We start from the raw sequence: 62,630 nt of genomic DNA, 5'->3' as shown, positions 1-62,630 counted from the left end.
TATGAATTTGTGTTTAGTTAAAAGTTATTTATGAGTAGTATGAAATTATGTATGAAAAATTAATGTCGCAATCGACCCTTTAAGGGAAAAGCCAACTAGTTACGATGATGATGTTTTCGAAAAGGTTTTGATATGAAATGTTTGGAGTCGTCACCAATCATTTTTCAGGTGTGATTGAAACACCAAAAATTGCATACTTTTAATCAAACATTTTATTTTACTAAAAATACCAAGTTTTGTCATGGAAAATTAGGAATCGAGTTCGTAGCCAAAAAATTGGTACCTAGTCGATTATCCTATATTTAAAATTGGAAAATTTGAGTTCGAGGTTTTATTTAATTTAAAATCGCTATGTATACAAATTTTAAAAAGGTTATCGCTTTACCAAGACCAATAACAACCACCCTCAAGCATGTAATGCGAAACTTTCGTTATCGACCACAATAAATAGACATTGCCTTGATAATTAAGTAAACATAATGAGAGTTTTTGGAAATGATGTCGATTTACTTCGGGAATTGCCAATGGTCACCCCTTAAGCATAACGCGGAGGATACACTATTAATTCCTTAATAAATGAACATTGTCTTATAACTTTGAAATTGAGATGTAATCGGACAACCATTTAAAAGTCTAATTATACTAGACGTGTTAATTAAGTCAATCCCTACTTAAAGTGCAAATATGCAATTTAAATGACCTAAATGACTAAACCTGAAAACAGAGACTCTAATAGTAATCCTAATTTATTTTAACCAATTATTAAATCGAATAATCAAAGTGGTCCCTCATGCATGTTAATGCGAGAGCCAATTCAAATTACTCCCTAAATTAAAGGACTACAGTGATAATAAGCCTAAAGTGGAGGCTTTAACTAATAACCTAAATAATTATGTCAATTATGGAATCAATAATCAATTTGGATCCTCAAACATGTTAATACGAAGGCCAAATCAAATTATTTCTTAATTTTTAAAAAGTTCTAGTACTAATTTCACAAAGTTACAAAATTTAGAGACTAGATCTAAAGTTAAAGTACTAATTAAGGACTAAATTATAAAGAATCTAAACTTAATGGTGTTAACATGTTAAAATTTAAATCTAAACCTAATATTAAATTAAGCAAGCACGAAGTCAAAGGTTATAATAAATACCAAAAATGTTCATAAATATTGAAGACACAAATAAATAAGAAAATAAATATACATATAAATAGATAAATAAAAGGAAACAAAGTAAAAACACATGAAACTTAACAAAGAAAAAGGCATACATTAAGTAGATTTCGACAAAAGACTAAATAAATAAATAAAATGTTATCAAATTAAGAAGTAATCAATGACCATAAGTGAAGATTTAGAAAAAAATGTGACTAAATTAAGAAAACAATGCTAAAATTGAAACAAAAATGTACTTCAGTGTGATCGATCAATAACACTCAACCTCTTGACATGCCAATTGTTTCTCTAACTCTCAAGTTTCATACAATGAGCTTATTCAAAAGAGAAAATAACCTCAGTGACCAAAAATCCCATATAATATACGATTTTAACCAACTTTTTCCGGATTTGCCAAAATGACCAACAAAATCGCAATGCGATCGCTAATTCGCAACGCGATCTCCATTATCGCAAATTCGCGTTGCATTTTCGCAATGCGATAGTTGAAAATCGCGTTGCGATGGTCTACAGTATCGTTGCGATTTTCCCAATTCGCAATGCGAATAAGTAAATCGCAACGCGAATTGGGAAAATCGCAATGCGAATAAGTAAATCGCAACGCGAATTGGGAAAATCGCAATGCGATACTGACTATCGCAATGCGATAATAAAAAATCGCAACGAGATACTTACTTTCGCAACGCGATACTGACTTTCGCAACGCGATAATACATAATCGCAATGCGATTTTCAAAGCGCCATTAGTATCCTGGCCAAGTATTTTATTTTTAAATTCCAAACATGAATATTAATATATTGGAACACTGAACTGTCCACAGTATATCCCGTAATCGCAACTCATAACCTAAAACCTAAAATCACAACTCAGTCCCATCTCCATCTCTCACTCTCTCACCCATCTCCGACAAAATCCGTCCCCATCTCCGGCGAAATCCGTCTATCTCCATCTCTCAGAGCCACCCTCACAATCAGAAATGGAAAATCAACCAAATCAACCAACGAGGGTTAGTTTTTTTAATTATTTTCTTTTTGAAATTTTTGCATTATTATTAGGTTTTTCATATTGAAATTGATGATAAGTTTACTGGTAATTTCAATAATAGATTAACCATTTCACTTAGATTGCTTATTAAATCAACCAAGAATCGCAACGCGAAATGCAAATCGCAACGCGATTTTAGTTTCGCGTTGCGATTCTCTCGTTGCGATAGTCATTTTCGTGTTGCGATTTTCATTTTCAGAAACTATTCTTCTTCAGCAAATTGAATCTTGAATGAATTGCATTACTTCAACCAAAAAACAAAGACAAATACGAAATTCACAATGTTGCATATTTAAGTTTGAAGAATAAACTACTACTATTTATGTTTATTATTGTTTTTGGTATATCTTCACAGTGTAGTTTTTGGTATATCTAATTTAGTATGTTTATTGTTTTTGTAGAACTTTTATTCGGCTCAATTGACCTTGAGAAATAAAGTCAGCCTGGCCAAAACAATTGCGTCGAAGCTTTCACCTGCACAAAGAAAAATGTTTGAGGATACATGCTTCGGGCCATGGCTGAAAGTACAACATCCCGGTGGAGATGCGATGTTGACACACCTGTTTCTTCAAACCATGACTAGCGATCTACCAGATACTATACAACGTCGTGATGAAGAGATATGGTTTGATTTTCCACCGGCGTATACGTGTTTTGGGCGGGAGGAGTTTTGCTTAATCACCGGTCTACGCTTCGGACACGATGATGTAGGTCGGTACACTAGACACATTACCCGCCCATCATGGCTATCCCGGGTTTTTCCTGAGCTGGAGAGGCCGAGTCTACACGTAGAAGACCTTACAAGATTTTTGAATAATAAAGATGGTTTTACTCGGATGGATGACGTCGACGTTGTCCGAGTATGCCTTCTAATTCTTTTGCATGCCAGCTTTTTAGGCAGAGAGGCCAGACAACCTATTCCAAATGATCTAATCAAATTGGTATAAGACCTAAATGCGTGGAACCTGTTTCCGTGGGGCTCGTATTTATGGAAAGCTACATGGAATAAGTTATCGTCTGCCTTGGATGATCGAAAAAGTTTGCATGGCGATGGTTCCAAATACACTTTGACAGGCTTTATTTGGGCCTTTAAGGTAAGAATTTTTATATGATGTTTCCAAAATTATAAGTAATTATTTAACAATTACTAATGTTTGTTATTATATTGTTTGTAGATTTGGATATTTGAGGCCTTTCCCGCCATGAAGACATATGCAATAAAAACTTCAAATGATATTCCCAGGGCTATTTCCTGGAAGAGGAAACGGATCTTGCAATGGGAAGATTTACTACGGTATACGACAATAAATAATGTAAGTTAACATAAATACTACCATATGTTTATAAACAAGTTATTACTAGTACACGTTTAACTTTGTTTGAGCTTTTATATTGTTAGGAGGCCAACACTCCTCTACAGAGGCTGACACCCACGGAAGCTGAGCTTGCCACTGATTGGTGGCAAGCTAGTAAGCGTTTTTTTGATGGAACGGTTGATGAGCAGCCTCCACTTCGGGAGCCATCACCTCGCCCAGAGCTATCACCTCACCCAGAGCCATCATCTGATCGACCCGGCTATACACCTCCACAATGACAGCCATCACCTATTCTGTCACATCATCGAGCCTCTTCTCCACCATCACCGCAAGATAGGCGACCGGCAAAGATGCCACGACGTTTATCTCCCTGTTCTCCACCTCCACCTCAACGGGATGAGTTAGGGGAGTTACGTGATGAGGTCAATGCCTTGCGTGAGGAGGTCGGTACTTTACGCAAAGACGATGGTGCATGGCGTGTTGAGGTGTCTACATTACGCGGTGAGGTAGCCGCTCTACGTGAGATGGTAGCATCGTTGCAGAATGAGGTTCATACTCTACGCAACGAGGTAAGTTTAAGATTTTTCATACTCGTAATTCATTCGGTTGCTGCCAATACTGCTAAACTGTTTTTGTTAGTATTTGTTTTTGGTTTTGTTTTTGTCTTTTGGTTGAAGTAATGCAATCCATTCAAGTTTCAATTTGCAGAAGAAGAATAGTTTGCTTTCGCAACACGAAAATGACTATCGCAACGCGGAAATGGCTATCGCAATGCGAAATAAAAATCGCAACGACAAAATCGCAATGCGAAATGAAATCGCAACGACAAAATCGCAACGCGAAATGAAAATCGCAATGCGATTTGTGTTTCGCGTTGCGATTTTGTCGTTGCGATTTCATTTCGCGTTGCGATTTTGTCGTTGCGATTTTCATTTCGCATTGCGATAGCCATTTCCGCGTTGCGATAGTCATTTCGCGTTGCGATTTTAAGTTTCGTGTTGCGAAAGTAAACTATTCTTCTTCTGGAATGTTTATATATGTTGTCCTTTTAAATGTTTATATAAGTGCTTACTTCTAGAATGTTATCTGAGCATTTTGTGAACTATGATAGAATAATGATTTGGGTGAATACAATGCTAGTTTGAAACATATTTGTCTTTGTTTAATATCATGTCTGTTTATTTACTGATTTATGTATTAATTTTTTTTAGCGGCCCGATAAAGTGGATGCTTTACGTCGGGTTTTCCTTGCACGACGAAGTTCACGCATCAGACGGCGTGGACGTGCTATTACGTCTCCGTTCACCCCAATGGTGCGAAGACTCCGCAAGAAGAAGCCCGACTCACCGGTCATCCCTCAAGAGTCCCCTCCAATCGTTCAAGAGGCCCCTATTCTCCCTCAAGATTCCCCCCCCCCACCGTTCAAGAGGCCACTGTCATCGTTGAAGAGGTCCCTCCCACCATTCCAGAGCCCGATTCACATGGGGTAATATATCGAAGTATTGAGAAACCCCCACCGGTTCCGGACATGATGGATGAGAGTTGGCTCTCGTATGAGTTACCGGCTAGTACCCTTCCGGTATCTGAAGTGGAGAGGAGACAACTACCAGAAACAATTGTGGATAATACCCTTTGGGCTAAGACCGCAGTTGATTTTTATCTACATGAGCGGAGCCAAGGGTGTTACACTGACATCAGCAAACTCAACGATGAAATGTTTTTGTTGCTTGATCGGTCTTGGTGGGGTGTGCTATTAGGGGTTGAAGACAGTGGCTATTTGGATGGGGAGGTAAGTCTTATATTTGTCTTATATATGATTTTGATTAATTTGTTTAAAAATTAATGTAATTCACTAATATATGTATTTTTTTGTAAAACAGCATATCGATGCGTGGGTGTCACGTCTACTAATAAGAAGGAAGCTTAGGAAAAATAAAAAAAATTCGCTATATACAATAATGCCGACGGCTTTTCACGCAGTTCACTTGAAGAATCAACGAGATGAATCATTTTTGTTGGGCAATGGACAAGCTAAACTTTATCCTGCATGGTGGGAGGTCGATAAGGTTAGTGTTTATTTTTTAAATTTTTTAAAGGTGTTCATAAATAAGTGCACAAATAAATGAATTATTACTTCTGATCGCAGGTGTTTATCCCTGTTTTGGAACGTCGTCACTGGCTTCTCGTCCAACTTCAGCTCCCATCCCTGAAGATAATAGTGTATGACAGCATGATCAATTACATATCACTGTCTGATTTGAGAGATATTTTCATGGGATGGAGCTCTCATTTGGCTAAATTCTTGGATGGGATTAAGTATTGGAGTCATTCTGGACACAAGAAGCCAAAGAAGTTCAATGTCACAGTTGTCAGAGACGAGACCGCGCCACAGCAATCGCCGGGAGCCAGAGGGGATTGTGGTCCTCTCGTATGCCTTTGCTTGGCGCGTTTGACGACGGGAAGCACAGAGTTTTTACCTCCCACCGATAGAGATAGAGCTGCAGTAGGCTTGTGGTTTCGGCATTATATGGCTAGAGCAATATATTCGAGACGTTGCCTACCTGCATCCGCGTTATGAAAGTGTCCATTGTTAATTGGTAAGTCAAATGCAAGTTTTGTTAACATATATACTCCTTTTGGTTTGAAAATGTTTGGTTAAGTACCTAGAATTCAATAATTTGTTGTTTGTAGGTTTTAGATGTGTAGGAAGTCTTGTTTGAGCAAATGTTTGGTTTCTGCAGGTTAATCCTTAAGTGAGCTGCGTGAAATGGATGTACGGGGTCACAAAGTTGTTGATTCATTGATTCAATAATTGATGAAGAAATAAGAATTATTATTATTTTTTGATTGTTTAATTGATTTGTAAAAGATGATTTGTAAATGTTGATTTGTTTAATTGATGTGTAAATAATTTGTGTTGAAATGTAATAGTTGATTTGTTGATTTTCAATCTGCTTTATGTTGAAGGCAAAACAGACTATCGCTACGCGAAATGGCTATCGCAACGAGAAAATCGCAATGCGAAATGAAAATCGCAATGCGAAATGAAAATCGCAACGAGAAAATCGCAATGCGATTTTCATTTCGCATTGCGATTTTCTCGTTGCGATAACCATTTTCTTGTTGCGATAGCCATTTTCGCGTTGCGATAGTCAAATGATTGGTTAACATATATACTCATTTTGGTTTGAAAATGTTTGGTTAAGTACCTAGAATTCAATAATAATTGTTAAAAGTTTATGCATGTTAATCCTCGTTGCCTTTTTCATTTCGCATTGCGATTCTATCGTTGCGATTTGCATTTCGCATTGCGATGGTCAAATGATTGCCTTTCGCAATGAGATAATACAGAATCGCAATGCGAGTTTCAAAGTTCGTAACAGGTTTTAGTTTCGCAAGCCAAATTTTGTGTGTATATATATACGCAGCAGCAACAACTCATAACCTAAATCCCTAAATCGCAACTCATTCCATCTCCATCTATCACTCTCTCCGGCGACATCCGTTCCAATATCCAACAACATCCTTCCCCATCCGGCAACATGTCTTAGTTTCGCATCTCGTTTGTTTAGTTACAACCATGAAATCATCTAATGTTGATCATGTTTGGATAGATTTGTGTTTTGGAGGGTCATGGGAGAATGCTCATGGTGTTTTACAATATATTCCTTTACCCATGAATCTTCAACTAAAACTATCATTAAAGAAGTTAACTTATGAAACCCTAATGTTACGTGTTTCAAAGAAATTGAATTTAGAGCCCCTAAGTGGATTTAGGCTATCTTATCAGAGAAATGGTAAAGTTTATTTGTTAACCGACAATGAAGATGTTGAACGATTCATTGCTTACATTAATGTTTCAAGTGATGATGTTACATTGTATGTTGTTGAACCTAGAAGTAGTATTGTTGGGTCAGTAGCGGGTAGTAATCAACTAAGTGGGTCTCAAAACCCACAGCCTTTCTCTAATCCAAATCCAAATCAACTTTCAGCACCAAATTCCGGTTTTCGTATTGACCAATTAGACGATGATGAGCCAAGAGAAAAAATTATGAGTACTAGTCAGTATTCGAAATTTGATCTTGGTCAATACCCGAACTTTGATATTGGTCAATACACGGATTTTGATGATGTTTCAGAAGAAGAAACAGACCCTGCGTGTAATGATTTTGATATTGGTCAATACCCGAATTTTGATAATGAAACACCCGTTGCCGAGGAAGATGTTGTTGATGATAATGAGGAGGAAGTTACGACTGTGAATGAACATGTTGAACATCCATTCTGTAATTCATATAATCCTGAAGAAGAAAAAGAAGAAGAAAAAGTCCCCGAAGAAAAGAAAATGCCACGGGAGTATAACTGGAATATGCCAGAATTACTTCAGTTACCGGAAGAAGAGTTGGCAAAGAAAGCAGTTGATTGTTACACAAAAGTTATTCGTATCAAGAAAGATGATTGTTTTGATACAAAGGAAGACTTGAAGATAGCTTTGTATACGAAATGTGTGGAAGATGGCTATCAACTAAAAGTTAACAAATCAAGCAAAGATCGTTTCGAAACAAGGTGTATGATTGACAAAAACTGTACGTGGCGTATGATTGCAAAGAGGATAAAAGATTGCGCAATGTTTCAAGTTAGGACTTTTATTGATAAACATACATGTTCAAGAACCCAAGTTTTTCCTCACCATAGACAGGCAAACAAAAAGGTGTTGGGTGGTTTTATGGCTGAGTTAATGTTTTTGAATGGTAGGGTATATCGGGGACATGAAATTATGACTGACATGAATGCTCGGTTCAAGATTAGTATATCATATTCTCAAGCTTGGAGAGCCAAATGTTATGCCTTGGAATTGTTGAGGGGGTCGCCAGAAGCATCGTTTGCCCAACTTCCGGCTTATTGTCACAATTTAAAGCTGAAAAATCCTGGGTCGGTAACTCATATCAAAACAGATAGAGATGGACGCTTTGAGTTGCTGTTTATCGCCATTGGTGCTGCGGTTAGTAAATCAATATAATTCTGTTGACTCATTTCTGTTAGTTACATGCATTTCACATTTAAATGATTATATTTCTTGTGTACATTATTTTGTAGATTCGTTCGTTTATTACTTGCATGCGCCCAGTTATTATAGTTGACGGAGCACATTTGAAAGGTCGATACCTTGGAGTAAACTTATTAGCAGTAGCCATGGATGCTAACAATGGGATATTGCCAATAGCTTACGGGGTTGGCAAATCTGAAACCTCTGATTCATGGACATGGTTTATGGGGCATCTTAGGGATTGCATAGGTCCTATTAGCAATCTGACAATCATATCCGATAGGGCAAACTCAATTGACAACGCTGTTAGAAGGTGTTTCCCATATGCTTTTCATAGACTTTGTGGTGTTCATTTGTATAGAAATCTAAAATCAAGGTCTGCTGGTATAAAAAAGCACAAATGGACATACTGGAAGGTTGTAAAGGCTTATCGGGAAGTGGATTTCAATAAGCATATAAACTGTTTAAGACGTGTTTTGCCTCAGTGTGCTCAAACACTAGAAGATGTCGGGTTTGAAAGATGGTCAAGAGTACATCAACTTGGAGCAAGATATGGTTTCATGACGTCTAATAGTGCAGAATCAATTAACGCTCTAAGTCGTCATTCCCGGAAATTACCCATTACTATGTTAATGGAGTTTTTTCGAGCCTCTATTCAACAGTGGTACTACAAGAAAAGAAACCATGCAGGTATTATTTCTTTGAATTCGTAACTTATCATATATTTTACTAAGTATTATTTATTTAAATTTACAGGAACATTGGAACATCGTGTTACACCATGGACTGAAAAAAAGATAACGAAACGTGTTGTGAAGTCAACGTCATAGAGAGTTGAACCATGTTCAAACACTTTGTTTGAAGTACTGGATAATAACTTAAATGGGCTTGTCGATCTAAATGCAAGGACGTGTAGTTGTATGAAATGGCAAACATCTGGTTATCCATGTGGCCATGTTATAAAAGTTGCTCTTCATCTAAACCAAGATGATTCAAGCACATACGCTATGGATTGCTACACTACAGAAGTATATCGACAGACTTATGCCGAGATTGTCTACCCTATTTCACATCCTTCTGAGTGGGACATACCAGATGACTTACAAACAGTTTGGCCACCAGCCATGGACAGAAGGCTACCTGGCCGACCAAAAAGTCACGATCGTATACCGTCTAAGGGTGAAGAGAAGAAGAGATCGACATGTAGTCGATGCAAGGAAAGTGGTCATACAAGGTTGACATGTGGATCACCAGTGCCATCACAATCATCTTTTCCTCTACCAAAATATGGATCATCATCAAAATCCAAAGCTCATATGGTGTCAAGAAAAAGGCAATCAAAATCGCAATCATCTTTAAAATCCCAATCACAACTGGCTTCACCTTTTGGGACTGTTAACTTAGGTGATTTTTAAATGCAAACGTTGTATTATGTAGATTTTATGTGTGAACTTTTAACATTTTCAGTTAGGCATGTATTAGTAACTTGGGTTTGAAAATTGCTATGATATGTTCCAGTTGTTATCACTTAATAGGCAATCATCTTAATGTCCATCGCAACGCGGAAATTACTATCGCAATGCGAAATGAAAATCGCAACGAGAGAATCGCAATGCGAAATGAAAATCGCAACGCTAATTTCGCAATGCGAAATGAAAATCGCAACGAGTGAATCGTAATGCGAAATGAAAATCGCAACGCGAATTTAATTTCGCGTTGCGATTTTCATTTTCGCGTTGCGATTCTCTCGTTGCGATTTTCATTTCGCATTGCGATAGTACTTTTTGCCTTCAACATAATGCAGATTGAAATCAACAAAATCAACCATTACATTTCAATCAATTAAACAAGCACAAATAAGAATTATGTTAACATCAATTAAACAAATCAACTTTTACAAATCACCTTTTACAAATCAATTAAACAATCAAAAAATAAGCAATAATTATTAGAGAAAATAACACTTCTACTATTGAATCAACTTTTGCAGCCATACATCATTTTCACGTAGCTCACTTCTGAGATTAACCTGCATAAACCAAACATTTGCTCAAACAACACTTTCTACACATCTAAAACCTACAAACAGCAAATTATTGAATTCTAGGTACTTAACCAAACATTTTCAAACCACAAGCCTATAAACATACCAATTGTTTATGGACATTTTTATAACGCGGATGCAGGTAGGCAGCGTCTCGTATATATCGATCTAGCCATATAATGTCGAAACCACAAGCCTACTGCAGCTCTATCTATATCGGTGGGAGGTAGATACTTTATACTTCCTGTGATCAAACGGTCCAACGCCAAGCATACGAGAGGACCACAATCCCCTCTGGGTCCTTTCGTTTGTTGTGGTGCGGTCTCGTCTCTGCTAACTGTAATATTGAGCTTCTTTGGCTTCTTGTTTCCAGAACGAGTCCAATAATTTATCGCATCCAAGTATTTAGCCAAATAAGAGCTCCATCCCTTAATAATATCTCTTAAATCAGCCAATGATATGTAATTTATCATGCTGTCATATACTATTGCATTAAGGGATGGGATCTGAAGCTCGACGAGAAGCCAATGGTTACGTTCCAAAACAGGGATAAACACCTGCAATCATAAGTAATAATTCATTCATTTGCGCACTTATTTATGAATACCTTTAAACTCAATCTAAAATAAACACTAACCTTATCGACCTCCCACCATGCATGATAAAGTTTAGCTTGTCCATTGCCCAACGCAAATGATTCATCTCGTTGATTCTTCAAGTGAACGGCGTTAAAAGACGTCGGCATAATTGTATACCGTGTATTTCTTTTATTTTCCTTAAGTTTCCTAATTATTAGAAGACGTGACACCCACGCATCGATATGTTGTTTTACAAAAAAAGACATATATTAGTAACTTACATAAATTTACAAAAAAAAATAATCAAATGAAAATATAAGAAAAAATATAAGACTTACCCCTCCATCGAAATAGCCATTGTCTTCGACCCCTAATAATACGCCCCACCAAGACCGATCAAGCAACAAATAGATATCATCATTGAGCTTGCATATGTCAGTGAAACACCCCTGGCTTCGCTCATGTAGATAAAAATCAACTGCGGTCTTAGCCCAAAGGGTGTTATCCAGAATTGTGTCCGGTAGTTGTTTCCTCTCCTCTTCAGATACCGGTATGGTACTGGCTGGTAACTCATACGAGAGCCAACTTGAATCCATCATGTCCGGCACGTCAGAGGGTTTCTTAAGAATCCTACATATGACGCCATGTGAATTGGGCTCTTGAATGGTGGGAGGGACCTCTTCAACGATGACAGTGGCCTCTTGAACGGTGGGAGGAGACTCTCGAGGAATAATAGGGGCCTCTTCAACGATAGGAGTGGACTCTTCTTGCGGTGTCTTCGCACTATTGGGGTATACGGAGACTTAATAGCACGTGCACGCCGTCTGATGCGTGAACTCTGTCGTGCAAGAAAAACCCGACGTAAAGCATCCACCTTATCGGTCCGCTAAATAAAAATACAAATATCAGTAAATAAACAGACATGATATTTAAACAGTGAAAACAAAGATAAATATATTTCAAACTTTCAACCAAAAGATAAAACAAAGACAAATACTAACTTCACAGTGTTAAAGTAAAAAGTTTAGCAGTTTTGGCAGCAACCGAATAAATTTACTAAGCAATCTAAGTGAAATGGTTAATTTAAGTGAAATTACGAGTAAATTTATCATCAAGTTAAATATGGAAAATCTTAAACTTACCTCGTTGCGTAGAGTATGAACCTCATTCTGTAACGATACTACCATCTCACGTAGAGCGGCAACCTCACCACGTAAAGTAGACACCTCCACACGCCATGCACCATCGTTATCGCGTAGAGTACCGATCTCCTCACGCAAGGCATTGACCTCATCACCTAACTCCCTTGACTCATCCCGTGGAGGTGGAGAACAGGGAGATAGAAGTCGTGGCATCTTTGTCGGTCGCCTATCATGAGGTGATGGTGGAGAAGAGACTCGATGATGTGACGGGATAGGTGATGGCTCTCGTTGTAGAGGTGTATAGTCGGGTCGATCAGGTGATGGCTCTGGGTGAGGTGATGGCTCTCGAAGTGGAGGAAGTAGAGGCTGCTCATCATTCCTGCCATCAAAAAAACGCTGACTAGCTTGCCACCAATCAGTGGCAAGCTCAGCCTCCGTGGGTGTCAGTCTCATTAATGGAGTGTTGGCCTCCTAAAAATATAAAAACTAAAACAAAGTTAAACGTCTACTATTAATAACTTGTTTATATATGATAGTATTTATGTTAACTTACATTATTTATTGTCGCATATGGTATTAAGTCTTCCCAATCCAACATACGTTTCCTCTTCCAGGAAATAGCCCTAGGAATATCATCTGAGGATTTTAATGCATATGTCTGCATGCTGGGGAAAGCCTTGAATATCCAAATCTACAAACAATATAATAACAAACATTAGTAATTATTAAATAATTAATTATAATTTTAAAAACATTATATAGAAATTCTTACCTTAAAGGCCCAAACAAAGCCTGACAAAGTGTATTTCGACCCATCGCCCCGCAAACTTTTGCGGTCATCAAAGGCAGACGACAACTTAGTCCAGGTAGCTTTCCATATATACGAACCCCACGGAAACAGATTCCATGCATTTAGGTCCTCTACCAATAATATTAGCTCCTGAGGAATAGGTTGTCTGGCCTCTCTACCTAAAAAGCCGGCATACAAAAGTAGTAGAAGGCATACTTGGACAACATAGACGTCATTCATCCGAGTAAAACCATCTTTCTTATTAAACAATTTCTTCATGTCGTCGACGTGTAAGTTCGGCTTCTCTATTGACTCATCAGGAAAAACCCTGGATAACCATGATGGGCGGGTGATATGACGAGTGTACCGGCCTACATCATCGTGTCCGAATCGTAGACCAATGATTAAGCAGAACTCCTTCCGCCCAAAACAAGTATACGCCGGTGGAAAATGAAACCATATCTCTTCCTCACCACGTTGTATACTGTCGGGTAGATCGCTAGTCATGGTCTGAAGCCACAAATGGGTCAAACTAGCATCTCCACCCGGATGTTGTACTCTCAGCCATGGCCCGAAGCAGGTTTCTTCAAACAATTTTCTTTGTGCAGGTGAAAGCTTCGAAGCAATTGTAGTGGCTAGGCTAACTTTATTCCTTAATGTCAATGAAGCCGAAAAAAAATTTCTACAAAAAAACAATAAACATACCAAGTTAGATATACCAAAAATTACACTGTCAAGATATACCAAAAACAAAACAATAAACATAAATAGTAGTTTATTCTTGAAACTAAAATTTGCAACACTGTTTTTGTCTTTTGGTTGAAATGAAAATCGCAACGAGATAATGAGAATCGCAACGCGGAAATGACTATCGCAATGAGAGAATCGCAACGCGAAATGACTATCGCGACCAGACAATCGCAACGCGAAATGAAAATTGCAACCGCGAATTAAAAATCGCAACGCGAAATGAAAATCGCAATGCGATTTTGGTTTCGCGTTGCGATTTTTATTTCGCGTTGCGATAGTTATTTCCGCGTTGCGATTTTCATTCTCGAAACTATTCTTCTTCTGCATTACTTCAACCAAAAGACAAAGCAAAGACAAATACTAACTTCACAGGATAAATAGTTTAGCAGTATTGGCAGCAATCGAATGAATTTAATAAGAAATCTAAGTGAAATGGTTAATCTATTATTGAAATTACCAGTAAACTTATCATCAATCTCAATATGAAAAACCTAAAATAATGCAAAAATTTCAAAATAAAAATAAAAAAACTAACCCTCGGAGGTTGATTTTCCATTTCTGAATGATTGTGAGGGATTTTTGACTGTGAATGGTTGTGAGGGATTTCGCCGGCGATGGGGAAGGAAATCTTCGGAGATGGGGACGGATTTCGCCGTAGAGAGTGAGAGATGGAGATGGGACTGAGTGTTGTGTTTTTGGGTTTGAGGTTATGAGTTGCGATTACTATGGACGGTTCAGTTTCTGATTTATTAAGAAAAAATTCGTGTTTGGAATTTGAAAAAAAAAATACGCGTTAATACGAATGGCGCTATGTAAATCGCGTTGCGAAAGTCAGAATCGCATTGCGAAAGTCAGTATCTCGTTGCGATTTTGTATTATCGCATTGCGATAGTAAGTATCGCATTGCGATAGTCAGTATCGCATTGCGATTTTCCCAATTCGCGTTGCAATTTACTTATTCGCATTGCGAATTGGGAAAATCGCAACGACATTGTATACCATCGCAACGCGATTTCCAACTATCGCAACGCGAAATGCAACGCGAATTTGCGATAATGGAGATCGCGTTGCGAATTAGCGATCGCATTGCGATTTTGTTGGTCATTTTGGCAAATCCGGAAAAAGTTGGTTAAAATCGTATATTATATGGGATTTTTGGTCACTGAGGTTATTTTCTCTATTCAAAATCATTTACTATTTTGCATATAAAGCAACTATACATTCGAATAAAATCTTATAAATATTGTATTAGGCAATTTGTACCCAAAACAATCACAACTATATAATAAAATAAATTAATAAAAATGTATATTGAAAAATACTGTTTAAGAACATTTTCTACAAAAATCAGTCGATGTTAACTCATCACAAGTCTTCCTCGTATTATATTTAATAAAAAGTTTAGTTATACTCACTTGTTGACTCACTAGCTTTATTTGCTACTATCGATTTAGTCTCGAGCTTAATTATTTTCTTTTAATTCACTTCAAAATTGAGAATGATTACGATCTATACGAACATTGATTATCCTAACATAAGTAATTTCAGACGTATATTAGTATTTTAACTAATATAATAAACTTAAATTTTTATAAAAATGTTAAAAAACCCTATCAACCTATGTTCGATAAAATTTTCATCACACAAATTGAGAACCAACTTTAATATCACCAAACTAACTTATTAAGTCCCCTATATTTTCATTTATCACAATAAACTCGCTTAACTATTCAACAATTCAAGTTAGCCACCATTCAACCTTTCTTTTTAAAAAAAATCAAACCCAACATTTTCAAAATTAATTGAACTAGTCTCTTACTTTAATCTATTTCAATCATCATTTTCCACCACTTTCACATTGATCCAAATCCAACATTTGATCATTTAACCTATAATTTCCAGCATAGCACACTAATTTCCAACAATTACTTATTTAAGCTTCAAACTCTTAAGTTTTGTAAATTGGTCTCTTAACAACTTAACAAAGCTTCAAATTAGTCCAAAACACAATTCATGTATCTAGAATCATGCTAACATCCATTACAAGCCTTTAGTAAAATTGTACAATTTTTCCCTAATATTTCCAACATGGTTGAATATTCCTATACCATTTTCTAATGGTCTCCAATTTATTTTCAAGCTTGAATCATCACCTATAATTCATTTCCAATCAATTTCATATCACAACAATCAAAATTAACATTTCTCCATAAAACCCCATAGTAATCAAATTGCGCAAACAAGTCCCTCTAATTGATTTCAATCAATTTCTATGCTTGCTTTGAATCCTACAACACTATTAACATCTTAATTCAGCCTTATTTCATTGAATTCTCATATCCCCTTCATCTACCATAATCACCCACTTCACAAATCAAGCAAGGAAACAATGAGATTTTAATACCAAATGAAAGAGAATTTAATGAGGATTATTTTATATTTCACACTTTAGTCTAAAATCCTAATAAAATGGACCAAAATTGTAACACCCCAACCGTATCCGACCCGAATATGAGTCCGAGGTGTCACATTGGCTTTTCAAACCGTTTACTTTTACAAAATATCTGAAAATTCAAATTTACATTGAAAATTGAATAATTTATATTGAATACAATCATATAGTTTTACAAAACTGATCATAGTGTATCCAATTAAATCTTTATTTACATGCCAACTAAAATTAGTATTATAAAATACATACGATTCAAGTCTTTTCTGATCTGATATTTGGAAAGGAGAAGTTGACTTGGCTTGCCTATCTTTGCTCCCTTTTCTCATCTCGGGACCTATGTGTGAAACACTCACACGCTAAGTCATTGACTTAGTGAGACATTTACAACTTATAATGGAAACTCTAAATACTTAACAATGTATGAACTTTCATACAAGGATACTACACAAAACCATAGAACATTTAATATAATCAAATGTATACATACACATATCTCGTCATTATCATCATTAACCTCATTTTATTATCAATATTATTGTCATTAATATCTTTTAATCATATAATTCGGTACTTAACAGTTATGAACATCATATGACCCACTTCACAAGGCAAAACACATAGCATCAAATATCGTTTATTTATGTTATTTCTTTTAATAGCCCATGTACACTTGTGAGAACTAAAGATATGTGAGTGCATTGAGGTTTTGCACAATTACTGTCACCACAGCTCGTATAATTTGCACTGAGTGCCATATAAAATTGTCCCGAAGGACCACATATATGTCCCGAAGGACCACGTAGAATTGTCCCGAATGGCCACATAAAATTGTCCCTAAGGACCACGTATATGTTCAAAAAGACCAAATATATATCTCGAAGGACCTCATATATGTTCCAAAGGATCACATATATGTCCCGAATGACCGAGTAGAACCCTCGACTCTTGGCATGCCAATTCCTAGCTCTCATAACACATAACATAGACTTTACTATTTATATGTTTCACATGTTCACATAGTCAACCAAATCATCACATATACATGTTCTCATATAGTTCATATCATTTCTCATATAATCACATAGGTCATATCATATGGCTCATATCTTATTCTTATATCTTCTTATAGACATATAAGCACATAGGTCATCATCACATAACTTATACTTAATGTTCATATAATCATTTATATCTATACCGCATAACTTATTTTTCAGGTTCCCATCATCACATAATTCAATTATATCATTTAACATAGAATATCACACCAACATGCATTCACATAACTCATTTAACACACATAGTATAACATGTAACTCATACAATAGCATATGACACATACACTTATATTCATGTACCCTAATATGGAAAATAGACTCATCACAAGTCTTATTTCCATTGAATATCTTATACCTAATATTATGCACTCACCTGGGCCTCACTAGCCAATTCAAACGCTTATGACTCTTGTACAATCTTATAGCTTCAAATCGTCTTGGACTTGTCTTCGATCGATATCTATATGAATATACGACTTATATGAATATTGGAGTTTGAATATTTAATTTAGCATTTCAGGATCAATGGTATCGGCACTCTCACTATAGTAACAATATTACTCTTCTATGGTATCGATACCCCCTCGGTACCAATACTATTTTGACATTCTGGATTTATAACTTGATAATGGTATCGATACTAGACACTTGGAATCGATACCTCCTTAACCAGTACCGATACCACTCTTTAGGTATCGATACTTCTTAAAGATTTCATCTGTTTTACTCTATGGTATCGATACTGTTCAAATTTTCACGTATTTTTACCTTGAAGTATCAGTACTTGTTCATCCAATACCGATACCCCTTGCCCAGAATACACTTCTTTAACCCAAAAATTTACCAAAACTTAGATAAACTCCATATTTTAAACTCCTCTCAATACTTTAAACTCAACTATACTTACTCAAACCATCTTATATCACTTTAACACATCTAAACATCCAATATCTCGTTAGAACACTTGAAACTAAAAATCTTACCAATTATTCAACTTTGTTATTCATCTTCTTTAACCTCTTTAATCTCTTATTCTAACTAATGACAAGTCAAATATGACTTCTAAATTCATTTACTCCATATTTTTCAACAATTCACTCAAAAACTCATTTTACTTAATCTCTCATAACTTGTAAATCTTTTAATTTCCAATTCTCTTTAAGGTTCCTTAAGTTTTCCTAATGTTCTAAGAATAAAAACTAACTTTAAAATGAAAGGAATAATCACTAACAAGCATACTCACCTTATACAAGAACCCACAGTGAAGAGGAAGAAGAAAGCTGAAGAATGCGCTGGATATTCTTTTATCTTCATTTTCTTATTTCCACGTGTATATATAATACACCAAAATTAAATTTTTAATTCATTTCCTTATCAAATGACCATTATGACCTTCCATCTTTCTTTCTTTGCTATTCAATCCTATAGAAAGAAATTTCAATTAACTCCTTGAACTTTTTAATTTATCTAATTTAACCATGAAAGTTTAAAATCTTGCAATTTGGTCACTAACCCGATATTTAGGATGTCACAAAAATTGAAAAAAAAAACGTGCTTACCTTTGTTATGGAGGCTTATGGATGAATGAAGAAGATGGGAGCAAAAATTCTTGAAGTTTCTATGTAAAAATATAATTACACTTTGCTTTAATCTAATTTAAAATGAATTAATCCAAAAGTCATTTTTCCCTTAATGAATCGTAATAATTACCCCAATTCCATCCTTTTATCTCCAATTTAATAACCTTAAATAAATAAATAAATCTCATTTTATAATTTCTATCTTTGCCCTTCCAATCTTCCAAAAATTCAATTTAGTCACTAAATTTCACTATTTCACTTTAACACGGAAATTCCACAAATCCACCTCAAATTCTACTGATTAAAAATATTAGTATAATTTTTCTAAGCACAAACTACCTTTGTTCAAATTTTTGTAAACTTCTTATTCGATTCGGTTATTTGAATATCTTACCAAACTTTAATGCTTAATAGACTTTTATGTAAACTACATGTAAAAAAAATATGAAACCCACTAAAATTCAATTCTTAGGTTGAATTACTCTTTTACAAATCTAAATATAACTTTTGAAAATTTACATTTTTTAATCCCTGGACTTTTAGAACTTTATACTTTGGCCACATAACTTTCAAATTTTACCTTTTAGTCACTAGTTCAAAATTCAAGATATTACAATTCTTACTGTTGAATTATGTTTCGATATAACAAATTTAAGGCAAAATGTTTTTGGACTTAAATTGAATTTATTCAAAGTTTTAAAAAGGTTTTAAAAATAATTCAAAGTCCATTAAATTCGGATTTGAGAAAAATGCTAAAGGGTGTCAAAGTCCATCCATGCACCCTTACAGTGCATCCATGCACCCCTGCAGTGCATCCATGCACCTGCAACTAGTGCATCGATGCACCATGTAGTGCATTCATGCACTCCATTTCGAATGCAATTAGTGCATGGATGCACCCTATTGTGCATCCATGCACCAAGGCTGCAACGGCTAGTTTATTTGAATTTAATGAAGGGGTATCGATGCACCATGATGTGCACCGATGCACCATGTTATGAGCAACCTTTTTTAGTAGAAAAATCATCCCCAAATGGCTCCAAAACATCCCCAACGGCTATATACAACATCAAACACATTCCAAGCTATAAATACAAGCTAAGGACACTTGAAGAAGAGGGAGAATAACTATTCAAGCAATCAAACACAAGAGAAGAGTTTTTTATTCTTATTTCATCTTTCTCTTGTAAATATTTTGTTATTGTGAGCTTAATTTTTGTAAACACCTACCTTAGAGAGGTTTTCTTGTTTACATTTCTTATCCTTTTGCAAAGGGGAAAGGTTCTAGTTAATCCCGTGTAAAAGCTAGGGAAATGTGCTAGTTTAGCCCGGAAAAACTAAGGAGTTGAAAGGTTATCTCTTTGTCCTCAAAAGAAAGAACAAATTAGTGAATTTGTTGGAAAATCCTTGGTGAGGAGCTAAGGTAGTGGACGTAGACATTGTTTGAGAAAGTTGAACCACTATAAATCGCTGTGCAATTCTCTATCTTTCAATCTCCTTACTCCATAAACACAAAACCGTTCTGGCCCTCTTTGCAAACCGTTCCGGTTTTCGATTCGAGCTTCTGAAAATCCCAACAATTGGCATCAGAGCCTAACTTATTAAGAAGGTTTAACCACCTTGAGACGATCCTAGAAGAAGCTCTACCAATTCCTGACACAACCAAGAAGATGGCTTCCACCTCCTGCTTGTTCCACATGAAAGACTCCCTACCAAACGACAAGCCTTCATACTTCAATGGAGCCAACTATCATCATTGGAAGAAATTAATGAAGTTATTCATCCAATCTAATGATCTTGATGCATGGGAGATAATCGAGAACGACTACTCTTCTCTAAAGAAGAAGGAGAAGTGGAGTAACAAAGAACTGAAGAAAGCTCAACTTAATGCGAAAGCCATGCACATGGTGTTGTGTGCATTTGGTCCTAAAATATATGAATGAGTTTCTTTATGTTCAAGTGCCAAGGAGCTTTGGAATAAGCTCAAGGAAATCCATGGAAACAAGAAAGAAGAACCAACAAATGTGGTGTCTCTAATGGCTCGTGAAGAGCCCGAGGTATCTTTTAACTCAATTTAATTTAATTCATATACGTTTGATGAGTTACAAGATGCTTTTAATAGGTTATATTCGGAGTTTGAGACTATGAACTAAAAATATAAGAAAATGATTTCAAATTTTAAAATCGAAAATGATTTTCTTTTGAAAACAAAAATAGATTTTGAAAGCCAAAATGAAATCTTGAAAAAAGATTTAGAGCTTTCAAAAATAAAAATTGAAAGTTTTGAAAAAGAAAATTTGATTTAAAAGTTAAGCTTGAATGCTTAACAAAAGAAAAAGAAATCATTTTAAATAATTCATTTAGTTCAATAATGACAATATGCTCATATTGTCATTATCATGGTCACAAGGAACATATTTGTCCTTTGAAGAAAGGAAAACGTTTTAAAATTAGGCAAGTATGGGTTCCGAAAGAAACAAAGGGCATTGAAACTAACGTCCAAGGATCCAAAGTAATTTGGATACCAAAATCTACTTGAATGTCTCTTGTAGGTATGTGGGAGCAATGGTGATGAAAATGATGATATTCAAGATGCTCTAGCCATATATGAAAAAGGAATGGGTAACCTCTAAGCTTAATACTTTTAATTTTGGTTATTTGGTTGCTCATTTGATTTTAAGCATGCATGAGTTTTGGTTTTAAATGATTATGCATCATTGTTTTAATCTCATGTATGTTGAAAAGATGATTATGATGAACATTTTAAAGATATATTAATTTTTAAGAATTTTTAGTTCATCATAATAAAATTTTGGTCAAATTGGTTTTAAATGCAAATGATATCTCTTTAACAATTGATATCAACTTTTCAAATACTTTGATTTTACAAATTTTAAATTTTTTGACCTAAATTTGAATGTTTATGCATGTGGTTTAAATGAAAATGATATTTCTCTAACAATTGATATCAAAATTTTTCAAATGCATAATATTTTTTTTGGAAAACTTTATGCATATGATCTTAAATTCAACAATTGATATTGCATAAAGTATTTTAGACTTAGATACATTGAATTTCATGTGCTACTAACATGTTTGTTATTATTTGTTGAAATTCAATTTTGTTTAAATGTCAAGATCCTAAAAGCATAATTTTATTTGGAATGCATTTATTGAGGGGGAGCTTTGATTTTTCAAATAAGTTTTAAAATGTCAAATTTACTACTTACTCTCCAAAGTTATTTTGAACTTCAAAGATTGAGTTATTTTTATATAACAAAAAGGGGGAGAAGTTTGGTTTGAAAAATTCAATTTCTTAATGAAAAAGGGGAGCTTAATATTTTCATATATTTTCAAATAATCGGTAACAATTGATATCATTTTGTTAACAATTAGTATCTTTTTCATTAAACATTAAATTAAGAGGGAGTTTTGCCAAAAATAATTTTTCAAATATTTTGTTATATCAAAAAGGGGGAGATTGTTGAATTATGTTTCAATATAACAAATTTAAGGCAAAATGTTTTTGGACTTGAATTAAATTTATTCAAAGTTTTACAAAGGTTTCAAAAATAATTCAAAGTCAATTAAATTCGGATTTGAGCAAAAATGCTAAAGGGTGTCAAAAAAACATACATGCACCCTTGCAGTGCATCCATGCACCCCTGCAGTGCATCCATGCACCTGCCACTAGTGCATCGATGCACCATGTAGTGCATCCATACACTCCATTTCGAATGCAATTAGTGCATCGATGCACCCTGCTATGCATCCATGCACCAAGGCTGTAACGGCTAGTTTATTTGAATTTAATGAAGGGGTATCGATGCACCATGATAGTGCATCGATGCACCATGTTATGAGCAGCCTTTTTGAGTAGAAAAATCATCCCCAAACGGCTCCAAAACATCCCCAACGGCTATATACAACATCAAACACATTCCAAGCTATAAATACAAGCTAAGGACACTTGAAGAAGAGGGAGAACAATTATCCAAGCAATCAAACACAAGAGAAGAGTTTTTCATTCTTATTTCATCTTTCTCTTGTAAATATTTTGTTCTTGTGAGCTTAATTTTTGTAAACACCTACCTTAGAGAGGTTTTTTTGTTTACATTTCTTATCATTTTGTAAAGGGGAAAGGTTCTAGCTAATCCCGTGTAAAAGCTAGGGAAAGGTTCTAGTTTAGCCCGGAAAAACTAGGGAGTTGTAAGGTTATCTCTTTGTCCTCAAAAGAAAGAACAACTTAGTGAATTTGTTGGAAAATCCTTGGTGAGGAGCTAAGGTAGTGGACGTAGACTTTGGTTGAGAAAGTCGAACCACTATAAATCATTGTGCAATTCTCTATCTTTCAATCTCCTTACTCCCTAAACACAAAACCTTTCCGACCCCTCTTTACAAACCGTTTCGGTTGTCGATTCGAGCTTTCGAAAATCCCAACACTTACCCCTTTAGAAAATTCTTTCTCAAATTTTCAGTCGATAACTGTTCCAAACAAGTGAGGAAACTATTTTTTCGTATCTTCTTCTCGTTATCAAGTAGTTTTCTTTACTTTATGGTTACACCAAAGTACCTTAACGAGTGGAATCATCTTGTTCCATAGTTCTTTGACTCCATGTGCCAAAATTTTCATTGGTTTTTCCTTATATGTCATATCTGGCTGAATCTCGATTTTCCTTGGTGTGATGACATGAGAAGGGTCAGATCGATACTTCCGAAGTATTGACACATGGTAAACATTGTGAATCTTGTTTATTTCCGGAGGCAATGCTAATTGTTAAGCCATCAGACCAGCTCTCTTTAAGATCTCATAGGTTCCAATAAATATCGAAGTTAGTTTTCCTTTACGTCCAAAGTGCAATACCTTTTTCCAAGGTGATACTTTAAGAAATACCTTATCGCCCACTTAAAATTTGATCTCCTTTCTCTTTAAGACTGAATGAGAGTTATGTCTATCTACAGCTATCTTAAGACTATCTTATATAATCTTCATTTTCTTTTCCACTTCTCTGATTAGATCTATCTCATTATGTCTTTATTTTTCAGTTCAAACCAATTCAATGATGTTTTACACTTTCTTCCATATAAAGCTTCATACGGAGCCATCTTGATACTTGGTTGATAGCTATTGTTGTAGGAAAATTCTACTAAAGGAAAGTATTTCTCCTATGATCCTATAAACTCAATCATACACACCCTTAGCATATATTCCAGAACCTGAATAGTTTGCTCGGATTGACCATCTGTTTGTGGGTGAAAGGTTGTGTTGAAATTTAATCAAGTACCTAAGGCTTCATGTAAGGGCTTCCAAAATCTCGAAGTAAACTTTGGATCTCTATAAGATACAATCAAAACTATCACTCCATGTAGTCGAACTATTTTTTAAATGTATATCTCTTCATACTTTTCCATCGAGTAGTTAGCTCGAACAGGGATGAAATGTGTTGTCTTTGTCAATTGATCAACTATTACCCAAATAGAATCATTTTTGTTCAGTGTCAATGGTATCCCTATGATGAAATCTATCGTAACTCTCTCCCATTTCCATTGAGTAATGGAGATTTGCTATAAAAGTCCTGAAGGCACCTGATGTTCAGCTTTCACTTGTTGACATGTCAGACACTTTATAACAAACTCAGTAATAGTTCTCTTCATACCATGCTACCAATATTGACCTTTTAAATCCTGATACATCTTGTTTCCACCTAGATGCATAGTCAAAGAACTAAAATGTGACTCTAAAAGGATATCTTTCTTCAACTCTTCATTATTTGGAACATAAACTTTTTCTCTGTAATACAAAGATCCATCGGACTTTACTTCAAATTGGCTTCATTATTTTTCAATTTTTGTATCCTTGATAAGCACTTTTCATATTTTCTTTTTAGATCTTTTATTCGAACCAATATAATAAGCTTTAGATTTAATTCATCCACCAAAGCACCATCATCTTTTAAAGACAATTGGGCATCTAGCGCGTGAAGAGCTAAAGAAGTCTTCCGGTTAAGTGCATCATCCACAATATTAGACTTCCTAAGATGGTAATCTATGATTACATCATAGTCCTTGAGTAGCTCTATTCATCTCCTCTGTCTTAAGTGTAGCTCCTTTTGAGATAGCAAATATTTTGGACTTTTGTGATTGGATTCTTAAGTGCAGCTCCTTCTCCCAAACAAAAGTGGTGTGTTTGGTGTCAACCCAAAAGAAAGAAACAAAAAAAAGCGTCTGAAACAATCGGAGACCGTTAGACATGGCTGAGGCAACAGTAGCATCACAACAGAGTTTAATACTGAAAGCTCCTCCCACTCTTTCTTCGTTTTCACAGTCTCTATCGCAACAGTCAAAAGCCAATGTCTTCGTCTCTCCGAACCACCTCCTCTTTTCGTATCTTCTCTTATTCCTCCGCCGCTCGACGTTCTCCCCGCGCTACTCCCTCTCTCCTGTCTTTCTCTTCCTCTCTCAGATCCCTCGCATTCTATCTTCTCTCCTCTCCCTTATATCGCCACCAGGTTCCTCCTCTTCTTTATGTTTCTCTTTTGGATTTATATATATCGTTTCTTTTTAAAAACAATTTGTCTTTATTGATATTGATAGAGAGGATCAGCTGTTGATGTGTCCACTAACGGACGATTCAGCTCTGTGACAAGTCCGAAATGCGCTGCCTCGCATGCTGATCAGTTGAAAAGTGCTAGAGAAGATATCCGACAGCTTTTAAAATCCAAACACTGTCACCCTATTCTGGTATTGATCCCATTTCACTTTGTTCGTTGTTGAATGCATGTTATGTTTCTTTGAATTTGAATTTTTTAGCGTAAAAATAATAGCACAGTAGTTCATTCTGAAGACATGTTTAATTCTAGTGAACTTTATTTCATACTTGAAGTATTGTACCGTACTACCATAAGCTTACGCAGCATAAAAACATATAGCGATCTTCGGTTTTACTTGAGGATCAAATGATAAACAATATGCTTAAATGTTGTTAAATGAATTATCTCAGACTCGTTTTAGTTTCTTACTACAACATCGGAGTTTCAGGGGGGGAATGGCCCAAAAGTTTTTTCAGGAATTCAGAAAAATTCCATTTATTGTAGTATGATACTGATATATGCTCAATAGGTTCGTCCAGGATGGCATGATGCTGGTACCTACAACAAGAACGTTAAGGAATGGCCTCAAAGAAGTGGTGCAAATGGAAGTCTTAGGTTTGAAGCTGAGCTGAAATATAAATCCAATACGGGTATTATGTTGGCTCCTTCTTATAACGTAGAATTAGCTTAGTTAGTACTTGCTAGCGCTCTAGTATCATTAGCTTATGTTTCAGGTCTTGTCAATGCTTTGAAACTCATTCAGCCTATCAAGGACAAGTATCCTGTTGTAACTTACGCGGATTTGTTCCAGTTGGCTAGTGCTACTGCTATTGAGGTCATCCTTGCTATTATTTTTCAGTTTGTATTTTTGTATCAATCCAATTTGTAGTTATTAGACTGAGAATAAAGTTGACATTTCAGGAGGCTGGGGGACCTAGAATTCCCATGAAATATGGAAGAGCTGATGCCCCTAGTCCTAACTACTGTCCTGAAGAGGGCAGACTACCTGGTAAATGAAACTTATATCAGTGCATGATTTTCTTATTATCAATGTAAATTACGGGAAGATCATGGTGTGTCTGGTTTCCTAAATTAAGACATATAAATAGAGATGTGAGAAACCTTTTATCCAAAAAAAAAAAGACAAACCGAGATGGGCCGCTGTTTCTTGAATGGTTATCGTGAACTAGATCTCTAGGCGGGTCATTACATTGTTGTGACTTGTGAAATCTTTCATTGTTGGCATCTACTGCATCTTCAACTGCTGACAAATAGGCACTACCTGGCGTTCATCATCAACAGCATAGAACATATACTTAGGGTGTCATTGTTCTAAAACTGGAATACTGGATGAAACCAACTGATCGGATCAGTTATATTTGAAACTGGTGGCTTGTTTGGTTCAGCAACTATACAAGAACCAGCTAATAACCCTCCCGTCAAAATCTGGAACCAGATTGTAATTAATAAGCTGTGAACCTTTAAGCTTTAGTTTTATAAAGACCATAAAATTAAGTCAAATGCGTTTGTTTGTTAATTATCAAATACTATGGTATTGTTTAGTTTACATTAAATTAGTAACGTAAAAGAAAATCAAACGGCTGTTCCAACTGATTGTACTGAGAACTAGAGGTCTGACATGCTTGACCTTTGGCCCTGTTTTCTTTAACATTACTATTACTGCATCTTCAATTAATTTGGGCCTGTTTTACCCCGTTTCCTCATTGGCATGATACATTATCTTCTACTTATGTTTAGAGACCTCTAATTGTTATGAATTTTCTCTGTTATTTAGCTGCTGGAGCTTCAGCATCTGCTGATCATATTTTTTTTTGATAGAAATTGGATAGGCCTCGTTAAAAACCCCCTTCTTAACCTCCATGTTACAACAATAACATGAAAGACATAGGAAGAAGGAAAAAAGTGCCTAAAAAATCATTAATACCAGAATAATACATAGCCATCCTAAGAAGTTCTGTTACAACATAAAACTTAAAAACCAAACACATAACATAAATAACCAACTCAAAAGTTGTGCAACCAATTCAATACTCTAATAATCATCCTATTCCTTCTTTAGCTAGTTTATCTGCTTCACAATTAGCAGCTCTCAAAATATGCCTAACAATTAACCCTCTACTCTCCACTAAGGCAGCAATGTCTTTCACCAAAGACTGGAACATAGGAGTACATACACCCAGATTTTTAATCCATTTCAGTGCATTAAGTGAATCTGATTCCAGGATGACCCTTGGAAATGAAACCAAAGTTTTCTGCTCAATATACATCAGCCCTCTTTTTATAGCCAATAGCTCTGCAAGAATAGGAGGTCCTCCCCCAATCCTTTCAGAAAATGAACCTTGCTGCAACCCTTGAGCATCCCTTAACAATCCACCAATGCCTCATTTATCCCACTCCTTAGACATCACACCATCAACATTTAATTTAACGAAACCTAAGGGAGGAGCAGTCCAACACGAGGAAGAAATAGAATCCTTCTTCCTTCTTACCCCCAAATCAGCTAATTTAATATCACCCACAAGAGAATCAAAATTAATATGCACATCATTTAATCTCGCGACAAACCATGATGCAATTCTAAAACGAACAAGGAAGAACAATAACGGGCCATCCACCATTCCTTTCCCAAAAATAATATCATTTCTACACTTCCAAACTGTCCAAAGCATCGCGCTAGGAATGAACTTCCAAATGGTGGATTTCGGGATTAAATCATTCCAAACAATTATAAAATCCAACAAAGTCTGAGGTGGCACAAAAGATACATTCCAAGATGACAAAAATCTATACCACAGGCCTCCAATGACCTCACAATGTACAAATACGTGAGAAACTGACTCCACACACTTTCCACACAAAGGACATAACGAGTCTTTAATCCCTGTAACTCCTCGCTTTATCAATTCCTCTCTAACTGCCACTCTCTGATGAGAAGCCTGCCAAACAAAAGTTTTGACCTGAGGAGGAGCAACCCCTGTCCATACAATGCTGTCCCAAGTACCATCATCTTCCTCATTACCAGCCCAATCAAAATAGCACCTTACACATGATTTAGCTAAAAAAACAGCCCTCCCCATTCCCTGTCCAGACCCAGCAGTCTTCTTGCAAAGATAATAAAGAGGTAGAATTCAACAAGGACATAAGTTGCATCCACTGTTCCACCTCCCAGTCCACCAAATTCCTCCTTAATTTAATGTCCCAACAACACCCTGATGAAGAATTTTCCATGAACTCTGCAACTTTGCCCCCTTTATTCATTGATAGAGCAAAGATCCTTGGGAACCTAACTTTTAAAGGAAAAGAACCCAACCAAGAATCATGCCAAAATTGCACTGTCTCTCCATTCCCCATCTTCAAACACAAATTATTCTTTACACAGTCCCCAAAATCATCATTAAAAAAGGAATTATTAATTATTCCTTTCCAAATCCAAGATGCCCGATTAGACAAAGAATTCGTAATTAAGTATGTATTAAAGTCTAGATTATACATGCAACACATAACTTTTTTCCACCACGAATTCTTCTCTGTTGCAAATTTCCATACCCATTTACCCAAAAGAGCTCTATTTAGAAGAGTCAAATTCAGAATTCCCAAACCCCCAACCTCTTCGACTTGCATACTAACTTCCAATTCAGCCAATGAATGTTCCTCTTATCCGCCGAACCGCCCCAAAGGAAGGCAACCATTATAGAATTCAATCTCTTAACCACACCAATTGGAATTCTAAAAAGGGAGAGAAAATAAGTCGGAAGAGAACACAAAAATGACTTCACCAAAACTGCCCTGCCAGCTAGAGATAAGGAATTAGCCTTCCAACCAGCCAATTTAGAATAAAATCTCTGGACAATTGGCTCCCACAATACTGCAGAATTTCTCTTAGATCCCAATGGTAATCCTAAATATTATATTGGAAACAATCCCACTGTGCAGCCAATTTCCACTGCCCAACCTGCTAACTCATCTGGATCCACGTTAATACAAAATATTTTGCTCTTAGATAAATTCAATTGCAAACCTGTCATCAATTCAAAACTTAACAACACCCTTCTGACATTCTTCAAGTCTCGAACAGTGACCTTGCTAAAGATAATGAGGTCATCCGCAAATTGCAAATGTGATAGCATAAACAACCTCTCTTGATTTTCTAACTCAAAGCCCGAAAACAACCATATCTCCACTGCTTTAGCCAACATCAAATGAAGCAACTCTCCAACCAAATTAAACAACATTGGAGATAATGAACAGCCTTGTCGTAGACCTTTTACTGTTTTAAATTTTTCTGTCAGGGTTCTATTAATGAGAACTGAAATTATGGTTGTTAAAATGCATTGATTAATCCATGAAGACCACTTATCCTCAAACCCCATTTTGCATATTATTTTCGTCAATATATCACAATCCACATAATCATAAGCTCTTTAAAATCTACTTTAAATACGACCCCCTTAAACCCCTTTTTCCTCTAATAATCGATACCCTCATTTTCAATAAACGAGCAGTCCATAATCTGTCTTCCCGGTATAAACGCAAATTGTGAGGGGCTAATAATTTCATTTATACAAAGGCTTAACCTTCTAGCTAGAACTTTAGATAGAATTTTATATAATCCTCCAACAAGGCTAATTGGCCTAAAATCTTGTAGCTCCTCCGGATTAACCCTTTTTGGAATGAGAAAGATAAAAGAATGGTTCACCTCCGAGTCCCATACCTTCCCTTGGTGAAATTCTCTAAAAAAACACCACCAAGTTTTCTTTCAAATTTCCCCAAAATTTCTTGAAAACCCATAAATTCAAACCATCTGGGCCTGGTGCTTTATTGCTGTCCGAATGCGCAATTGCTTCCTAGATTTCTTCTTCAGAAAATATATTTTCAAGAGCCCTGTTTTGATCTAATAAAAGTTTTAAAAACTCCATATCCAATTCTTACACAACCAAGGTATCGTTTTGGTTGAACACCCCTTGGAAGAAATCCTTCACTGATTTTTTAATTAAAGTAGGATCTGAAATAACATCACTGTTAACATTTAGAGACTTGATCCTATTTATCCTTCCTCTCGCTCTTGCAATTTGGTGGAAAAATCTTGTGTTCTTATCTCCTTCCAAACCCCACTTCATTCTTGATTTCTGCAACCAAATCGATTCTTCTTTCTTGAACAAATCCCATAATTCTTTCTTCGCTTCCACTAAAACCTTCATAAAAACCAATGAACTACCTTGTTGTAAATCCAATTCCATCGCCTGAATTTCATTCTTAAGGCTGTTAATCTTTGCAAGAATCTAAAGATATCTTTTATTAGACCATCTTTTGACCGCCCCCTTGACTCCCATCAACAGATTAGAAATGTTATTATTTTCTCCCTGTTTTCGAAAATTCTACAATTCATCCTCCATCATCTCGCTAAAACCAGCCTCTTCTATTACATAATTAAACAACATGAATGGTTTGTGACCCCAGTTAATTTCATAATTTTCCAACATAATCATATTGTGGTCCGAAACAGACCTCGGCTGCAAGGTTTGAATAATCTTGGGAAACAATGATAGGAACCTCTGATTAACCAAAAAATGATCCAATCTGATATATGTAGGTTCGTCTCTGTTATTGCGCCAAGTATAACAACCTCCTGACAACGGTAAATCAACCACATTTGCTTTAGACACAAAATCTCTAAATAATCCCAATGAAACCGAATTTACAGCATCACCCACTTTCTCCTCATGTGCCAGCACTGCATTAAAATTCCCTCCTAAACAGACTGGGCCATTCACAGTCTCCACAAAATCCAAAAGCTCTCTAAAAACTGCTCCTTTTCTGACTCCACGCTTGGACCATACACATTTATAAAACAACAAGCCTCTGAATCCCCATCAAAAGAACCCATAATTTCCGTGAATCTCTGCTGTGTAAATTTTTGCTGCACTACAAACTCTTTCTCATTCCATAATGTTATTATTCCTCCAATAGAACCTTCAGCTGGAGAAACTAACGAACCAGTTAACAATTTTCCTCCCATTTTCCTCAGCAAAGAATTCCTCACAACTTTCAATTTCGACTCTTGTACAAATAAAATTAAAGGTTTCTTTTCATCAATAAACTTCCTAATAGCTCTAGCTTTTACCCTCCTACCCAAACCCCTAACATTCCAAAACATTATTTTCCAATTAATCATCTTTCTCAGTCAAAAATCTTATTAGGCTTATCCCCTTGACTTCCCCCATTCAACTCTCTTCCCTTTACTGAGGAACTGCCTTTTTCATTAATGCTTTCTTCGCCCCTCTGAATGTAACTCCCATTAACTTACTCACATTCCAGCACTCTAATGCCTCTACCTCTCCCTCAATCTCATCTTGACATACATGATCTGAAGTTGTACCAACACAACTCTTCACTCCCCCCCGTCTCGATCTCGAATAGACACGATTATATAATCCTCTTTCCGATTTACTGACGGAAACATTATTGCTGGAAATTTTGGGTTGGGACGAGTGGACAGTCCCTGACTAAACAGCAGGCCGAAACTGCTCTGCTATATTATTTGAAGTTGAAACATGAGAAACAATACTTGTTCTAATACCCTCTTTATCCAGCCCATTCTTCCCCATGGTTTGCAGACCTGTTTGCAGCCCATTATCCTGGTCAACCTTGTTAAGCTCTATTAAATCACCTCTACCTTCATTTGAATTTCCTAGCTCATTCTGCTGGGTAGGGACAGCTCCTACAGCTGTAAATCCCTCATATAAGTCAATAAAAGACATATTTTTTTGAATCTTTGTTCAAATTCAAACGCTCAAAATCTGAGCTTTTCCGTAGTGGGGAATCGTGTACCCATGCCTCCACCATTTATTGGGAATCTGATAATTTTTGAAATCCCACTTGTTATGCCTGTCTCGATTGAATAATTTCCTGTCTCCAATCCAAAGAATTCTCTTTCCATGGATCTTCTTCAGAAACATCATCTCCAACCAAGTTTGTTACTTCTGGGGGAAAATCCTCAAAACACTCAACATTTATTTTGGTACAGAACTTCCTCCCATACGTATTAATAATAACATGTTCTGGAATATCAAATGGACTTTGGACCCTGAGCAGCATCTGAGCCACTCTACAGTCCACTTTTTGAGCAGTTTTTTCCTTAATCGTCACTAGCTTGCCCTATCGGGATGCCAAACTGGCTCTAAAAATTTAATTGTAAGTTTTTGGTAACCCTAGTAATAGTTTAAATTGGATTTTCCTTCTTCAATGGCAGAAAAAGGGGCCGGGAGCACCAGGAGGACAATCCTGGACAGTGCAATGGTTGAAGTTTGACAATTCATACTTCAAGGTTTGCAATGGAATCACTTTTGCTTTTCAAGAAGACATGTGAAAGCCTCTGATTCTCTTTTATCCACTCGTACAGGAGATCCTAGCTAAAAGTGATAAAGATCTGCTTGTGTTGCCAACTGATGCTGCTCTTTTTGAAGATCCCTCTTTCAAGGTAAGTAGGTGGAGTTCAATTTAAGCCAGTAAGAATATATAATCACAGTTTTGGCTGGGCATTACTCTCTTTGCAGGTATGTGCCGAGAAATATGCCAAAGATCAAGAGACGTTCTTCAAGGATTTTGCAGAAGCCCACGCCAAACTTAGCAACCTTGGGGCCAAATTTGACCCACCAGAGGTATGTTTGAGAAGGATGGTTGCATGCTTATTAACTTTGCTGAAGAAGACAGTTTAATTAGTAAAAGTTTATACTTTGCTAGACTTCTATTCCTCTTTTTAAAATTAATCACTACTTGAATTGATACAGATCCAATTTGACATTATCCGGATTAAATCAGTTAAATTGAAAATAAAAAATATAATTAATTCAACCGATAAATAACCAGATTGGACCAGTTAAATTAAAAATAAAAAAGTCAAAAATTAACTTCATCCATCATCTTCATTGTACATACAACTACTGATTCCTAAAATCAATTGCATTTGATGATCAGGGCTTTTAGATGCTGCACCATAGAAGTTTGTGGTCGTCAAGTACTCTGACATGAAAGGTTGTAACCATGAATAACTTATTTCATCTTCATCATATATATATATATATATACTGATTTCTAAAACTGATTGCTTTTTCTTTTTTTAATACATATTACATGTTGCATGAAGCAATCTTCTGAAGGAGATTTGTACATGTGACAACTGTTCATTTTGTCTCTTTTCCACGATTTTATTGCAGGACTAAAAAGGATAGCAGAGGACAAAAAAGGCAGCAACAAGGGGAAAATTAAAGAGCACCACCAAACCCAACAAGAAGCAACCCCACCCCTGTTTGACAAGTTTTGGACTATCAGGATTTAGAATCCTTAAAAAGTTTTGTTTCTTTTAGGAGAAAACTATTTCCTTTTTAAAGCTTTGACCAGACAAAAGTGTCTAATTCAAACTTTTTTCTTTAATCTCTCCCTGGGGATTGAACGCTGTAAAAAGAAGAAGAAAAAAAGAAAGGAAGGAGATGATTGAATATAAGGCAGTCTGCCCCCGTTTATGCAAGCACATGGAGTGTTGAGTTAATAATTCACTCTCATGGAAAATTCATCATTTCTACACACCTTTCCTCTGCACCTTTTCCATTATTTGTTGGGTGAAACTTCTTTATCCTTTTTCACCTTCACTGTACCCAAACCTTATCTATCTCTATATATTTACTCGTTTATATATATTATCTTATACACTAACAACTTTACAAACACTGTTATAATTCCAGTATACGTCCCTTCAATAAAAAAACAATTCTAGTACACGTAGGAATAATCACAAGTCAGGTTAGTAGTTAATCCAAACCTGTTATTAACATTATATCTTTTTATTCGTCATTTGATTCAATTTAAATTTTATAAAATTTTATTGACTCAAATTTATTAGATAAAAACTTATTTTTAATCTGATCAGATATAAATATAAATATTTTTGTTTGATAAAATATAGACCTAATTAAAAATAAAAATATATAAAGAGATGTTATTGCAATTATCCTTAAATACATAAGAAATATTTATATTATTATCTTGAATTAACAATGTCTCACTCTGAGCTCAATTTGATCTTAATCTAAATTTCCAAAAAAAAAAAAAACAATCTTATAAATTTGAATCGAATCAAAATTAAAACCCATTAAATTCAAACTAAATAATCATCATTAATTTATACATTCTTGATATAAATAATATATATATAAGATTGTATTTAAAATATAGGTTAATAATTCTTAAACTATTTACAACTCCTTAAATTTCTAATTTGATAATCTGTGTTCGACTGTACTCAAATAGAGAAAATTAATAATTTCAATAATTTATATACATCAAAATAAGTTCATCATTAAGATCATTTATATATATATTAAAATAAGACCATTACTAATGGTTAAGAATAGTTAAAGCGACACGAGTGATTGATGAAAGATATTTTACTAGACAATTTTTCCCTACAAGTTTTTTTAAATGGGAAATTTTATCATGCGATAATCTTAATATATGACTAAGTAAAGATGTTATTGATTTTGTTATTATTTTTTTAATAAAACCGATAAAAAATTACCTAAAACATTAATATTTTTAACATTTTCAGTAAAATGCTCAATAATAACAAAACCGATAAAAAAATAATGTTTTAGGTAACACTTTATCAAAACTGATAAAGCGTCCAATAATAACAAAACCAGTAGAAATAATAATATTTTAAATAATTTTTTATCAATTTTATTAAAATAATAATAATAAAATTGATAACACTTTTTTTAACTATATATTAAAACTATCGCACGAGTGAATTTTTTTTTTCCAAAGGTAAATTGCCCTGCGGTAAACAACTACCGCAACACACAAATAGAATTACCATTTCTATCAGAAGCTTCACTTAAACTAAAATAACCATTTTTTAACTTATTGAAAAAAAGATCACTGAGCAAATACTAGGGATGGTACTTTTATTTTAATCTTACTGATTTTGACATGATGTAATTTAATTGAATTATTTTTTATTTTGAAAATTTGAATTATGGTTAGATTAAGTTGAAATTTTTTTAAGGATGAAGTTAGATGGAATTTGAATTTATGATATAAATTTGATTCAAGCCGATATAATATTATAATTTTTTTTATGTATTCAAAAATAATAATAATATTATTTTTTTAATTTATTTTTTCAATTAGGTTCTTATTTTACCTCATCAAAGTGATACATATAAAGAGGGATAACATTCAATTATGTTCTGTAAAACTAAAAAAAATTATATTAATTTAGGATTGTTTGATGAGCTAAAATATACTACTGATATTAATAGTAAGAGATAAGAAGAGATATATATATATATATATACACACTTTAAGGTATGATCATTTTAAATCCGATTCGGATTGGGTGATTTAGAATTGGTTTAATTTTCAAGTTAGATTCAAGTAGACCAAAAATATGACCGAACTCGTCATGTGACCATCTCTAATAATAACAATGTGATCGATTGAATTTTAATTAGATAGATATTATTATTATTATTTTATAATACATAAAAATATAATAATTAATTATTTAAACATATTATAGATTTCAATGTGTTGAGAATAATTTTAATTTAAATCTTATATAAAAGTATTTTTACAATTAAATTACATATTCATTGGATATCAAAATCAAACCCTCGTCTACAATCAATCTGTGGACAAACTAGAGGTCAGCGTAATTGAACATCACCAACTATCAAAGCATAGACTCATACTGTTAAAATATGTGTTTGGTAATCCATATTTTTTTTTACTAATCAAGTCTTCATTATTAATAAATGTCTGGTTCAATGGTATCTTAATCAGTAATTATATTTCATATAAATAAACTTATGTTGCCATGCAACATGAAGTTTGAAATTTCCCCAACGTTCAACTATTTTGCAGTGCCTCGTTTTCGGGAATATATAAGGTGCGTTTGGTTTACAAAATGTAAGATTATTAGTGGGAATAAAAGATTAGCAGATAATAGGATTACTGAGAATGTTATATTTTGTGTTTGGTTGGTTTAGCATGAATGTAATATTACCGTGTTTAGTTAAAGGAATAAAAGATTATTAGAATCTATATTTGACCAAATTGTCGTTATTATATATTTATTTTTTAACAAGTTGAATTATATGATAATATTACTATAATTAATTTATATATTTTCTTTAAAAAAATAAATTCATAAAATTTATATAATTTTTTTTACAAAATCGAAAAAATAAATAGATTTAATGAAAAGGTAAATTTTATTTTAACCCCTGCACTTCAAAAATTTTAATTATAGACTTTTATGTAAATTTAAAATAGTTTCAGGATAAATTTTTAATTTAACCTTCGTAGAATTTTTATTATTTAACGACAGAAAAATGATATTTTTTAAAAAAAATTAAGGGTATTTTAGTCTAAAGCGCGATAATCCAACAATATCTAAGATAAGAGGGCAGTGACGGATCTAAAAATTTATGATTGGGAGTCCAAAATTCTAATAATATTATTTTTCAAAAAATCAGTATGGAAATTTTCATTTTTTTCTTTTCCCTTTAACATATTAAACTAAATTTATTAACTTTTTTAAAATAATGGGTATGCAATTGAACCCCTCCAAGGCTTCATGCATCCGCCACTGTAAGAGGGGTAATCACGTTCCCGATAATATACCCAAAAAAATCACTGTTGATAATAAAATATTACGAAATATGATTACCGACCAACCAAACGAAAAATGAGAATTACATTCCCCTGATAATACAACATTTTTGAATCAAACGGGTCTAAGTGCTTCATACAATCACTTTCAACAATTTTTAAAAAAATAAAGTGAGTCGGAATCTAATATTAGAAATATCTCCGTTTATATTAAATTGCAACCTTGTGTGTACTAAAAGAAAAGTCTACAATTTTCATTAAAATCCCCCTAAAATGAGTCAAAAAATTAACTCAACAATTGTTAAATATTTTGAACTTAAAAATTAACTCAACAATTGTTAAATGTTTTGAATTATTCAAGTTTTATTTTATAAGTCAACTTTTATTTAATTTTTTATTTAATTCAAATCAATTTTTTAATATCAAATCGAGTCAAAAAAATAATTATTTCTGAATCAAATTGATTTTTAATCACCTCAACTGAATGTACATTTAAACATATAACAAATGATCTCTATTAAGATTTGTCTTATACAAGATAAATAACTTTATCCTTTAATAAATCCAAGGGACAACTTGTTTAATTAAAAGTATATTTAGAAAAAATGACCCTAGAAAGTTAATTATATTATCTAGAAAATAATTTTCAGAATGTTTGAATGATATAAAAAATATATTTTTTTATTATTCAATAATTTTTTCTTGAAAATTTTCTAAATACTCTATTTTTTTAAACAAAAGAGATGCACATTGCAATATTTTCATGACTACCGCCAATGCCATCTAAGATGGGATCCTCACTAAAATCCCTTGAATAAACCACGACATCTAAGATGGAATCACTATTATTAGAGGTCATCGATTCGAACACTAGCGACTTCATCAAGGTGATTAAACATTCATTGTCAAATGATTGAGAATATTTAGAAAACAATATTACTTTATAATCGCATAGCTTAATAAAAATAGTCGACATTACTTAAACTTTACATGAATAAAACATATATCCAAATATATCACGTAAAATCAAAAAAAAAATACACCATACAAGTGGATCATAATTCAAACCCATATATATGTATGCTAGGATCCTCTCCATATATATAATTTTACATAGTATTATGAGATTTTTTTCGTTAGGGCATCTGATTTCAACATTTTCAGTGTTAAAACGTTTAGGTCCTAGACCTACCTAAATCTTATATCATTGGTTAAGATGCAAATTGTTGGTGGCATTTCATCTATAATATTTGTTTATGTTTATAATATTTAATTGTATAAAAGAAATTGTATCATACACGGTTAATAAAATGTATATATAATTAACTTTAAGGATAAAGTTATAAATACATACGTAGGGGTTAGAATTAAATTTTAAAATTTTAAAAATTAAATATAATATTATCATCATTTAAGATTGAAGTCCTTCCATATCGCTAATTATATATATTTTAAAAAGTTAAAATTTTTAAACTTCATCAAGATTATTTTAAATATTTTAAACAATTACAATTTATAAAATATGTATTTAAAAATTATTTGATTTAAAGTTTTTAAGATATTTTTTTATATTTTTATCAATAATAAATTTTAAATAATAATGAGTTAAAGTTAAAAGAATTGACAAAAAAATCAATCATAGACAAAAAATTTAATAGAGCAAAATAAGTATTATTTATAACTTAAATAAATTTTAATTTTAAATTTTAATTAAATTATTAAATTAAAAATAAATGTTAAACTTTTTGATTCACGGGTTATCACATCCTAACTCTTGCATACGTAATTGCTTAAACCCAAAACCTTTAAAGAGAATAATTTTTCTTTTGAGTAAATTACACGCTTACTCACTAAACTTTATTCTCTTTCATATTTCACTCATTGTACTTTCAATTATTTTTTAATTTACTCACTGAACTTTAGACATTAAACTTTTTTTTGTCACTCGACTGTTTATGTCTTAACACCATCATGACCTGAAAATTTTATTAATTTCTTAATCAATTAATATTATTTGTATATTTTTTATTATCCCAACCCAGTCTTCTCTCCACCGTCTTCTCTTCTACCTTCTATTCTTTTCACCATCTTCTCTTCTCCATTGTCTTCTCTTCTACCTTCTATTTTTTTTTCACCATCTTCTCTTCTCCATTTTCCCAGTAACCAAACATAGATCATAGGTAATCCCTTCAAATAGAAAATGCAAATAAGAAAACCCATCATCTATGACACTTAACAAAGGATGAAAAAACATCCAAATCCAAACATCAAATCTCAATTCATCAATGACATCTTTCTCCCCTATTTCAGAAACTCAAATTCTAAATAGGGTAAACTATATCCTCAAAAACACTAGTGTAGCTTCCACAACAAACATTAAGGATGAAATAGGGTAAAATCCATCATCCTTTGACACTTAACAAAGGATGAAAAAAGTCATGAGCATTCAAAACCTCCATTAATCAATCCATAAATAGTGGGTCAATCAAATGGTGGGTTAATCCTGAATCAAATGGTGGGTTAATCCTGAATAATTACATTACACAAATAGACAAAAATCCATTTCATTATTTACATTATTTGAAAGATTAAGCATCATAAACAAAAGATAAATCCTTCCATTATATAGCTTACAGATGCACCAAAAGCACCTCGTCACAGTGGTCGGCTTGGGGTATCAATCTCAGTGAACCAAGAACGGTGGGTACCATGCTTTGGTTGCCTTTGTGAACTCCCATGGCGTGAATCAACAAACATTGAGGATGAAATAGGGTAAAATCCACCATTCTTTGGCTCTTAACAAAGGATGAAAAAAGTCACGAACATTCAAAACCTCCATTAATCAATCCATAAATAGTGGGTCAATCAAATGGTGGGTTAATCCTGACAAATTACATTACACAAATAGACAAAAATCCATTTCATTATTTACATTATTTGAAAGATTAAGCATCATAAACAAAAGATAAATCCTTCCATTATATAGCTTATCGATGCACCAAAAGCACCTCGTCACAGTGGTCGGCTTGGGGTATCAATCTCAGTGAACCAAGAATGGTGGGTACCATGCTTTGGTTGCCTTCGTGAACTCCCATGGCGTGAATCAAAAAACATTAAGGATGAAATAGGGTAAAATCCATCATCCTTTGACACTTAACAAAGGATGAAAAAAGTCATGAGCATTCAAAACCTCCATTAATCAATCCATAAATAGTGGGTTAATCCTGACAAATTACATTACACAAATAGACACAGTAAACCAAGGGGGTACCATGCTTTGGTTGCCTTCGTGAACTCCCAGGGCATGAATCAACAAACATTGGAGTTACATTACAAAAATAGACAAAAATCCATTTCATTATTTAAATTATTTGAAAGATTAAGCATCATAAACAAAAAAGATAAATCCCTCCATTATATAGCTTACCAACGCACCCAAAAAAACCTCGTAACAATGGTTGGCTTGGGGTATCAATCTCAGTGAACCAAGAATGGTGGGTATCATGCTTTGGTTGCCTTCGTGAACTCCTATAGAGTGAATCAAGAAACATTGAGGATGAAATCAGGTAAAATCCATCATCCTTTGGCACTTAACAAAGGATGAAAAAAGTCATGAGCATTCAAAGCCTCTATTAATTAATCCATAAATTGTGGGTCAATCAAATTGTGGGTTAATCCTGAATAATTACATTACACAAATAGACAAAAATCCATTTCATTAGTTACATTATTTGAAAGATTAAGCATCATAAACAAAAGATAAATCCTTCTATTATATAGCTTACCGATGCACCAAAAGCACCTCGTCACAGTGGTCGGCTTGGGGTATCAATCTTAGTGAACCAAGAATGGTGGGTATCATGCTTTGGTTGCCTTCGTGAACTCCCATGACATGAATCAACAAACATTGAGGATGAAATAGGGTAAAATCCATCATCATTTGGCACTTAACAAAGGATGAAAAAAGTCATGAGCATTCAAAACCTCCATTAATCAATCTGTAAATAGTGGGTCAATCAAATGGTGGGTTAATCCTGACAAATTACATTACACAAATAGACAAAAATCCATTTCATTATTTACATTATTTGAAAGATTAAGCATCATAAACAAAGGATAAATCCTTCTATTATATTGCTTACCGATACACCAAAAACACCTCGTCACAGTGGTCGGCTTGGGGTATCAATCTCAGTGAACCAAGAATGGTGGGTACCATGCTTTGGTTGCCTTCGTGAACTCCCATGGCGTGAATCAAGAAAAAAATGAAGATGTTTCCATGAAGGTGTTGCCATGGTGAGGGAGGGGTGGGGGTTATAATTTGGGATATAGGGTTTGAGTTATTTGAGGTGTTTTTTAGATTGAAATTTTGAGAGTAATTGACCTCCGACGAAGGTGGATGGTGTAGTCAGAATGAAAGTTGGCATGATGATCGAAATCTAAGTTTGTACAAGTTGAAGAGAAAATTAGAGAGACAATGGGAGGAGGGAGAAAAGATGAATGAATGAAAATGATTTTTTTTAATTATTTTTTTTATTTTTTTTTAATGATTAAAAAATATTTGAGTAGTCCAGTTCACAGTTTCTTTATAGAATTAACGGTTGAGTGAACAAAAAAAATCAATGTCTAAAGTTCAATGAACAAATTGAAAAAAAAATCAAAAGTACGATAATAAATAAGAAAGATAATAAAGTTCAGTAAATAAACGTATAATTCATCTTTTTCTTTTTAATATTGAGACCACTTAAAGAATTCATCAATTTAAATAATATTAAAAGAAAAATATTTAATATAAAATATATCTTAGATAAAAGATATCATCTTTAATGAGCCTATAAAAGAATAAGTATCAAAAGTTTATAAAATTGAAACGTACCATAAGTACAGGATATATACTAACTAGATTTATTGAATAGTAAAGAGATTAATTTGAACTGATATTTATATTAGAGGGACGTAGTGAAAATCAGTTTTCAATTATTCGAATATTTTTTTCAAGAGTGCTGGGAGTTTTCTTTTTGTAAAGTAAGAGTGGTGGTAGAATTTCCCGGTATTAGAAGAATCGTAAAACAGTCTGAAAAATGGGGCGGGGGCCGGGGGGGGGGAATAATGACTAATGTCGCGTTCCACGGGCCTTCTTCTTCGTCTTTTCTCTTTGATGCCCCCTTCTCTCTAAAACCAATACTATAAACCATTCATTCAAAATTTTTGACATCCCCACACACGCCCTTCACGCATCTCCATAAAATCATTGTTTTTATTATTATTTTCTTTCTGTACAGAGTCCCAATTCAATTACTACAATCCAAAACTATAACAAAAACCCATATCTCAGTTTCATCAATCTCAAACTGTTTTGTCTTTTCTCTGCATGGACGGTCATTTCTTGCCCTCTCAACTTTCAACGGTCAGATTTCTATTTCCCCTAAGGCCCCCTTCTCTCCGTCTCCTTTATCATCCATTTCTTTGTCGTTGTAGGTATTTTACTAGTGTTTTGTTCTTTTAATTGAAACACTATTGTTTTTCCTTTTTGTTGATAAAAAGTGGTTTTTATGGGCTTGTTTTGTGGGCAGGAATCATGAATGGAACTACTGAATCAAAGTTTCAATCTGGGGTTTTCTTCTTCTTTTTGTTGTTGTTCTTCGGTTTTCGTCGCTAATAGAATTATTATGGGCTGCGGACCTTCCAAAGTCGACGACTTACCTTTGGTAAACCTTTGTAAAGAACGCAAGGAGCTAATCAAAGCGGCGTCGATTCACCGTTCCGCTCTGGCCGCCGCTCATGTGACCTACTTTCACTCCCTGCGTGACGTTGGTGAAGCGATCCGTAAGTTCGTCGACGAAGAGCTCGTCGTCGGATCTGCCTCTTCCGTTGATTCCCCTGTCCTCACATTGCCCTCCGACGAATTCAAATCCTCGAAAAAGAACAAGAGGAAAGACGACAACAACGTTGTCTCTTCTTCTTCAACTTCCATTTCACATTCCATTGAAGAACGCGGAAAAAACATGAGAAAAGGCAAAGAAGAAAGTGATGGTGAGGGGTCTCATATGGATTTGTCATCTGGGTCACCTTCTATTTCCGGTTCAGGTTCCGGTTCACCTTTGGATCACGGTGATATGGACCATAGTCATAGCCACAGCCACAACCACAGCCCAGACCAAGAAGGACCAGCAGCGCCTTATGGCTACAACTATGGCTATGGTGGCTATGATGGCTATGGGGGTTATGGCTATGGATACCCTTACCCTCCCCCTCAAGTGAACAGGGGGACTAATGCTAATTCTTCTTCTTATATGTATTACATGAAGAAATCTGCAACACCTTCTCAATCATTTGTTTATCAGGAGCCTAGAGGACATTATGGCTACTCAAGTTATACGAATGGAGGCTTTTTTGGGTACCCTTCGGGGTCTCCGAGAGGAGAATATGGGTATGTGCAGAGAAATTCTCCTCCCGGGCCACCTCAACCACCACCTGCTCCGCCATCACCACCAAGAAATTCGACATGGGATTTTCTTAACGTGTTTGATACTTTTGATAACAGTGGTTATCCGGGTTACTATCCTGCGTCTAGATACGGTTACGGGTCAACCACCAGTAGTCCGGACTCAAAGGAAGTGAGGGAGAGAGAAGGAATCCCTGATTTGGAAGATGAAACAGAGCCTGAGATGTTAAGAGCTGTTCACAAAAAAAAGAGGAAAATGGTGAATGAGGAAATGAATCATAATTATAATAGTGGCGGTAATAATAAAATTAGGAACTTTGGTGAAGGGACTTCAAAGTCAATTCCGGTTCAAATGGTTAATGGTATTACCGAAGCCTCAACTTCAAAGGCAGTGCCATCAAGTAAAAGCGAGAGCTTGGAGCTTGGGGATCATATTAATATTAGTTCAAGTAGTGGAAGTCCTGATAATATTGTTACAAAGAGTCCTGAGGAAGACTTTCAAAAGAACAAAAGGGTCAGTTTTGAGGTAGAAGAGGTATCTAATATGGATATTGACTCTTCTAAGCTGAGTAGTTTAACCACATTGTCCGTCCATGGCACAAGAGATCTCCGGGAGGTTGTGAAGGAGATAAAGGATGAGTTTGAAACTGCCTCTAGTTATGGGAAAGAGGTTGCGGTTTTGCTTGAGGTTGGCAAGTTGCCTTACCAGCAACGTAAAGGAACAGGATTTAGAGGTGGGTTTTCGTTTTTTTTCTTTCTTTCTGACAAATTCGACTTTGGCTCTTCATTTTTGCTTCTTGATGGATGCTTGTGAAGTTAGCCTCTTGAATATGGTAGGTAGACTTTGGGAGAGAGATGTTCAAAGATTTTATTGTATTGGCATGTGTGAAATTTGAAAACACTGAACATTAGTTCAAACAATGCGACAGGTCTTCTGTAAAGTTAACCCATTTTCTATCCTTGTGTACGAAGATGACTGAATCATTTGTCTAAATAGATTTGAAGTACCATTGGTTTTCAGTCATTTACTATGCTCTGCTTTAGTGAAGCATATATCTCTTTGGTGCAGTGATATTTTCTAGGATGCTGTATCTGGTGGCGCCTAACATTATATCATCTCCTCCTCCACCTAAACCATCAATATCGTTAACTTCTAGGACAATGAAAATGGCAAAAGAATACTGTCAGATTCCAGAGCAGGATGAAAAGCATCAAAATCTTTCATCAACTTTGGAGGAGCTTTATGCATGGGAAAAGAAATTATATAAGGAAGTCAAGGTATGCAAGTTATATGACTAAGGATAAACTTTGCTTCTTTACTTGCCTGATATCTATTGCCGAATCAGTTTATATTAGAGGATTGAAAAGGTTGTAATTGTATAGCATAATAGTTATTATTCCTTAAACTATAGTTCTTTTAGTCGTTCGTTTTCTTGTATAGTCAAAATGTCATGCTTATTTGATTGATTTTCAAGGTTGTTATTATCCGAGTATCTAATATTTTCCTTGGTTTTTTAGCTAAGCTGGATTTCCCCTGTTTTTGTTATTATTATTTTCATGTTGAATAGTAGGCTTTTTCCCCAGTTTCTGTCATTTCAACTCTTACTGCTCAAGTGAACAAAAAACTATCAATAATTGGCGGAGTTTAGAACTTAATGTGCGTTAGTAGCATTTAAGTGATTCTATATAATTTGCTGTCCTTTGCATGACTCTAGCTCTGCACTATTTCTTGCACTTCGATTCAAAATTAAAATCCCAAGTTACTTGATTGCCATTCACAAATGTTTTGAAAATATTTTTGAATGCTTATTATATGTGCTTGTTTTAACCATGATTTTAGGATGAAGAAAGGCTACGGGTTACTTATGAGAAGAAGTGTAAAAAATTGAGAATGTTAGATAACCAGGGAGCAGAGTCCAGCAAGATTGATGCAACACGGGCTTCAGTAAGAAAGTTGTTGACAAAGATTGATGTTTGTATAAAGGCTGTCGAGGCTATATCAACTAGGATACATAAGCTGAGGGATGAAGAACTGCAGCCCCAGCTCACCAACTTGGTTTATGGGTATTGAATTTTTGTATTTTCCTAATTAGATTTGATCATTTGTTACATGGCTTCATGTGATTCTAGCAGAATCAGTATTTTATTTTGTTGTTAGTGGTTTCGTTGAATCCACGCACAATTAATGGATTCTATCATAGTGCATGCAAAAACATTTTTAGCTTCTAGTTTTAGATGAATTCAATAATATGTTGTTGCAATGGTGAATCATGCATCTGCATGATGATACTTGCATGTATTGCTGGTATATCTGTGGTTTGTAAGTGGAGCTACACGGATCTTTCATTATATTTTCTTGCAACTTGTGGGGGTAAATGATGGAGTTTTGTCTCTTCTTCTTGTCAAATTTAATTTGCAACTTTGAAAAAAGATTTGTGGAATGTTTTATTTTTCATATTGTCAAAAACTACTGGAGGCGTTCACTTTTATATGATTGGTACTTGATATCCCTTTATCTGATCGGAGGTAGTCGGTGTGTTTAGGGTTTTCTTTCATTTGAAATGATTGCAACACTTATTTCTTCGTTTTTCTTAGGTTCTTATGCAATGATATGCCGCCCTATTTTTTTTTTTTTTTTGCAGGTTGATAAGAATGTGGAGGTCCATGCTTAGCTGCCATCAGAAGCAGTTCCAAGCCATAATGGAGACCAAAGTTCGATCCTTAAGGGCAAATAAAAGAGATTCGGGTTTGAAAGCTACTATTGAGCTTGAGATGGAGCTTTTGGACTGGTGCACTCGCTTTAATAATTGGATCAATACCCAAAAGGCATATGTTGGGTCCTTGTATGGGTGGCTCATGAGATGCATTGAACGGAAACAGGAAATAACTGCTGATGGGGTCGCTCCTTTCTCCCCAGGCCGAGTTGGGGCACCGCCGATTTTCGTAATTTGCAATGATTGGTACCAAGCAATGGATCGAGTTTCGGAAAAAGGTGTAGCAAATGCCATGCAGAGTTTTGCTACCAGCCTACACCAGTTATGGGAAAGGCAAGACGAGGAGCTTCATATGAGGACCAAAGCACAATATCTCTCAAAGGATTTCGAGAAACGGCTTAGGGAGTTACGGTTACAGAGGCAGAGGATGGAGCAGGAGCAAGAAGCAGTATCGGATAAAAATGCTGTATCCAAGGTTCCTTCCGAAAGTGGAGTTTCACCGCTGGATGACCTAAAGGTGGATCTGGATTCCCTGAGGAAAAAAATAGAGGAAGAGAGAATGAGGCATAAGGATGCCATCAAATTAGTTAATGATGCTGCTTCAAGTAGTTTACAAGCAGGTTTGGTCCCAATCTTTGAAGCCTTGGGCAACTTCACCTCAGAGGTTTTGAAAGCACATGAGCAGGTCAGACTTGAAAATGCTGGAGTCTCTTAGCTTTGGTGTCTGGCATGGAAGACAACTTGCCTTTGTTTATGCACATTACTTGTCATGTGAGATTACATCTGCCAACAAAGAATGTCGGCCTTGGATGTGTCTGAAGACAGCTTGCCTTTGTTAATGCCCATGGCAGGATGCACTGATCATGGATATCGGATTAGCTTACTTCAAGAGAAATGAAGGGATGGAACAAAGCAGACCGAAAGCGAAGAAGAAGTTTGAGGTTGGGTTGTAGGATCATTGATACAAACTGGAAGTTGCGAGGAAGGAGTTAATCCCAGAAGATCTTCTCCTGAATCCTTAATTCCTCACTAGTTAACTAGAATTAACCCCTTGAATTATATAGTTAGGTAGTAATTTTGTACAGAAATGTTCATTTATTGATTGGGTAAGTTGAGGAGGATTGTTGCTAGAACTTGTAGATCAGTTAACTTTAAAAGAGAATTTTTTTTACTGGTTAGATATATGGAAAGGCTCTTGGCGTTTACGTTGGTTTTCAATATCCCTCCAGGAGGTAACGTTTTTGTTTTTATTTTTAGGAAGATTTACATGTAAAATATTAAGGTAACGTTTGGCTTGTTTTTCAAATGCACTTTTAGTAAAAAAAAAACGTTTTGAACGTAAAAACAATACCAAATGATTTTAAAAAATGAAAAAAAATATAGTGAAAACAGTGATTTCAAACCAACAGTTAAAGTCAAGATTTGTAGATTTTTTTTTTATTTTCAACTTTACGTTTAGGGATGAATTATAATTTTACCCTTATGAATGTATTAATTTCACTTAATTATGTATTTACATTCTTATTTTAATAATTTAATATTAACATATTAAAAAAATATTATAGTTATTAATAAATTATCTTAAATATATATTTATATATTTTTATTATAATTTAAGTGATATATTTTATATGTTATAATATCAATAAGTGTAAATATAATTTAAATTCTATATTTTTAATTTACATAATATCTATAATAGATATTTTATCTGTTCAAACTCAAATTTTAACAATAATTCCAAACAGTTATTTTAAACTACACTTCTAAATAACAATTTTAAAAGTCACTTTTCAAAAATCCTACCAAACTGATCCTAATTCTCCAAATGGGATTGTGAAATTAAACTAGTGTTAAAGAAAGAACCTTTTCTCATGATTAAATTATTATATATAAAATAAAAGCACGTCCATTATATTTATAGACTTTTTGAGGTAATTTATTGATATGATAGCCAATAGCAAAGACCCGGAGAAGTACCCAAGTGGCCCCATCACACGAGCAAGGGCTAAGGAATTTCAAGCAGCTATGGAGAGTATGTTTACATCACGTTTGGAACGTGATGAAAAAGGAATAATAAGGGAGGAATACTTTACTTTGCTTATGCATGAATTTGCATGAGAATTTAAAGTTTGCATAACATTCATTGCATTTAATAAGTGTGTTGTTCATTCAAGCATGGATTGCATTTAAATCATCTAGTTAATTCATCAAATTAGTTCTTTTATTATATAAACTCTTAATTGTTTCATGCATGTTTTCAATTAAATATTGAATAAAGTTCACCTTTGTGTCTAGGTGCATGAGAGAAGTTAAATGATTTCATCATATGCAAGAAATGTCAGTCAGAATGTCTTCCAATTCTGGATGCGATAAAGATGTGTTTGGTTCTAGAAATCAATTGGACATTATTCCTCTATCTCTTAGCTTTCCAACGCCTTTTGAATCACTTTAATCCGATATCGGGAGCTTGAGATATGATCGATTTATTGAAGACAGTGCATGCTGGAATTTTGTTACGGGAATTTTATGCATGGATGATTTGGATGAGTTTGAGCCAAGGGAGAGTCTTTTCAACTTCAGCCAAGTGACAAGCCATTGAAGGACTCTTAATTTACCTATTAAAGGCATTCAAAGCTGATTGTTATCATCTAAGTTCAAGGGCTGTTCATATTCTTCAAGGGAGCATGCAGTGAAGGGTGATTTAATTCACTTATCAAGACAATTTTTAGCATGGAATAGCAAGAGTCTTCCACCCCTTGGACGAAATTAAGGCCAAATTCAGCTTCAAATTGTCTAGATTCATCCCCAAAATGATCTAGAATATTCATCCAACTTTGAAGATAAGAAGACAAAGCATTCAAGTGCATTTTATTGCTAAATTGATGAGAATGTTTTCATCTTTTGAGTCTTTTCATATGCTTCTTAGAAATACTATAAATAGATACCTTTGGGATCATTTGTAGGGACACATTTGAATATATAAAAACATCTTTGAGAGGTTGCTTTCATTCTTGTTCTCTTGTAGAACTTTATCGGCTTCAAGATAGTCTTGTAGTCTTCATCCATTTCCTTTTGTTATAGCGTTGGTTCCTAGCTCATATATAGCTAGTGGGTCACGTTCCATACCCTACCATTTCGATTCCAATTTTTTTATATTGTTGGTTCTTAGCTCCAAATAGCTAACGGGTCACAATCCGCTTTATCCTTACACACTTTGCCACAACAACACCATTTGCCACGACAACGCCATTCATACTTCACCATCTATTTTCATTATCATCAAACCACAACAACCATCACTCTTCCATCACCTTCAAACAACTTCCTCATTCTTTTTATTCCATCATTTCAATTATTATTTCATATCATTTCCTTCTTATGTTTATATTTATGTTGTTGGGAAATAAACCAAGTACAAGTAATTTCCCTATAACCAGATTCGTGAGAATACGAAATAAAAGCGGAAAATAATACCCGAAATTGATAACGGAGTTCAGCCAATTGTGCTTACGTCTCCGGACTGCTGCAGATCTTTTACTAAGAAGAAAATTTACAGGTGTTTACAAAACACTCACTACTCACAAGAAAACTCTCTAGTATTGGGAGAAAGAAATGGTTTTTGGGATGGTTTTGAAGCTAAATGAGCTAGGGTATTTATAGTTGAAACTTAAGGACTTAATCTTGTAAATACCCTAAAGCCTAGGGATTAATTGTGATTATCTCATTATCATTTTTCAACAAACATCTACCAAACTTTGAAAAACTATTTTTCAAAGAAACATTTACCAAACTTTGAAAACAATTTTCAAAGAAACATTTACCAAACTTTGAAAACCATTTTTTCAAAGTTGGTTACCAAACTTGAAAACCATTTTAATAATTTCAACAATCTCCCACTTGAAGACTGATTTTAATATGTCTTCACACCTCGATCAATGCAACAGCTTTTCTAGTCTTGTTACTCTAGCATGCCAACTGAAGTTGAACACAACTTTAGTTTGTCTGTAGTCACCGTCTTTGTCAACATGTCTGCCGGATTTTGAGCTCCACTGATCTTTTCAAGTTTCAAAATCCCATCTTCTAGAAGAGACCGGATAAAATGATATCGCAATTGTATGTGCTTTGTCCTGGAATGAAAAGATGGATTCTTTGCTAGATGTATAGCACTTTGACTGTCGCAATACAAGACATTGTTCTCTTGTTTCTTGCCTAACTCTTCCAAGAAACTTTGGAGCCAAACCATCTCCTTGCTGGCTTCCGTAACAGTGACATATTCTGCTTCAGTTGTGGAGAGAGCAACTATCTTCTGTAGTTGAGAAACCCAACTCACTGCGGTTCCTCCTAGAGTATAGACATACCCTGTAGTGCTCCTTCTGATGTCAACATTTCCGGCTAAGTCAGCATCTACATAGCCTGTCAGTATCGTATCTCCACCTTTGAAACAAAGTGTTTTGTTTGTGGTACCCCGCAGATATCTGAGGATCCATTTGACTGCTTCCCAGTGTACCTTGCCCAGATTATTCATGTGCCTGCTAACAACTCCCACTGCTTGAGCAATATCTGGTCTGGTACAAACCATGGCATACATCAGACTTCCAATTGCTGAGGCATACGGCACCTTCACCATGTGTGCACGTTCTTCCTTCGTCTTTGGTGACTGTTCTTTGGAGAGTCTGAAATGAACACCTAAAGGTGTACTTACTGGTTTAGCATCTTGCATGTTGAACCTGGAGAGTACTTTGTTGATGTACTCAGCCTGTGATACAAAGTCCCGACTTTATGTCTCTCTTGATCCGCATCCCAAGAATCTGCTTTGCAGCGCCCAGATCCTTCATAGCAAACTGCTTTGACAATTTTTGCTTCAAGTTTATAATCTCTTGCATGTCTGAGCCTGCAACGAGCATGTCATCAACGTACAACAATAAAATAATGAAGCTATTGTCGAACCTCTTGATGTAGCAACAATGATCTGCTTGGCATCTGGTAAAACCACTGCTACTCATGAAACTATCGAACTTCTTGTACCACTGTCTAGGAGCTTGTTTTAAACCATACAAGCTCTTCTTCAACCTGCATACCAGGTTTTTCTTGTCTGCCTCTATGAAGCCTTCTGGCTGCCTCATATAGATTTCTTCCTCCAAATCACAATGAAGGAAAGCTGTCTTTACATCTAACTGCTCAATGTAAATTCTGCATACAATTTTCAACACCAGTCTGATTGTAGACAGTTTCACGACTGGAGAGAAAATTTCATTGTAGTCAATACCTTCTTTTTGCTGAAAACCTTTGACAACCAATCTCGCTTTGTAGCGTTTGCTCCCATCGTGCTCTTCTTTGATCCTGTAAATCCACTTGTTGTGAAGTGCTTTCTTGCCTAGTGGTAATTCAGTTAATTCCCACGTCTGATTTGACAAAAGCGAGTCCATCTCATCTTTCATGGAAGACTCCCACTTGACTGAATCCTCCACTTGCATTGCTTCATCATAGCACTCTGGTTCACCATTGTCAGTCAGCAACAAATAGTGAAAAGAAGGAGAATACCGTTGGGTTGGTTTAGGAATTCTGGAGGAGCGTCTTAGTTCCGGTGTGCCTGGTTCTTCTTGAACTGCTTCAGGACTGATCTGAACATCATTTCCAAAAATCTTCTCAAACTCAGCAAATTCCTTTGTTTCAGCTTTGGTATTGGAGCTGCTTGATTCTACAGTTGACATGTCTTTGTACATCACATTCTCATTGAAAATGACATCGCTGCTTCTAATGATCTTCCGATTTTCATAGTCCCAAAACCGGTAACCGAACTCATCACCGCCGTAACCAACAAAGGTACATTTGTTGGACTTAGCATCAAGTTTACTTCTTTCAGCAGAGTCTATGTGTACATAAGAAATACAACCAAACACTCTTAAATGTGAAAGGTTTATTTCTTTCTTGCTCCAAACTTCCTCTGGTATTCTGCCATCCAAAGGAACTGAGGGCCCACGGTTGATCAGGTAAGCTGCAGTGTTAATAGCTTCAGCCCATAGAAATTTGGGCAATCCGGCATGTATCCTCATGCTTCTGGCACGTTCATTTAGAGTTCTGTTCATGCGCTCTGTTACGCCATTCTGCTGCGGTGTCATGGGAACTGTTGTCTCCATCTTGATCCCATTGTTTGCACAAAAATCTCTGAATCTCCTATTTCTGTACTCTCCTCCATTGTCAGACCTCAACCGCTTGACTTTCATACCATTCTCATTTTCCACCATGGCCTTCCATTTTCTGAAGTATCAAGACTTCTGATTTTTTCTTCAGAAAATAACCCACACCTTCCTTAGAATCATCGATGAAGGTGACATAATATAATGAGCCTGCAAGAGATGGAATGGAGATGGTCCCCATACATCAGTATGAACTAACTCTAACTTTTCAGCCTTGGGTGTCTTACCAATCTTTGCAAAGCTGACTTTCTTTTATTTGCCAAAGATACAATCCTCGCATAGTCCGACGTCTACATTCTTTAGATCCGGCAACTTCCCCTTTGACAAAAGTGTCTTCATCCCTTTCTCGCTCATATGGCCAAGCCTTTGGTGCCATAGGTTTGATTTTCCATTAGCATATGCTACTGCAATGATATTCTCTAAATTTGAGGTTACATAGAGAGTACCAGTCTTCTTACCACGAGCAATGACGAGTGCTCCTTTGGTAATCTTCCATTCACAACCTGAAAAGGTTGTACTGTATCATTCTCCATCAAGCTGTCCTACAGAAATCAAATTTCTTTTGAGACCAGGAATATGTCTCACTCCTGTCAGCTTCCAGGTGGTCTGGTTTGGCAGCTTTAGTCGGATGTCTCCTTTTTCGACGATCTTCAAGGTTTCATCATCAGTAAGATGAACCTTCCCAAAATCACCACTGACATAATTCTCCATGATTTCTTGGCATGGCGTGGAGTGGAAAGATGCCCCTGAATCCAAAATCCATGATTCAATCGGATTATTGACGCTTAAAATCATGGCATCACCTGTCTCCTCCGTCATGTTGGCAGATTCCTGTGCGCCGGTATTTTTCTTCGGTGCTCGGCAATCTCTTTTGAAGTGGCCCTTCTTGCCGCAATTATAACAGGTAAAATCTTTATTTCATGTTCTTGATTTTCCCCTTCTGGATTTTGATCTGCCACGATTTGAATTTCTTTTTGAAGTTCTCCCTCTGGACTCCGTGTGCAAGGTTGAGGAGGTTGATGCTTCATCCGATTCTCTCCGTCGAATTTTAATTTGTTGTTTCACGACGAACTGCTGACTGCTGTAACAGTAGCACTCCAACTGTCTGGTAAAGATGATAAGAGAATTAAAGCTCGAACTTCATCATCAAATTCAATTTCCACTGAACTCAACTGGGTTGTGATTGTGTTGAGTTCATTTAGGTGTTGTGCCACCGATGCCCCTTCCGTCATCCGCAGATTGAATAATCGCCCCATCAAATGAACTTTGTTTGAGGCCGATGGCTTCTCATACATACTGGAGAGAGCCGTCATAAGACCCACCGTGGTCTTTTCCTTTGCTATGTTGAAAGCAACATTGCGGGATAACGTCAGTCGGATAACTCCGAGGGCTTGTCTGTCGAGAAGAGCCCAGTCTTCATTCTTCATGCCCTCTGGTTGTTTTCCTGAGAGGGGTTGATATAGATTTTTCTGGTATAGAAAATCTTCAATTTGCATCTTCCAAAATCCAAAGTCCGCACCATCGAACTTTTCAATTTTCACATTCCCTTCATCTACAGCCATCGCTCCCACTCGAATCTGGCTTCATTTTGATCGTTTCTGACAATTTTTGCGAACCGCCGTGTATTAGAACACCTCCGTCGACAAACTCGTATCGCCGACCGAATTTCACTATTCACGAAATTCACTATTCACATGAATAGTAACCCGAATAGTAACCTCGCAAAAAATTGACAAAATTCACAACCCAAAAGCTCTGATATCAGTTGTTGGGAAATAAACCAAGTACAAGTAATTTCCCTATAACCAGATTCGTGAGAATACGAAATAAAAGCAGAAAAATAATACCCGAAATTGATAACGGAGTTCAGCCAATTGTGCTTACGTCTCCGGACTGCTGCAGATCTTTTACTAAGAGAGAAAATTTACAGGTGTTTACAAAACACTCACTACTCACAAGAAAACTCTCTAGTATTGGGAGAAAGAAATATTTTGGGATGGTTTTGAAGCTAAATGAGCTAGGGTATTTATAGTTGAAACTTAAGGGACTTAATCTGGCAAATACCCTAAAGCCTAGGGATTAATTGTGATATCTCATTATCATTTTTCAACAAACATCTACCAAACTTTGAAAAACTATTTTTCAAAGAAACATTTACCAAACTTTGAAAACCATTTTCAAAGAAACATTTACCAAACTTTGAAAACCATTTTTTCAAAGTTGGTTACCAAACTTGAAAACCATTTTAATAATTTCAACATATGTAATTTCAGAGTTCAAGCTATCATTACGGGGGTTTTTACTAGAATCACGATCGAACATTAACATATATGACTCGAAACATATAATCGAGATCATATCATTTGGTATCAGAGCTAGTCGATTCAGTAAGCGTATCATTTTTCTCTCTTCCGAGTCAGTACAAAATCAAAAAAAAGTCAAAAAAAAGTTTAAAGAGGGAGGGAGTAATTCTTTTCATCTTTAAAGAAAAAAAACATATTTACTTCATCTTTATATTCAATTGTTCAATTTTTGTTACCTTTGCTTACCATCTCTTTTCCTTGTAGCCAATTTCTTTTCACTATCGTTACTACCAAACCATAATTGTTTCAGCCGAAGTCCACTAGACCTTGTAAGCCTTGAAAGTTCCCAAAAGGACTTGAAATCAAAGCACGAGTGGTAAAAGGCAAGAGTGATCATTAAGGGTAAAAGCCATCCCGAGTGAAACACGAGTGGGAGTGACTTTTCTTGGAGTGTTTGGTGAGGTTTTTTTTTGTGTGAGGTTATTGTTTTATTACTAATTATGTCTAATCATTCGGGAGATAATTCTCAAGTTACAGGTACCGTTGAACCAAACATACAAATGCAAGCCATGGTGCGTGAATTGACTAGGATTTTGAGGGAAGAGTTGGAACCTCTCCATGAACGTATTGATTGTATTGAAGAAGAGAGTACTCAAGGATTTCGAAAGCAAGAAGATGTCAATCAAGGAGGAAATGAAGAAGTGGAAAGACCAGAAGAAGATCGTGCATCACAACAAAGAATGGGAAATCGAGGTATAAGGCCCCAAAGGTTTCGTCTATTAATGGATGATAATCTTGTTAATATCAAGATTTTCATTCCACCATTCCAAGGCAAGACGGATCCGAGGCTTACTTAGCATGGGAAAAGAAGGTAGAGCACATCTTCGGGTGCCATGATTATTCCGAACTCAAGAAGGTAAAACTCGCTGCCCTTGAGTTTATGGATTATGCACTAATATGGTGGGATCAATTGACATCAAGTAGGAGACGCAATGGAGAACATCCTATCACTACATGGGATGAAATGAAAGCAGTGATGCGAAGGCGATTCATTCAAACCCACTACCATCGGGAGTTATTCAACCGTCTTCAAAACCTTTCACAAGGTAACCGAAGTGTTGAAGATTATCACAAAGAGATGAAGGTGGCCATGATGTGGAAGGAGAGGTCCTTGTTGTCAAAAGGAGTCTAAACGTGCAATCCAATGGAGGAGATGAACAACGTGAAAATATCTTCCATACTCGCTGCCACGTTGGAGAAAGGTATGCTTTGTTATTATTGATGGAGGTAGTTGCACTAATGTTGCTAGTACCTTAATGGAGATACACTTGGCTTGGCAACAACAAAGCATCCACAACCTTATAAACTGCAATGGCTCAACGATGGAGGATAACTCAAGGTGACCAAGCAAGTTCGAATTGCTTTCTCCATAGGGAAGTACAAAGACAAGGTGTTATGTGATGTTGTACCAATGCACGCAAGCCATTTACTACTTGGAAGGCCTTGGCAATTTGATAGGAGAGTGATCCATGACGGTTATACCAACCGGTATACATTCACCCATGAGGCAAGAAAGATCACTTTAGCTCCACTTTCACCAAAACAAATATATGAAGACCAAATTCAATGAGAGGAAAATTTGAAAAAGCCAAAGAGAGAGAGACCAAATGGAGGTAAAAGCAAAGAGTGTGATCAAAATGAGGGAAGGAATTATCATTCTTTCTAAAGAGAGAGAGTTGAAAAAGTGTTTAATGACGACAAAGGAAGCACTTGTGCTCATGTACAAGGAAATTTTTTTAACACTAACCTTGATCAAATTGCCTGCTTCTGTGTCTTTATTGTAGGAGTTTGATGACCTATTTCCGGAAGAAATACCAAGTGGGTTGCCACCTATTCGTGGCATAGAACATCAAATAGACTTTGTTCCTGGTGCCGTCATTCCAAACTGACCAGCATACCGAAGCAACCCCGAAGAAACTAAGTAATTGCAAAGGCAAGTATCTGAGTTGATGGAAAAAGGCTACGTGAGGGAAAGCCTTAGCCCATGTGCCGTGCCGGTTCTACTTGTGCCAAAGAAGGATGGAACTTGGCGCATGTGTGTGGATTGTCGAGCGGTAAACAAAATTACAGTAAAGTATTACACCCTATTCCTCGCTTAGATGACATGTTAGATGAGCTTAGCGGTTCTAACATCTTTTTCAAGATTGATCTTAAGAGTGGTTACCACCAAATACGAATGCGGGAAGGTGATGAGTGGAAAACAGCATTCAAAACGAAGCAAGGTCTTTATGAGTGGTTGGTTATGCCTTTTGGCTTAACTAATGCACCAAGCACATTTATGAGGTTAATGAATCATGTTCTTAGGCCATTCTTGGGTAAGTTTTGTGTGGTTTATTTTGATGACATTCTAATATATAGTAAAACCATGGAAGAACATGTTCAACATTTGAGGTCAGTTTTACTTGTTTTGAGGAAGGAAAAACTGTTTGCTAATTTACAAAAATGTACGTTTTGTATTGACAGGGTTGTTTTCCTAGGTTTCTTTGTGAGTTCTGAAGGTTTAGTGGTTGAAAAAGAGAAGGTTAAAGCCATTGAAGAGTGGCCACGACCAACAAGCATTTCTCAAGTTAGGAGCTTCCATGGACTTGCAAGTTTTTATCGGAGATTCGTCCCAAACTTCAACACCATAGCCGCCCCACTAACAAGTGTTATAAGAAGAATTCTAAATTCTTTGGGGGGAAGATCAAAAGTCCTTTAATAGAATTAAAGAGTTTAATACATGCCCCTTTACTTGCTCTACCTGATTTTAATTAACTTTTGAAATTGAATGTGATGCATCAGGTGTAGGAATTGGAGCAGTCTTGTCTCAAGGTGGACGTCCTATAGCCTATTTTAGTGAGAAATTAAGTGGAGCTACGGTTAACTATCCTACCTACAACAAAGAGATGTATACTCTTGTGAGGGAAATGGAAACATGGAAACACTACCTTTGGCCTAAGGAGTTCATCATTCACCGATCATGAGGCGTGAAACATATTTGGGCAGCATAAATCACAAAAGGCATGCCAAATGGGTAGAGTTTCTTGAAACTTTTCCATATGTTATCAAGTACAAAAAGGTAAGGAGAATATAGTTGCCGATGCATTGTCACGAAGGTGTTCTTTTAAACACTTGGAATCTAAGTGTTGGGTTTTACTTTTATAAAGACTTATTTTTCTGACTCTGATTTTGGGGAAATTTATAAAGCTTGTGAGAAAGGGACGATTGATAAATACTTTAAGCATGATGGTTTTTATTCAAGGAAGGGAGATTATGCGTCCTCAAGGTTCCATGCGAGAATGCTCACTAAGGAAGCCCATGGAGGAGGATTAATGGGACATTTTTGGGATAGCAAAGACTTTGGCTATACTTCAAGAACATCTATATTGGCCCAAAATGAAACGAGATGTGGAAAGGTTATGTGAGCGTTGCATTACTTGCAAGAAGGCCAAATCTAAAGTCATGCCACATGGACTTTACACACCACTACCCATACCGGAAGCACCATGGATGGATATTTCAATGGATTTTGTGCTAGGGCTTCCTCGTACAAAGAACAACAAAGACTCCATCTTTGTAGTTGTTGATAGATTTTCCAAAATGGCTCATTTCATTCCCTGTGACAAAACTAATGATGCCTCACATATTGCTACTTTGTTTTTCAGGGAAATTTTAAGGCTACATGGTATACCAAGAACTATTGTGTCTGATCGGGATGTGAAGTTCTTAAGCCACTTTTGGAGAGCCCTATGGAGTAAGATTGGTACTAAGTTACTATTCTCTACCACTTACCACCCTCAAACGGATGGTCAAACTGAAGTGGTGAATCGAGTACTTTCCATGTTACTTCGATCTATCATTCGGAAGAATTTGAGAACATGGGAGGAGAGTTTACCACATGCGGAGTTTGCATACAACCGTTCAATCCACACTACTACGGGGCGTACGCCTTTCGAAGTGGTTGTATGGGTTTAATCCATTAACACCGATAGACTTGTTACCATTACCTGCTGATCAAATTGTGAATAAAGATGGACTTAACAAAGCGATTTTGTTAAGAAGCTTCATCAACAAGTAAGGAGAACATTGAAAAATGAACTAAGCATACGAGCAACAAGAAAATAAGGGTCGTAAGCGAATTACTTTTGAGCCAGGGGATTGGGTGTGGCTGCACATGAGGAAAGAAAGGTTTCCGGCACAACTAAAGTCCAAATTACTGCCTCGGGGAGATGGACTATTCCAAATAGTCAAGAAGATCAATGACAACGCCTATCAATTAGATCTTCCAGGTAAGTTTAATGTCAGCAACCTTCAATGTTGCGACTTGTCTCCTTATGATAGGTGATGATTTGGGGACAAATCGCTTTAAAGAGGGAGGGACTGATATGATAGCCAATAGCAAAGACCCAGAGAAGTACACAAGTGGCCCCATCACAAGGGCTAAGGAATTTCAAGCAGCTATGGAGAGTATGTTTACATCACGTTGGAACGTGATGAAAAAGGAATAATAAGGGAGGAATACTTTACTTTGCTTATGCATGATTTGCATGAGATTTAAAGTTTGCATAACATTCATTGCATTTAATAAGTGTGGTTCATTCAAGCATGCATTGCATTTAAATCAAATTAGTTCTTTTATTATATTAACTCTTAATTGTTCATGCATGTTTCAATTAAATATTGAATAAAGTTCACCTTGTGTCTAGGTGCATGAAGAAGTTAAATGGTTCATCATATGCAAGAATGTCAGTCAGAATGTCTTCCAATTCTGGATGCGATAAAGATGTTTGGTTCTAGAAATAAATTGTACATTATTCTTCTATCTCTTAGCTTTCCAACGCCTTTTGAATCACCTTAATCCGATATCGGGAGCTTGAGATATGATCGATTTATTGAAGACAGTGCAGGCTGGAATTTTGTTCGGGAATTTTATGCATGGATGATTGGATGAGTTTGAGCCAAGGGAGAGTCTTTTCAACTTCAGCCAAGTGACAAGCCATTGAAGGACTCTTAATTCACCTATTAAAGGCATTCAAAGCTGATTGTTATCATCTAAGTTTCAAGGGTTGTTCATATTCTTCAAGGGAGCATGCAATGAAGGGTGATTTAATTCACTTATCAAGACAATTTTCAGCATGGAATAGCAAGAGTCTTCCACCCTTGGACGAAATTAAGGCCAAATTCAGCTTCAAATTGTCTAGATTCATCCCAAAATGATCTAGAATATTATCCAACTTTGAAGATAAGAAGACAAGCATTCAAGTGCATTTATTGCTAAATTGATGAGAATGTTTCATCTTTTGAGTCTTTCATATGCTTCTTAGAAATACTATAAATAGATACCTTTGGGATCATTTGTATGGACACATTTGAATATAAAAATCTTGAGAGATTGCTTTCATTCTGTTCTCTTGTAGAACTTTATCGGCTTCAAGATAGTCTAGTCTTCATCCATTCCTTTTGTTATAGCGTTGGTTCCTAGCTCATATATAGTAGTGGGTCACGTTCCATACCCTACCATTTCGATTCCAATTTTTTATATTGTTGGTTCTTAGCTCCAAATAGCTAACGGGTCACAATCCGCTTTATCCTTACACACTTTGCCACAACAACCCATTTTGCCACGACAACGCCATTCATACTTCACCATCTATTTTCATTATCATCAAACCACAACAACCATCACTCTTCCATCACCTTCAAACAACTTCCTCATTCTTTTCATTCCATCATTTCAATTATTATTTCATATCATTTCCTTCTTATGTTTATATTTATGTAATTTCAGAGTTCAAGCTATCATTACGGGGTTTTTTACTAGAATCACGATCGGACATTCACATATATGACTCGAAACATATAATCGAGATCATATCATTTATGGTTTAAATGAAAACTGTAAATAATGGTTTTGATCACTCGTCATACTTTTATATTATTATTGTTGTTGGTATCATAAGTGGATTATAGATATAAATTACTTGTAGACTATATATATAATACGATTATAGATGATACAAATCATTCAATCACAAGTATTAGTCCCGGCCATTAACCTGTGCCAACTTGATCATTTTGTTGGTATTGTTCTTTCGTTTTTGTCCTACTTGATTTTATCATGCGGAGGACATAATAGACGCTTAGAATTGCATGCATTTTTGTTCATCCATCGCTGTGGAACTTAGAATATGGAATGAATTGGTGGTTAACTTATTTTTGTTGTGATGATAAGAGATAATCATGTCTTTCTTCACTACTGCTAGAGGCTTCATTTATGGTCTTTCTTCACTACTGCTAGAGGTTTCATTTATGGTCTTTCTTCACTAAAGTCGGAAGATATAGATGGTTGAACTAAGGAGGAAGGGATTTGAGAAGGTGAGCTTGAATTTTGTGTAGGTCTGATAATTGAAGAGGCTTTAACATGAATTCTCTCCTCCTCCTCCTAGGCACCTGCATTCACGCTTTCATTTTCTTCACTATTTCAATCTATTCCCTTTCTTTATCAACTCTCTCTTCAAAATGAACAACTTACATGCTAATTCTTGAAGGTATATTCTCTGACGACATCACCACCACTAGTACCAAGGGCGGACTCAGGACAAAAATTCAGGGGTTGCACAAAAAAATTATTATAAATTTTTTTAGGGGTTGCACAATATTAAAAGGTGACACTTGTATTAATTAAAAAAATTAGAAAAAATTAACACTAAGTAGACAATTTTGTTGTATAAATTTTTTTCTATAAGAATTTAACTGAAATATAGGAATTCTACCTAAAAATCACAAAAAATATATATAAAAATACTAAAATAATAACATTGATCAATGTTCCTCACAATTTGAGGGATTACCCGTGTTACTCCTGGCAACCCCCTGGGTCCGCCCCTGACTGATACATCCTTCCATGATGATCCCTGCAATTGTAAGTAAATTCCAAGTTATATTTTCATCTTAAAAATTAATGATTTGTCAAGGGAACACTGGTTTCAAATCCTACCCGTGTAAGAAACCTTCCGATTGTTAAAAATGGAGAATAAATTTAGAAATTATAGTCTTATAAGTTGGTGGGATTAGGTTGACCTTGATGCGTTCGAGTAAATCATAGCCGCTCGTTCCTGGCCTAGAAAAGTCTGTCATGATTAAGTTGGGGAGATGAAGCAGCTGCTGTTGAGTTGTGAAGCAAACCTAGATATTCCAAAGCTTCTTCCCCAGATTCCAAGCACGTCACTGCAATTATTTACATACACAGCTAGCTAGCTTTAAAAAAAAACAGTTATTATATGGTAATTTATGATTTCACCTTGACATGAAAAAGCTTTGAGGAGCTTCTCCAATAACTTCCTGTCGATAACGCTATCATCGACAGCCAAAATATGAAAACGACCTCCTCCTTTTTCTCCATCTCTTCCTGCACAAGTTGAGGTTGTCTGTATTGAATAATAGTGTCTGATTTCATCAACTCCATCGAAACAAAAGGCTTGGTAGCTTGTATTTGACAAACAAGGAAGGAAACAATCCAAGTTGCTTTCTGTTTAGTCTGAATGAATGAGATCAAAGTGTGTGAGAGAAAACAAAAAGCTGTTATGAGAACGGCAGCTACACGCATTTTGCAACAAAAAGCTATCAATGGTGTAAAATTGTTTGTGTTAGTCAGTTAAATTAGAGATT

At 35.4% G+C, this 62,630-nt stretch overlaps 1 protein-coding gene and 2 pseudogenes across 1 annotated transcript; 2 read left to right on the top strand and 1 right to left on the bottom strand.

Moving 5' to 3' along the window:
• Positions 1 to 25,230: 25,230 nt before the first annotated feature.
• On the top strand, positions 25,231 to 33,764 carry LOC120154330 (annotated as a pseudogene).
• Positions 33,765 to 42,413: 8,649 nt separating this feature from the next.
• On the top strand, positions 42,414 to 47,549 carry LOC120154376 (nitrate regulatory gene2 protein-like). The gene is made up of 5 exons (XM_039166154.1): positions 42,414 to 42,668; positions 42,835 to 44,440; positions 44,776 to 44,984; positions 45,547 to 45,770; positions 46,349 to 47,549. The coding sequence occupies exons 2-5, from the start codon at positions 42,844 to 42,846 to the stop codon at positions 47,133 to 47,135; spliced, it is 2,817 nt and encodes a 938-aa protein (XP_039022085.1). The 5' UTR covers positions 42,414 to 42,668; positions 42,835 to 42,843; the 3' UTR covers positions 47,136 to 47,549.
• Positions 47,550 to 61,304: 13,755 nt separating this feature from the next.
• Positions 61,305 to 62,427, bottom strand: LOC120154364 (annotated as a pseudogene).
• Positions 62,428 to 62,630: the final 203 nt, after the last annotated feature.

This window comes from Hibiscus syriacus, unplaced genomic scaffold (genome assembly GCF_006381635.1).
Source record: "Hibiscus syriacus cultivar Baekdansim isolate YM2019G1 unplaced genomic scaffold, ASM638163v2 tig00111128_pilon, whole genome shotgun sequence".
Taxonomy (NCBI): Eukaryota; Viridiplantae; Streptophyta; class Magnoliopsida; order Malvales; family Malvaceae; genus Hibiscus; species Hibiscus syriacus.
Note: the sequence above shows the minus strand (reverse complement) of the source record. Positions and strands in the feature narration are given on the sequence as shown.

Excerpts from the sequence above, each read along its gene's own strand:
- LOC120154376 (XM_039166154.1), top strand. The coding sequence starts at position 42,844 with ATGGAACTACTGAATCAAAGTTTCAATCTGGGGTTTTCTTCTTCTTTT. Across the intron at positions 44,985-45,546 it reads AATTATATAAGGAAGTCAAG|GATGAAGAAAGGCTACGGGT; the intron begins GTATGCAAGTTA and ends CCATGATTTTAG. Across the intron at positions 45,771-46,348 it reads CTCACCAACTTGGTTTATGG|GTTGATAAGAATGTGGAGGT; the intron begins GTATTGAATTTT and ends TTTTTTTTGCAG.